At 33.5% G+C, this 72,089-nt stretch overlaps 1 protein-coding gene across 1 annotated transcript; it reads right to left on the bottom strand.

Annotated features, from left to right (window-relative positions):
• Positions 1-9,801: 9,801 nt before the first annotated feature.
• LOC114330025 (homeobox protein engrailed-1a) lies at positions 9,802-54,536 on the bottom strand. The gene is made up of 3 exons (XM_028279324.2): positions 54,181-54,536; positions 29,319-29,552; positions 9,802-12,870 (listed from the first exon to the last, which is right to left on the bottom strand). Exons 1-3 carry the CDS (start codon positions 54,509-54,511, stop codon positions 12,464-12,466), a joined length of 972 nt encoding a protein of 323 aa, XP_028135125.1. The 5' UTR covers positions 54,512-54,536; the 3' UTR covers positions 9,802-12,463.
• Between the last annotated feature and the right edge of the window lie 17,553 nt (positions 54,537-72,089).

The following is a 72,089-nucleotide window of genomic DNA, read 5'->3' on the forward strand; positions in this document are numbered from 1 at the left end:
TTATAAATGATTTATCAAATTTTGAAGTACTGTTCTGCTAGCTTGATTATCAAGTTAGTTCTATCCGTGTGCTCAGAATTTTTGTAAGGCTTATGATTCGTGAGTAAAAATTCCGTTTGTAGATACCAATTTTTTTTAAAATTTCGTAACATTAAAAAATTTATATTGAGTCCAATCTGACCCGAAAAGTGAAACTGTTGCACTTTTCGTACATAATATTTGCCGCTCGTTTTTTTTTCGTGTGCTTAGAATTTTTCTACTGCTTGCGATTCGTGAAAAAAGAGATGTTTTCGTAAAATTTCGCAATATTAAGAAATTCATATTTTGTCCAATTCGAGTCCAAAAGGTAAACTGTTGCACTTTTCTTTTATGAAATTTTCGGCTCGTTCTTCTTCTGTGCTCAGAATTTTTCTACGGCTTACGGTTCGCTATTTTGGAAACGGACTGTGCTAGAGAAAAGAAAATAGTACCGTTCTGTTCGGAATTCAGCAAGGAGTCTACCTGCCTAAATTTCATAAAAATCGGTCAATCCGTTTCGGAGGAGTATGGTAACTAACACTGTTACAGGAGAATTTTATATCTATAGATGTAAAATATTTAAATGGCTAATAAAAAATAACGGTTTGAGATAGAAAAGTGAAAATTTAGGATTGTATGTATCTTTTAGTTCTACATCATACGAAATTCAGAAAAAACAGTTTGCCCAAAAAATATAAAAAAAAATCAGGGGGGCAACCTCCCTTATGACGTACGGGTATGAGAATACAGTTATGCCTATTTCCAGTCAGGTAGAATATACGTGTAAAATTTCATAAAAATCTGTTCAGTCGTTCTCGAGTTATAAATGGTGTAACTAACATAACTCAACTTTATAGATATATGTAGGTATATTTATATATATATTAATTTTCGATATTGTCACAAAAAGAGATATTCTTGATCAAGGAACACATTTTTTACACACTTCCTATACAACTAATAAAATGTAATTACTAATGGGATATTACATATAGTGTGTCAATTTTAAAACTTACAATGGCTATATCTCACGAACAAAAGCTGAAAACGAAAAATGCTTGAAACCGTTTCTAGGATAGTAAGGGGGAACTAAAATGGCATGAAAGAGAACTCACCCCCATCAACCCCCTAGGCCCCACCCACCACAACCCAAAAAGTTTAAATTGCAAACCCCTACTTGTGATACATCATTGAAGAGGCTATAAAAAATGCTATCCAATGGTATAAACAATAATTATACAGGGTGAAGCAATAATTGTGAAACTTTGGCTTAAATGAAAAATTTAATGAGGTTTTGTTGAATTGCAAATTTGATACAAATGTCAATTAAATAAATTTGCAAAGTAGGTTCCGTTGTTTTGTAAACAATAATACAGTCTATTTTCAAATTCTGCACGAAATTTGGCAATTGTTTTTCTAGTAATAGGGCGACATGCTTGAGTAATTATTTCTCGCAATTTCCCAAGTGACGCAAGTTAAGTTTTATAAACAACTGATTTAAGGTAAAAATAGCAAATTAAGTTTTAATTCAACAAAAAAAAGTTCGAGCGGACATTTACCATTTAAAATAATAGTCCGGGAGATAGCATTACAAATACAAAAGTCATAGTAAGCCAGCTGATATTAACACCCTGTATAATTAATTTTTATACCATTGGATGGTACTTTTTATAGTAGAATAGTATATTACTTTTTTCTATGGGGTTACCTTAAATCAGTTGTTTATAAAACTCAACTTGCATCACTTGGGGAATTGCGAGAAAGAATTACTCAAGCATGTCGCCCTATTACTAGAACATTTGCCAAATTTCGTGCAGAATTTGAAAATAGGCTGTATTATTGTTTACCAAACAACGGAATTCACATTAAATATTTACTTAATTGACATTTTTAATCAATTTGTAATTCAACAAAACCTTAGTAAATTTTTCATTTAAGCCAAAGTTTCACAATTATTGCTTCACCCTGTATAATTATTATTTATACCATTGGATAGCATTTTTTATAGCCTTTTCAATGATGTATCACAAGTAGGGGTTTGCAATTTAAACTTTTTTGGGTGTGATGGGTGGGGCCTAGGGGGTTGATGGGGGTGAGTTCTCTTTCATGTCATTTTAGTTCCCCCTTACTATCCTAGAAACGGTTTCAAGCATTTTTTGATATCAGCTTTTGTTCGTGAGATATAGCCATTGTAAGTTTTTAAATTGACACACTGTATAAGTATAGATCTCTACAAATATTTCAAAATTAAAAGTAGCCAAATCAATCCAGTTCTTCTCGAGTTATACTTAAAATAAAAAAATATACAAAAAAATAAGAAACAGAAAAAATGGAGGATCTCAGATAAAATTGGAGGGTGCCAGAAAAAATTGATTTTTGAGAACTGTCATTAGTCATTGGAGTTTGAATAATTATTCTCATCTTTTATTCTCATAATTCATAAATTTTATTAAAAGTTATGTAAAACGTGTAAAAATAAATAATGAATATTAAATACCTATTTTTTTTTCAAGTGCATATGCGCTCAGCGTTTGTCATTGAAAACTCCCTCGAAGCTAGTTCAGCCGAAATCTACGAGAGGTCGTCATTGTGACCTAACATCGAATAGCCGTGCTAGAGAAATATTATGTAATTCTAAAGTTGATGTTTACTTTCGTTAATTAACATTAGATACAAATACTTCGGCATATTAATATATTTCGTAAAAAAACCGATTGGCATCATTAATTAGAATTAATAATTATAGATAATATTTGTACAGTAAACAAAAACAAAGAAAAATATTTCTGACAAGTACCTACCTAATGGCATAAACATCGCTATGATGAAAAGTCAGATTCTAATGTTTTTTCAGTGCTCTGACGTCAGAAATTTTTACTGACGTAAGCGTGATTTTGTAGTAAAAAGGGTATAGGTACATAACCAAATTTTGTTACTATGTATTTCATATGGGGTGTCACAGTTACTAGTCCTGTCGCCAGTGGAGGTACAACGGCCTCCTTAATTCAGATGGACTTACTCGAGTTTTTTTATGTATTTTTTGGGTAACAGTTGATCCGGATGTCGATAAGATTGTTATAAACAAAGAACTTGAGGAATCTTATAACAGTGATTTTTCGCAAAACAAAACATTTTTTTGTATTTTTTGGGTCATTCTAAGCAAAAAATGTTTTTACAAGTTTTTTCGTAGGATGCATAGTTTTCGACATAAACGCGGTTGAACTTTCAAAAAATCGAAAAATTGCAATTTTTGAACTTTTGATTGAAAAATAAAATAGCAATTCTGCTTACCGCATTTGAAAGTCAAATTATATCGGTTTTGATTATATTTATTGCTAAAAATTAATTTTTTTTATTGTTAAACAAAGCTACATACAGGGTAGCGAGAAAGTATAGAAACACGGTAAAATCTCGGAAACCGCTGGAACGATTTTTATAGATTTTGGTAGGTGAGGGTCTTTAATTGCGGCCGATATTAGAGTGGTAACTACATTGTTGTCAAATCTTCCGGTTTTCTGAAAATCTAATGAACTTTCTTATTTTAAATGGAACACCCTGTATATTTTTACGTTTTGAAGTCCTTAAGAAATACGGATTATTTTTTATGTCATATTCCCTATACCTAAATGCCGTAATTTCGGAGTTATTCAGTTATTGCTATATTTATTAAAAAAAAAAAATTTACACAAATTATAAAAATTAATTTTTTCGGCTCGAGCAGACATTATTTTAGGTTATTTGGATCATTGTGAACAAAAAAGGTTTTTTTGTAATTTTCTTGTAAAGTTAATCGTTTCCGAGTTATAAACAATTTAAAACTGAAAAAAATCGAAAAATTACGATTTTCTAGGTTCAAAAACACAAATAAAAAATAATATTTTTGAAACTACGAAGAGCACAAATTTAAGTACAGACCTTATTGTATTAGATACCGATAAGTGACTTGGTCTTATTTCATTTTAAAACATTGTTTATAAGTTGTTAATGAAGTCCGATCGCCTGTCCTCTCATATGCGCTTTATTAACAATTAAAAAAAAAAAACAATGTTTTAGAATAAAACGTGCCAAAAATTCTTATAGGGAGCTGATAGAAGAAAGTTTGAACTTGAATTTAGGTACTTTGTAATTTCAAAAATTCGTTTTTTCCGTGTGTTTTTGAACCTTAAAAATGTCCATTTTTCGATTTTTTTCAGTTTTAAATTATTTATAACTCGGAAACAATTAACTTTACAAAGAAATTACACAAGACCTTTTTTTTCCAATGATCTAAAAAACCTAAAATAATGTCTACCCGGACCGAAAAAATTAATTTTTAAATTTGTGTAAATTTTTTTTTAATAAATGTAGCAATAACTCAGAAATTACGGCATTTACGTATAGGGAACATAACATAAAAAATAATCAGTATTTCTTAAGGACTTCAAAACGTAAAAAATATACAGGGTGTTCCATTTAAAATAAGAAAGTTTATAAGATTTCGAGAAAAACGTAAGATTTTACAACAATATAAATACCACCATAATATCGGCCGCATTTGAATACCCTTATCCACCAAAATCTATAAAAATCGTTTTAGCGGTTTCCGAGAAATTACCGCGTTTCCATACTTTCTCGCTACCCTGTATATAAACATATATTATATTTTATAACATATTTATAACATATTATATTTTATATGTACAGTACGTAAATTGTTCTGCTGGACATAGGAATGTACATTGAGACAGTTATGGCAACTGCGCTCTCTCGGTGACAATATGGTTGCTATGGTTGTTAGCCTAGGGAGCCTAGGACATTAACCTCAAAATTGACAATTCATTTCGGCTGACACAAACAAACGTCAAGATACGACAATGTGGTAGATAGCTAAATATTTTTGGCTAAGGGAATGGGAAAACCGTCTCTCTTTAATTTTAAAATTAGTTTAAATAAAAACTATTTTAAAAATTAAAATAAAATTATTAACTCATTAATCATGATCTTTGTTTTTGATTTATTTATGGACAGCCTTGCTTCCAAACTCACTCCTTCCAGTCGTTTTAACAGCTCTATTGCACCAAAACTCGTACTCAATGTATATTCCCATTCCAATGTATATTCCCAGCTGTACGATTTACGTACTATATAAACATGATGTTTTCAATTTTCAATGCATTTCTCATTTGAAATCGAACGAGTAGGCGGGCATACAGACAATTTCTACGTATATTACGTAGTACCTACGTTAAAACGCATGCATTGGGCACGGGAAACACTATGTATTTATAGCTTTGTTTAACAATAAAAAAATTAATTTTTAGCAATGCAAATAATCAAAACCGATAGAACTTGACTTGAACTTTCAAATGTAGTGAGCAGAATTGCTATTTTATTTTTTAATCAGAAGTTATTGGGGTTCAAAAATTACACTTTTTAGATTTTTTGAAAGTTCAACCGCGTTTATCTCGAAAACTATGCATCCTAAGAAAAAACTTGTAAGAACATTTTTTGCTGAGAATCACCCAAAATACAGAAAAAATGTTTTGTTTTGCGAAAAATGGCTGTTATGTAATTCCTCAAGTTCTTTGTTTATAACAATCTTATCGACACCCGGATCAATTGTTACCCAAAAAATTGGTCTTCTACGGGTCAAAATACATAAAAAAAACTTGGGTAAGTCCATCTGAATTAAGGAGGCCGTTGTACCCCCCTGACTACAGGACTATACAGGATCACACTATTAAACAATATTTTATGTATTAATTTATACCTACTGTCTATGTATATATTTATATTTTAAGAGTTATTTATTATGTAAAATATATGAACATTGTAGATTGTAAAAAAGCACAAAATAAATCTTTACACATTTACTGTTTGTTTTTCGAAATCTTTTCGTCCTTTCTCAAAATGTCCTCATTTATATTTAATTTTAGTTATTGGAGTAGCTGAGAAATTTTGGAATATATGATTATTTTATTGTCTGATGACTTTGAGAGACATCGCAAAACATTTTGGTTACAAATTAACTAATTAGAAGTAATATTATACAAGCATACAAAATTCTAGTTCTTCAAAGTGTTGTTTCCATCTTTTAACTATTTTGTTTCTCCATGTTGATCTCTACTGCCTTATATTTCATATTTTTTGTGTTCTTATTGTCTTCAGGGTTCTGTAGAATAACTGGTTACTGTTGCCATTTTCTTCCATTTGATCTCCGAATTTTTCCCAATATATTTTTACCCTGTATATTTTTGCCTTTTTGGATTCTTCTCGATGTCCTCTTTCTTAAAATTTTAGGTTTTGTAATATTATACAGGGTAGTTTAGAAGGTAATTACGGTTTTTTATAAATTTTGTAGCAAACTTCACGCCCTGTAGAATTGTACTAATTTGATATCAAAAACTCCATTTATGTTTAAGTGATTGCTAATATAGTCTACTATTATTAAAAATTATTAATATAGCGAAATGTTTAATTTTAGTATATAGGGTTGGTCGAAACTCGGAATGAGTAGTTTTCTGAGTTTTCTTAAATGGAACACCCTGTATTTTAGTATGGTACTGAAATGATATTTTATATTACTTTTTTATTTCCTAAGCATTTCCTATACCTAACTTTAAGTTTTGAGTTTTTCGTGATTCTTTAAGCCAAACATTAATTTTAACAAAAATGACGTGAAATTTTATTAGGTTGGCCGTGAAAATCCATCCATCCAATGGCACTATAGCCCAAATCGAGCCTTGGCCTCTTTCAACAAGCTTCTCCAATAATTTCGATTTACCGCTGTTCTTTTCCATGAACGCGTTCCCAGGAAGTTCCTGGCATCCTCATCGATTTCGTCTTCCCATCTCTTTTTAGGTCTTCCAACAGGTCTTTTTCCCTGCATTCTTGCATTTAGCAATTTTCTGGGGATTCTATTCTCATGCATGCGGACCACGTGCCCTGCCCACCGTAATCTCTGCAGTTTAGTGTATTGTGCTAGAGTTGGTTCGCTATATTGCTCGTATATTTCTCTATTATACCTAATTCGCCAGTTGTTATTTTCACTTATTGGGCCCAGTATCCTACGTAATATTTTTCTTTCAAACACATCTAATGTATTGGCAGATTTCTGTGTCACCACCCATGTTTCGCAGCCATAACTTACTATCGGCCTGATTATTGTTTTATATACCGTTTTATATGGCCGTGAAAATACTCAACCAAAAATAATTTTTTGAAAATAAATACATGTGAATCTAGAATGATCCTTAATTTATTAATATTGGATGAGATACCAAAATGTCTGCGTTGTTAAGATTGTTGGTGTGTTCAATATTAATAAATACAAAACATTTTATTCCTAGTTGGCTATGACTTTGACACTAAACTTGCTTAAACATTTGACATTACATTATACTATTTTTATAGTTCCAGTTGCTTTGTTACCATTACTAATATAAATTTTTCTATTGGGGAACTGATTAGTATGGTTTTGTTCTAGGAGAGAATAACAAAAGTATACTACTAGCAATAAGAATTTATCATCTGCAATTCCCTGATAGACGATAACCAAGAAGAGAACCTTTTTAAAGTTTACTAGAATAGTTTCGACGTACTAGACACTTAGATTACAACAACGTTCATACTAACACGCAGATTCTCAGTGACACTAACGATTACATTTAATTCATTTTAATCATTTACAATAGATTTTGTCCGAGCAGATTTCTCGTAATCTAAATGTCTAGTCCGTTGGAACCGCTCTAGTAAATGTTCAAAAGTTTCTCTTTTTGGTTTGCATCTATCATGGAATTGCTGATGATAAATTCTTATTGCAAGTAGCACATTTTGTTATACTCTCCTAGAACAAAAAAACATCTTAATCATATTAGTGAAAATTTCTCATTAGAAAAATTCATATTAGTAATGGTAGCAAAGTAGCTGGAACTACAAAAATAGTAGAGTGTTTAAGCAAAGCATATTTTTAGTGTCAAAGTCATAGCCAACTAGATAGAATATTTTATGTTTTTATTAATATTGAACGCACTAACAATCTTAACTACGTGGGTATTTTGATATATCAACCAGTATTAATAAATTAAGGGTCAGTCGAGATTAATAAATATGTGTTTATTTTCGAAAAATTATTTATGATTGAATATTTTCACGGCAAACCTAATAAAATTTTACGTAATTTTTGTTGCAGTTAATGTTTGGCTTACAGAATTACGAATAACTCACAAATTAAAGCAGTTAGGTATAGGGAATGCTTAAGAAATAAAAAAGTATGATAAAATATTGTGTATTTCAATACAATACTAAAATACAGGGTGTTCCATTTAACCAAACTCAACCACAGGCAAGTTTACTCCACTAAATTATAAAATTTTGACACTGTTGACATTTTTGACACTAATGGCATTTAAAAGTCATAGGTTAATTAAGTTATATCGACGATTTTTTTTGTTTTCTGTGATATTCCTTTAATTTTTAGATTGTTAGTCTGCATTTATATAAAAAACAGTTGTTTTTAAAACTGTTTAGCGACGTATTAGTATAATACAATGGATTACCTTCGAAGGCTGACACGAACAACCAAAAAAGAAGATGATTCTGATTATTTTTCTTCTCCTTCTTCTTTCTCGAAACTCCTTATGCCCTTCAGGGGCGTCGGAGGTTTTATTCATCCTCTATCCATATATTCCATTTCTTACGGTCCTTTGCTAACTCTTTCATTTGTTGATGTGTTTTCCCTTTTTCCTGTCCAATTTCTATAATCTGATCGATCCATCTCTTCCTTGGCCTCCCTTTCCTTCTTTTACCATATCTTTTTGATTCCATCACCTGCTTTGGTAGTCTTCCCTGGTCCATTCTGTTAATGTGTCCATACCATTTTAATTTTCTTTTTTGTATCTTGGTTATTATCGATTCCTGTTTCAGTCTTTGTCTAATATCTTCATTTCTTATTCTGTCCAATTTCATTTTTCCTGCTATTTTCTTACTTCATCTCCGCTGCGTTTATTGTACTGTCTATTTTTGTATTGTTTAGCCATGTCTCACTTGCATATATTAAAGTTGGTACAGAGATTGCGTTGTATACCTTCAGTTTCATTTCTTTATCTCTTTCTTCCTTTCCAAATATTGTTTTATTTAGTGCATAGTAGATCTTATTTGCTTTTTTCGCTCTGTATGCGATTTAGAGATTTCTTGATCTATCTTTCCATCCTCTGATATTATTACTCCAAGGTATTCAAACGTCGAGACTGTTTCTATTATTTCGTTTTTGCACCTAAATATCGTTTGGTTTATTTCTTCCCTTTTCTTTTGGGTCTATAATGGTCTTCATGGTCTATCATAGTCTTCGTTTTCTTTACATTTATCTCCATTTTCAAATTTTCGATTTCCTCCACCCAGATATCGATTAATTTTTGCATTTTCCCTTTATTGTCTGCTATTATTACTAGATTATTTTTCTAGTGACATTATTGTGTGTGAATCTCTCTTTTGAGTTTAATCCTCCTATTTAAAAAATGAACCATAGCATAATATAATATTTATGGATTACTTCCGAAGGCCGACATGATCAACCAAAAAAGAAGATGTATTTGGTGATTTTTCCAGTGACTCTCTTGTGTGTGAATCTATCTTTCTAGTTTACTCCTTCTGGTTTAAAAACAAAGCATAGTTCCTTACCATTTATGCTTTTAATGCTCCACGCTCTATGCGTTTTATGTTTTTTATTCTATTTAATCTGGGTGTCCGTTAGGATTAATGCAATTGAAAAAATTGTTTATTTTAAATTAGTTGTATATACATTTGCACTGTTTTCTATAGAGTAAAAACAATAATAATTTTAAGTACATAAAAGATATGTAAATCATTTTCTTTAAAAAATTTGTCTTAAGAAATATAATCACAATAAAAATGTTTACTTACTATCTAATTACACGTTAAGATACTTAATGGTAGGGGGGAGCCCAAGCGGAGATTTTTGCAGTTACTCGAGCGCGTCAGAAAATCACGTGGGGAGAAACCTTTGTACCCTTTAAATGTACCCCTACCATATATGGACTCTTAATATAGGGAAGTTCGTTAAAGGGGTCCAAAACAAATCTATACTTAGAAAAGAAAAACCTGAAATTGTCAGATAAGGTAAGTTAAGTGCATACAGAACATCTGATGATTTATGCGGGGCGTAAGCAAATGGGCGAGTCACAAAGTTTCACCAAAAAGCGAATATTTCGCGAAATGAACGTCAGATCGAAAAACTGAAAAATACGTGTTTATAATATTTTTCAAAAATCTATCGAATCTACGATCCCTCACCCCACAGATGTGGGGTGAGGGATTACTTTAAAACCTTAAATAGGAGCCCCAATTTTTTATTCCAGATTTCGATTCCTTAGGTCTCAATGAAATGAAAAGGATGGACAAGCACCAGGACTCGATGAAATTCCTGCAGAACTGCTGAAACTATTAGATGCAGAACCAATAAAAATAATAGCTGAAATATTTAGTGACATTTACAAGGCAATGAAAATACCAGCAGAGTGGCTCAAATCTGAGTTTGTACCGTTGCCCAAAAAACAAGGAGCAAAAGTTTGTGAAGACTATATTATGGCCATACGACTAATAAGCCATCTGCTGAAGCTGTTTTTAAAAGTAATTCACAAAAGAATTTACCGAAAATTCGAAGAACAAATTGCGTCCAATAAGTTTAAATTTGTGAACGCCCTTAGTACGAGGGAGACTTTTGTTTCAGAACTGTGTCAGCTGTGATGTTTTTGCATGTCTGATTTACTACAAGAAGACTGATGGAAGTGCTGAACATGACAGGCATTACCGCAAGAGACCTGACAATAATAGCTAACCTGTATTGGAATCAATCAGCAGTGCTCCGAATAGATGGAGAATATACAGATCAGGTCAAAATCTTAAGGGGAGTGAGACAGGGATGCATAATTTCACCGCTGATATTCAATCTGTACTCAGAGCACATTTTTGAAAAGGCTCTAAAAGATATTGACGAAGGTATCTCAATAAATGGAGTCAAGCTCAGTAACCTGCGGTATGCAGATGATACAATAGTGTTTTCCAATACGATAGAAGTGCTGCAAAATTTAATGAAAAAAACAAAGGAAACAAGTAGCACATATGGACTGGATATAAACACCGGCAAAACAAAGCTAATGACCATCAGCAAGGAAAAAATTCTTGTTCTTCGTGATGTGCCTATCCGTGACGAATGTTGGCGATCATCATGGAAATCTTCACTCTATCTGCAGCAACGCGGAAAAGCTGCACAGGTGTTGTGTTGAACCAGGTTCTGAGGTTTTTTAACCAGGATGTTCTTCTTCTTCCTGGACCTCGCTTTCCAAATATTTTTCCTTGCAAGATGGCTTGTAGGAGGGCATATCTGGATTTATTTCGCATAATGTGTCCAAAGTATTCCAACTTTCGAGATGTGATGGTGGTTAGTACCACTCTGTTCTTCCTCATTTTTCTAAGGACCTCCTCGTTTGTGACCCGATCAGTCCTTGGGATTTTAAGAATTTTCCGATACAGCCACATCTCAAATGCTTCAATTTTCTTTCAAGGTCCATGATTTAATACCATAAAAAAGGTCAGAGAAGATGTAGCAGAAGACGTAGAAGAAAAACATAACTGGAGCAAATCTGTATGTGTACCAAATGCGAATTGAACGTGTCTCACAATACAACTACTTGGGAACTATAATCAATGAGTCGTGGGACAATACCCAAGAGATTAGATATCGTATGCAGCGGAAAAGCAAAAAGTGCATTCTTGACTATGAATTATGTGTTCAAGAGCCATGAACGCACCCTATAAACAAAAATAAGACTCCTTAAATGTTACGTGTACCTATTCAGTGCTTCTATACGGAGTAGAAAATGGACATTGAAGGTGGAAAGTTTATCGAAATTTCAGGCTTTTGAGCTATGATTGTACAGAAGGATCCTGAAAATACCATGGACAGACAAAGTCACCAATGAAGAAGTACTACGGAGGATGAACACAACCGCAGATTTGGTCAACATCGTAAAGGGCCGTAAGCTACAGTACTTGGGACATATAATGAGAAATCAAGGAAGATACGAGCTACTCCAATGCATGTTGCAAGGTAAAATTGAAGGGAAAAGGGTCCTAGGAAGAAGAAGAATATCCTGGCTTGCTAACCTGAGAGCATGCTACAGAAAGACCTCAACACAATTACGTTGTGCAAAACGGTATAGCAACCAACAAAATCATCATAGTCAGAATGATCGCCGACGTTCGGAACGGATAGGCTATAAGCACCCTAAGAAGAAGGTCCCAATAGGTCCTCATAACGCTCGAGTAACTGCAAATTTAGCATACTTGTCTCCCCTACTATAATATTCGAATAAAAATAAAACTCAGATTGATGCGAAATTATCCGAATTAGAAATTGTACTTAGTTTTAAATTAAAAGTAATCAGTTTCAGTTTTCTCTTCTGGTAGCATCGACGTTACTACTCGAATTCTCTATAGGTGTTACCCCAAACATACATCCCAAGGAAGAATAATATGGTGTAAATATTGACGAATATGATGGTCCCATCGCTGTAGGAGCAAAATAGTGTGCAGGAAAAAGTCCCTGTCGCTGTGCCATTTTGAGTCGCGTGGTGAGTTGTTTTTTCCACTTGGTCCTTCGATTTTGAAACCAAGTCTTAATCTGAACTTCGGTGAGACTTAAAGCTTTACTCAGTTCCATACGTTTACTAACACTCAAATATTTATCGATTTTGAATTCGCTTTCGAGTCGCTCCAGTTGCTTCGCGCTGTATGCCTGGCGCGGTTTTCGATCCAGTCCTGGTTTACGGGATCGTCGGTTACATGGTTTAGGAGCTAAAACACAAAAAAAAATATCAAGATACACACATTAGACAATACGTGCAGTGTACTTCTACTCTCTGTACGGAGTTTATGCAGCCAAAACCTTTACCTAACTATTTTTTTTAATGCAATTGCGTTCCTCCTTGAGACAATAATAATGACTTCTCCTTCAAAAATTAGGTGATAAGAATTTATACACTACTCCAAGAAATTAACGCACCACCTTAAAAATAGGTCATTTTTGATGTCTCGAATTTACTAAACTTGTCTGATTTAAGTGATTTTCTTAATATTTTATAGCTTTATTCTTTATCAATATTACTGTAATAATATTGTTGCTAGACAGATAAACTATCATTGTATACCGGGTATACCAATCAACCGGTGTTTTTATTTCTCAAAGTTCACCACACCCTGTGGAATATTCTAGAATTTATAAAATACTGAAATTAAAATCCAACTATAGTCTCAGGTTTCCTTAACATTTTGTTTTTTTTTTGCTTATTCGTTTATGTTGGATAATAAAACAGTTAGGTATTTTAACAACTAGCCATGTTTTTCATCAATACAGGGTGTGCGACAAACTTCAAGGCATAATCCTGTATGAGACAGAAATGACAGTTTGCTTTATTAACGTATGCCCACAAATGCTTCGTTTCCGAGATGTTGCAATTTTCGTGTTGCATTTCGTGTTGCAATTTTTCTTCTTATAAACTGACGATTTATTTATTGCCCTAAAACTGGTTAAGATATGTAAATGAAATTTGGTAGGTTTTAGAGGTAGTTGTTTTACGTAGGATACTGGGCCCAATAAGTGAAAATAATAACTGGCGAATTAGGTATAATAGAGAAATATACAAGCAATATAGCGAACCAACTCTAGCACAATACACTAAACTGCAGAGATTACGGTGGGCAGGGCACGTGGTCCGCATGCATGAGAATAGAATCCCCAGAAAATTGCTAAATGCAAGAATGCAGGGAAAAAGACCTGTTGGAAGACCTAAAAAGAGATGGGAAGACGAAGTCGATGAGGATGCCAGGAACTTCCTGGGAACGCGTTCATGGAAAAGAACAGCGGTAAATCGAAATGATTGGAGAAGCTTGTTGAAGGAGGCCAAGGCTCGATTTGGGCTGTAGTGCCATTGGATGGATTAGAAGTAGTTGTTGCGCAATTTTTGACATAAAATTATGAATTTTATATTTTCCATTGGCGCTCATACGGGTCATATACCCAAATACCCAAATAAAAACATTTGCGAGCATATGTTTATAAGGCAAACTGTCATTATTTTTGTTGCATAATTACCCCTCGACACACCCTGTATTGATGAAAAACAAGGCTAGTTGTTAAAGTAGATAACTAACTTTATTATTAATGAGTAAAAAAACAAAATGTTAAGAAAACCTGAGACTACATAAACTTTTGTTTTAACTTCAGTACATATTTTATAAATCCTAGAATATTCCACAGGGTGTGGTGAACTTTGAGAAAAAAAAACACAGTTTGATTGGTACACTCGGTATACCAGACAATTTACCTGTAGCAACAATATTATTATAGCGATATTGTTAGAGAATAAAGCTATAACATATTAAGAAAATCACTTAAATCGGACAACAGGTTTAGGAAATTCGAGACATCAAAATGACTCATTTTTAAGGTGGTGCGTTAATTTATTGGAGTAAGTAGTGTAGTTTGTCATGACCTTTGATGTAAAATAATTAGGGAAGCAGGAATTCAACAATTTAGAATTTTCCTTTGGCCCGTTTAACGATTCACCACCGGGTATGATTGTCAATTCTATGTATATTATAAAAAAAATAAACTAAGATTCAATATTATAATAAGTATTTCAAATAATAATACTGTATCTATTGATGAAGAAAAACGATAAAATAAAATCAGAAAACTATATTTCATGTACAACGAAGATAATAAAATATCATTAATAAATATAATTGGGAAACAATTTGTGGATTGTCAGGCCGACACGTGACCATCAGCAACCCTATTAAATTCTGCACGCAATTCAACCATTTAGAGGATCCCTGTCTTCGACCATTCTTACATTTTCCTGTACTTCGTTTGTTCTCAGCTATAATGAACAAAAATGTTCCTATGTTACATTATTAATTACAAAACAGTCCTGTTTTGTTCACCTAAGGAGGGTTTAAATGATAAAATCCAGGTAATAAATGGAACTATCAACGAGATTTAAGGAGAGTATTTGGAAAAGATATTGAGATAATTAATTCAATTTCTATTAGATAAATTTTCAAAATAAATACAATTATTTACCTACTGTTGTTTGTAAAAGTTAACTAGTTATAACTTCAATAGAGATTTTGACATCGAAAAATCAAACAAGATAGAACTTTTTGTAGGTAATTTAATTAAGCAATGTTTCAAAAAATTCTTCTCCAGAAGTGGGTGCTTCATTTTTTATTAAACAAATGAAATGCGAAATTAATTATTTTTTTTAATAAACAAGTTGGAAATTAAAGCTATCTTACAGTTCTAATAAAAAGAAAAAATATGGATATAAGTACGGTGTGGGCGGAAAGTGAGACTTACATGAATTTTGTTTAAAAATGATTTAAAAATGTGTAAGTAGTAAGTAATACAATTTTATTGCCGTTACAAAATCTCGTGAACCTAATTCATTCATTTGGTGACGTCAATATACGAACGAAACGATTGAATCCGACATTACTGAAAATATCAGGGTGCAGATGGGACCCTGTCGTGCAATTCGCAGCAAATAAAATAGTCGTATGTTTTTAGGCTTCATTTTATTTCGGTTATACATACGCATTTTCAAGGTTCACGAGGTTTTGCACCAACTCTACCTATAAAACTCTAATGCCTGGTTGCACCAACAAATCTTAAGCCATAATTTTCGATTCTTATTTAAGCGATCTACGTGGAAATCCATTGTGACAAGCTAAAAATTGGCCCAAGACTCAATGGTGCAACGCGGATTTTTCGTAAACTTGAGATCTGTTGGTGCAACCAGGCATAAAATTTGCACAACTTACTTTTCAAACGTCTTACTAAACGATGTTTTATTCAAAAAAAATCTCAAACATTTAGATCAAATGATAAGACGTCTCAAAAAATGTAATTTCTAAAAACTTCATAGTTTTACAGAATTACTACCACTTTAGAGGATATTTGGATTTTACTCAAGTTAAACGGATATAATTACAATTTTATAGGTGCTTTTTGAAACCTATGATGCATTCTTTAAAATGTACTCAATTATTTTACTTTAAGTATATCTTCGTAACTTCGAACCTATTGAAATCTTCTTTATTATCAATTTTACGAAAAAAGTTATTCTTAAAATTCTCTGCGTCGTATACGTATAGAATCTAAGATGCATCAGATATCAAAAATGGTATTAATTTAATACGAGATACTTATGTAGAAAAATATGAATTTGTTTCAAGAGTAAAGTACCTTTATATTTCACAATTTCGAAAATTGTTATTAAGAAAAGTTATTTATGTAGAATTAAAAACTATGTTTCAATATTCAACTAAATCCTTCTAATTGAAATATTTTGAACTATAAAGGTACTTCACACTTAAGCGAAATCCATATTTTTTGACATACCTCGTATAAAATTGAGAAAATTGAATATCTGATAATTGCGTCTGATATTTTAGAAGAGGTAGACCATTTTATGAAGAATAATTTTTTTTCGTAAAATTGATAATAAAATAATTAACATAATTGAAATCAAATGATGTTGGGTATCGGTAATTTGAGAAAAATTTGCAGTTTTTTTTCAAGTCGAAAGATATAATTGCATATTAAAACATAGTTTCCAAACAACTTTTCATTATAACAATTTTTGATACTCTTAAATATAAAGATACTTTACTTTTGAACGAAATTCATATTTTTGACATACCTCGTATAAAATTGATAAAATTTAATATCTGATGGTTGAGTTTTAGATGTTAGACCATGCAGAGCATTTAACGAAGAATTATTTTTTGCGTAAAATTTATAATAAAAAAGTTTCCCATATGGTTCCTAGTTACGCAGACATACTGCATAACAGTTCAAGATTTTTTTTATAAATACTAATGTCAGATTCGGAGTCAGCATAATAAAAACAAAATAGAAACAATAAAATAAAAATAGATCAAAGTAAAATGTTTTTTATTTATTTATTTAATGGCATAGACATTAGTCATTTAGCCAGATGCAATAAAGAATATACAAACCTATCCCCAATACAAAATTAAACAGAAACAATATAGTAAAACAATAAATAATACAATACAATAGTAATACAATAAAAACAATATAGGCCAGGGTAATAAGACAACAATATACCCTGTTCGTGACACTTCAGCAGCCAGGGTACTGAAGCGTTTTTTCGACAGGTAATACCTATAGGAACAAATTATAACTACTTCCTGCGTAGGATCTGGCAGCCATTTTTATTTATAAACAATTAACTGTCAAAAAATCGAATTTCCCCTTTTTTTCAAATCAACGGAAAACAGTGAAACTTATGATTATTTTAGTACAAATATCTTCGATATTATGGAAAAAGCTTTAAAATGACGTATTACAAAATTTGATATACTCATTTATTGTTAATATAATTGCGAAAAAAGGTCGGAATTGCAAAAAAAAATATTTTCTCAATAACTGTTGTAAAAATTAGTGTACAGCTTTGAAATTTTTGTTAAATGAGGGTTCTTTGGTGCTTAATATGTGATAAAAATTTCAAAGCGATTCATTCAATTGTTTAAATTTTATTCAAATTGTTTATCTCAGAGAGCATTTTTTTGCAATAACATAAGTCAGAAAAAAAGACCTTAGAACCATTCCACAGGTGTCAAATGAAAGAGCATGAGCTACATATTCAACATGGTTTAGAAAAGTGAATAGAAAATGCATTTATTAGTAAAAAATAATTATGCAAAAGTATCGTCAATTTTTCTTTATAAACTTTTTGAATAACTTTTTCCAAAAAAATTAACATTTTTACCCTGTTTTAAGTGCACAACTACCAAGTAATGTTATCTATATCATAATTGATAAAATTTTTTAATAAATATGTATAATTTCTTATATAACAAAATAAAGAGTTTATAAGGAAAGATTTACTATACTTTTGCATAATTATTTATTACTATTTTATTATTTAATTATTTATTACAACCAAGTTGAAAATATAGCTCATGCTCTTTCACTTGCCATCTGTGGAATGGTTCGAACGTCATTTCCTTCTGACTTATGTTATACCAAAAAAAATGCTCTCTAGGATAAACAATTTGAATAAAATTTAAATAATTGAATGAATCGCTTTGAAATTTTTATCACATATTAAGCACCAAAGACCCCCTATTTTACAAAAATTTTAAAGCTGTACACTAGCTTTTTACAACAGTTATTGCGAAAATACTTTTTTTTGCAAATCCGACCTTTTTTTGCAATTATATTAACAGTAAATGAGTATATCAAACTTTGTAATACGTCATTTTAAAGCTTTTTCCATAATCTCGAAGATATTTGTACAAAAACAACCATAAGTCTCCCTGGTTTCCATTGATTTGAAAAAGAAAAGTGAAAAATGCCATTTTTCGACACTTAATTGTTTATAAATAAAAATGGCCGCCAGATCCTACGCAGGAAATAGTTACAATTTGCTGTTATATAGGTATTACCTGTCGAAAAAACGCTTCAGTACCCTGGCTGTCCGAGTGTCATGGAAAAAACCTTATTACCCTGGACTAATAATAGATCTCTGATAAAGTGATATAACATTTATGATAAAAAGGATGCAAATCTGAACTTAAATTATACAAAATTCCATGCGCGCGTACAAATATTAAAAGTAAAATGATGAATTCAACGATATTTTTAAAATTATTTATAAAAAACAATTGTTATTGTTTAAACAATTATTTATAAACAATTAGCGGCTAAATCTGTCAGTAGAACTTTTTACTTAAACATATTTATAAACTAACAAAAAAAAAGTATCTTATATTCCAAATATATTCCAAAAATATACATAAGCTTGATTGATTTTTTCCGGAACAATGCAAGTTTTCGATCTACATTGACTCCCCTAAAGATCGGATTTTGCAGTTTACTTAAATCGATGAGAAGTCTTTTGACTTCATGTATTGGTTTTAATACCATTTTCTGGGTATGTCTCTTCTGTTTATCGAGCATTAAAGTGAGATTTAAGGTTAAATATGTTTATATACACGTATAACGTTCTAATTGGGCTCAAATAGTTCTCTATGGTATGCTTCTGTTTGGTGTTTTAATGATTAGCAGCTTTAAACTGGTCAGTTCAGAAAACACCTGTTTTGTGACGATGCTATGTTGAAAAATGTGACTATAAATATGTGCCAGTGCCGATGCAGATATAACGTATATTGGGATAATAAAAAAAATATTTTAAATACAAGATTCAAATTGACAAAAAGAATAATAGAGATAAAAATAAAGGAACGAATAACTCTGCAAGAGGAACAGCAATAATTTCGGACAGGAACATCATGCATGGATGCAATTTTTGTAACAAGACACATAAAAGGAAAGTCGCTGGAATACAACAAACCAGCATATAGGTATGTGCCTGATAGATTTGAAGAAAGCGTCTGATAGAGAGTGAGAATTCGGACGCGATACAGAATCGGAAAAGAGAAAGGAATCGTGAGCACAATTAAACAAAAAACTTGAATATCTAGGCCATATATTGAGACGCGATAAGTACCGTCTACTGTAATTGAGTGTCCAGGGAAAAATAGACACTAAGCGAGGGCCAGGCAGGAGAAGGCACTGGTGGCTCCAAAATCTGCGGAATTGGTTCGGGCTCACATCAGTCGAACTATTCAGAGGTGCCGCAAGCAAGATCAGAATCAGAATTGCCATGTTAACAGCCAACGTTAGCAACGGACAGGGCCCTTGATGAAGAAGAAGGGTTAGTGAGTTTCTTGATATTTGGCGTAATCATTGAAGCGTAAAATAGGTTTTTACCTCAGAAATTTTTTACTATATACCGATTTACATGAGATTTTGGAGTTAGGCTTATCTTACCCTTAACTTCAAATGATATTGACCCGAATTCCGTTTTTTATTTTTAATAGGTGAAAACAACCCCTTAATGGAAAAATTGACATTGAGCCATTTTATCGCCAGAAAACGTGTTTAATATTAAAGAGTGACATTGTGACGTGTTTTCTAACACAATAACCTCATGTTACACTCATTTTCATCCCCTTGAAAACCGTACAACTACAACCCTCGCAAACAACCCCTAAATCGAAAAAATTTACAAAAAATTAATTTAGTATGACATAAAAAGATTTAAATATACAGTAAATGATATTAAATAGAAGACATAAATAGAAGACACTCGTGGCTCCAAAATCTAAGGAAGTGGTTCGGGCTCACATCAGTCGAACTATTCAGAGGTGCCGCAAGCAAGATCAGAATTGCCATGTTAATAGCCAACGTTAGCAACGGACAGGGCCCTTGAAGAAGAAGAAGAAGAAGGGTTAGTGAGGTTCTTGATATCAATTGTGCTTAAATCAGATCTTTTCTCGAGCCGTTTTAGTTTTATGACCATTCTACATAGATACTAACAGATTGTGGTCCGTAGGAACATCGGAACTAGGGTACTACGTTTTTGATGATTTTATCATGTTTTTATATCTTGTTGGTACTGCTATATAATATATTGTTATATAATTTTTATGGGGAAAATTTAGAAAATTAATTTATGTCAAAGGCCACGAGATCATAGATTTTCATCGCCCTGTATATAGCCAAATATTGTAAATAGTATAATTTAGTCATAAGCAGTGGTTCGCGGAAAGTGAAAATCGTTCAGCGTTAGTGTTTCTATGAATGGACTTATACAAACGGTCGGATTAGAAAGTAGATATATTCGCTTTGCAGTAAACAATAGGACATTTATAAATGCTTCTTGGTAGGAAAGACGGCAAAACACCATTATTGTTGAGTTTTAGAATATATTGGGTTTTTTATAGCATGTAGAAACACAAAAGTAATTTTGGTGTCTCCTGGAATTTGACAAAATAGAAAAGTTGACAAAATTAATTTGTTCTTAAGAAATGAAAGGCGGGATGTAATGTGTAGAGCGGATGTTTTGTGATTGGTGAGAGAGACAGAAGTAGATAGACAACGTTACTTCTGGCGCATCCCCTAAATCGCAACCCTTAAATATTAATAAATGCCAAACGGCTTAACGTAGGATGACGTGTGACGTATCGTTGGAAAGGGGATGAAAAAGGGGGTTGAACGCAGTATGTGGCGTGCGCATCGGAATATGCCAAAAGGGCATTACGTCATATCTTCATTTCTATTGGTCCGATTTTGACGTAAGAGGGCTCGTCGGAACGGGGAGGGGGTAAAGAACACATAAAAAACAAAGATGACGGCAGTGCCAAAACGGCATTACAGCATATCTTTGTTGCTATTGGTCCGATTTTGACGTATGGGGTGTCAAATAAAAGCGGTGGTGACACAGAAGCCAACTGTCAATTCTTCTTCTTCCTTTTCGTTTGTCAATTCTTCTTCTTTTCCGTATAGTGCCTAACAGAACGTGACATTCGACATCTTCATTGTCATTGGTCCGATTTTGACGTATGGGGTGTCAAATGAAAGCGGCGGCGACACAGAAGCCAACTGTCAATTCTTCTTCTGTCAACGGTCAATATTAACTGTCAATTCTTCTTCTTTTCCGTATAGTGCCTAACAGAACGTGACATTTGACGTATGACGTGACATTTGACGTAGGACGTGACATTCGACGTAGGACGTGACATTCGACGCAGAACGTGACATTCGACGCAGAACGTGACATTTGACGTGTCGTGAATGACGTGACCTGAATGACGTCAAATGTCACGTCATTCACGTTCTGCGTCGAATTTCACGTCATTCAGGTTACGTCATTCGCGACACGTCAAATGTCACGTTCTGCGTCGAATGTCACGTCCTACGTCGAATGTCACGTCATACGTCAAATGTCACGTTCTGTTAGGCACTATACGGAAAAGAAGAAGAATTGACAGTTAATATTGACCGTTGACAGAAGAAGAATTGACAGTTGGCTTCTGTGTCGCCGCCGCTTTCATTTGACACCCCATACGTCAAAATCGGACCAATGACAATGAAGATGTCGAATGTCACGTTCTGTTAGGCACTATACGGAAAAGAAGAAGAATTGACAAACGAAAAGGAAGAAGAAGAATTGACAGTTGGCTTCTGTGTCACCACCGCTTTTATTTGACACCCCATACGTCAAAATCGGACCAATAGCAACAAATATATGCTGTAATGCCGTTTTGGCACTGCCGCCATCTTTGTTTTTTATGTGTTCTTTACCCCCTCCCCGTTCCGACGAGCCCTCTTACGTCAAAATCGGACCAATAGAAATGAAGATATGACGTAATGCCCTTTTGGAATATTCCGATGCGCACGCCACATACTGCGTTCAACCCCCTTTTTCATCCCCTTTCCAACGATACGTCACACGTCATCCTACGTTAAGCCGTTTGGCATTTATTAATATTTAAGGGTTGCAATTTAGGGGATGCGCCAGAAGTAACGTTGTCTATCTACTGACAGATGGAAGGAGAATAGATTGTTTGAGTCTGACTTGGAGGAGGAAAAAAGTTTCACTGTAGAATGAACATCTGGAGAGAGCAGTCCAGTTTTTGAAAAGTAAGAAGTCGGTGTAAAGTGGTGAAGTTGGCAGCCGTGTAAGCAGAATCGTAATGAAACGAAATCGTTGATCGAGTTGAGAAGTTAAATCTCCTTGTGTCCGAAGAGATTCCTGTTTCTGTCTGGAACGAGTAGCCGGTTGGTATCAATTTGCACAAGATATCGAGCAGAGAGAAAACTGAGGAGAGATTTCGAGCAAGTGCTGTTATTTGTTTGTGAAGCAGTTTGGACGAGAAGGATCCTAGGAGCACGTGTGGGAAAATCAAGGACTACATAATCCATGAGAAGAAGTAAAGAAGAGAAAAAAGGCTAGTCAGATTATTTGTGAAACGGAGAGAGTTGTTTTATATCACAAACCATATTTGTTTATTTTTTATTGAACAGTTCTACGGCATCATTCAGTCATTCATAAATTCAAAGAAGAAATAAGTAATCAATTCAAAAGACTAAAAGCAAATTTTTTGTATATAATAGTAAGAACAGTCTAACAAATTATTTAAATGAAAATTTTGTTAAAAAAAAAGAGATAGCAGAATTAAAGATGAATTTATTAGATAAGAAGTAGTTGCAACAAAATTGATTTTTAGCATACATTTAAATGTTAGATTTATGGTATATTGGATAAATAAATAATATTTATAGAATTTATATGACATTGAGTATATTTATTTTCCCTGTTTTGTCCTGGATGAAGTAAGCAACTAGAGATGCTAGAAGCCACAAACCAAAGGTAATACATTAAAATAAATTAGCCCTGAGAATAAATTTTATTAGAAAGTTTTATTTAATTTTGGTTTTGTTTTCCATAAGTAGTAATTAATATATGTAATTAATTAATTAATCAAAATAAGAATATGCTGATCAATTTCATAATCGAGAGAAAATACAGAGCATAACAATATTTAATAATAATTCCTTTGGCTAATATATTTGTATCTTAACCTTTCAATACGTCGAATATTTTGTAGGGTCATTGATTAATGACTATACATACACACATGACTACTGGGTAGTTTTTAATCAATGGTAGGGTACGAATGTACGAAATCATAGGTACTGACTATACCAAAAATAATGGAAAAGTTATCAAGATTTTTAATAAATTTTATAAAATTATCTACAGCAGCTACTGATGGTGATGCGAACAGACTAAGCGTTTGTTTATTTAAGCAGTTAATAGTTAGTCTAAAGCGGACCCAAGATTTTTATAGTTCACACCCAGCAATGTTCTAAGAAAATTTATGTGTATTTTGTAGGATTGATATTTGTTTTCTAGGTAAAATAGGTGGTCTTCGGTATACATTATAGGTATACCTATATTTTGAGTTTACGACGGGTAACTGTAAATACAATAATTCTTTAAACTGGTCTTTAAAGTCTTTAAATTGATCAAATACAAAACTCTTTAATTATTATTTCTACGTCCTTTCAACTATGTTTGTAGTAAATTCATTTATGTAATTATTTTTCTTTTGTTATTTTATCAAAACTAGCAAAGCAGAGAAGCTCTTTTTGCTTTAAATATGTTAACACAACGATGTAGAGACATGAATGCAGATATCCACATCCACAAGGAATAGCTATTTGTATAACAAGGGAGGAAAGTTCTACTTTTCCTCCCGAGAATGAAGTTTACTGCCCGACGCGTAGCGGAGGGCAGTAATCATTCAAGGGAGGAAAAGGCACTTTACTCCCATGTTATACATATGGTTTTTCCACCTTCCTCAAATAACAAGTAATTTTTTCATTTTTACTTAATTTGTTTATGTAACTAACCAACAAAATTTATTAGAACTAAAACTAACAAGTAGGTACAATATAACTGTCAACTGTCAAATATAAGTCAAATTATTAATGTAAACATTGTTAAATCAGAATAACAATTTACTGTTTTTTTACCATTCTGCAAAATACAGAGTGTTTTTAAATAAACGATAAAATGTATAGATACTTACGTAATAGAAAATAGGTATTGTACAGGGCGTCAATGAAATTTGAAATGAAGTCACATTTCATGAATGAAATACCATGACGTCACTTTTACTTTTCCTCCCTAGGGAGGAAAAGTACAACTTTGCTCCCTACAATCAGGTCCGGAAAAGTATACTTTCGGTAGAGGTAGGTGGAAAAAAGTTTTCCTGTAGTTGGCTGTATACCATGTAATACAAAAAACAGTAAAATCCTTTATAAGAGGTATATATTTAAAATCCCTAAAAAGGGCTACATCACAATCACATAACTAGTTTTCGAGTGGTTTACCACTCATCATCAGTGCTTACCTAAAATGAATATAACCTGGTAAAATAATGCAAAGATTTTGAAATTTTGACACAGCTCAGATGTTACCTGGGGCATATTAGTAAAATACTTTAAACATCCATGCTTAAGTTACCATTTTCAACCGATGTTTCCTTGACGGATTACTTGTACAGGGCTTTGACCCCACATATTTTTGTAAAATTATATCTTGGTGGTTAGCATGTAAATTTCACGTGAGTATAACCTACAACTTTTCTTAACCGTAGTCAAAATTTAAAAATCTTTGCATTATTTTACCAGGTTATATTCATTTTAGGTAAGCACTGATGATGAGTGGTAAACCACTCGAAAACTAGTTATGTGATTGTGATGTAGCCCTTTTTAGGGATTTTAAATATATACCTTTTATAAAGGATTTTACTATTTTTTTATGAATGTAGATGTGCATGCATATTTTATTAATTATCGAAAAGTGTTTGACTGCATTAACCATCAAAAGATGATTACTGGAATTCTAAGAACAACTGGAATTGACGAGCAAGACCTGTGAATTATCTCAGAACTGTATTGGCACCAATAGTATCTATCGTACTGTTTAACTTAATGTGGAATTCTGCTTGTGATCGGAACCACATTCTGCAGCTGGTTTTGTCTTCACGTTGATTACTGAGCTCTATATCAGTGGCAGCCGGTCAGGGTCGGCATGGCATGGTCGGCAGTGCCGACCCACACATTTATATAGATATATTTTTTAAATATTTGTATCTGTGAAGTAAAAAAAAATCTGTCAGATAATACAGACTAAATTTTATTCATGGTTTTTAAAAGGATTTGATCAATCCGAGCGTTGAGTGATCCCTGCGCATAACAGACTTCTCAAAAAATGAATGATCCGAGCCATTCATTTGACTTTTCGGCTAGCCGTACCCAACGCATCCGCAGCTGATGATTTACACGTAAAACTCAACGAAATAACAAGTCGATGAGCAAGCGAACATACATTCTCTCCGTAGGCAGGTACGGCATATTTAAATCTGCCGGTCGGTATTACATCGCCAGATCGCATCGGCAGAAATTGTCAAAAATAATCATTCCGTTTTACGTCGTTTAATTGATATTGTAATTTTTTTAAGTTGTCAGGAATTATCATGTAGTGGACATGAAGGATCGAAGCATTTGTTAAAAATCAAAGTAATTATAGAGAAAATAATAAAATTGTTTTAGAAATATTTACTTTCTGATTCGAAGTGTATTCGTAATACAGAATGAACTAATACATATAATCAAATAGTTACATTTTGAATAACGTTATTGAATCTGAGATTTAGAAAACCATTTGCTTTTCGCTGGAAGTAGATGAAACTTCTGATTATCATGTCATTCACAATTATCAATTATTGTTGTTCGATACGCGTTACGTCGTTACGTGGTAATATTTATGAGAGGTTTTTAGGTTTTAGGAACGTGAGTAAAAGCAATAAGGCAGAATATATTTTTGATGTTTTAAAGAATTTTTTAAAATTTTTTGATATCAAAAATAAATTGGTAGGGCAAACTGGGGCAATCTTATGACGGCGTTGCTGTGATGTGTGGTGAATTGCATGGTTTCCAGGCAAAAGTTAAAACTACATATTGCATCACAAGCTTTATTTACTCACTATTATGCGCATATAATGAATTTAGTTTTGCATGATACGTGTAAAAAAATAAAGAATATCGTCTTTTCTTGCCAGTTTAGCTCACCTAAACGGATTACTGCTTTAGAACAAATTTGTTTCGAAAAAAAAAAGCGAACAGTTTGTCAGACGCGATGAAATTTTAAATCTCGGTTAGTTTTATCTAAGCAGATTATCTCTGGTAGTTTTAGTATCTGTAGCAGATTTTCGTGAACAGCTTTTGGAAATTTTTGATTTTATTATTGATTTTATTATTGATTTTTATTTTGATTTTGAAATTGGCGATACCTCGATCCGTAAAGCAATCGATTTGAGAACTTTCTTTTATATTTAAATTCTTTTAAATATTTTTAAGACAGAGTTTGCCCAAGATATTCATTATTGTTCAAAATCAGTCAACTGACATTATTTATTCAGAAAATAGAATACGACAGCTGGTGCAAAATCTCAGAGATTTTTGTAATGATAGTAGTTTTCAATATATACGCAGTGACATTTTGGACTCGCTTGATATTTCTGAACCATTCCAAAAGAGACAACAACATGATACATATCTCGAAAAACGAATAGGTATATCTTGAAATTTTGGATACCTACTAATATATGCAAATAGATACTCGTTTTTCAAATTTTGAAGATTTGCAAATTTTTGACCTCTTTTCCAAAGAATTTCCAAGATATTTATTATAACAAGTTAGGTACTTAAAAATTATGCCGATCCAAATATTTTCAGACAGTGGGATAAGTTACAAAATATGTATGAATAATTCTATGTAGTAAGTACTGCAATTCATTATAACAAACTGTTCATCAATTATCTTATCACCACTACCACCAATTTCTGCCTCAAATAAACGGGATTTATCTTGTCTCAAAAGAATCAACACGTATGGTCGAAACACCATGAAACAAGAGAGAATGTCAAGTACATCAAATAAAAAAAAAAACAAAAAACAACAAAATCTCCCATGATGATTTAAGCCTTTTAGTTTGATGGTATACCTATATGAGACAAAAAACCTTGCCGACCCTGTCTCCAAGGCCACGAGCCGCCACTGCTCTATATAACCATAAAATGTTGGTTTCCAATAAAATAGAACTGTTTTTGTCCCTTCTGAACAACTATTTACTATTTTATAGTTTTATTTATAGTGCCTACCTATTTCTTTTGTATTGAATTTGATGTGCAATTTTTAAGTTTTCGTCTTTCTTCCACAAAGTTTTTCCTAACTTTTTTTTGCTTTGAGGTTTGTATTTTTGATGACTTCAGTGATCCAATTCTTTGTGTATTCCACGTTTGGTCAGAGTCTCCGTTAGTCACTGGTAGGTCAGCGTTTTTCTAATGTTTCTCTAATATTTCTGCGTACCACATTCTGCAGCTGGTTTTGTCTTCACGTTGATTACTGAGTTCGCAGTATGGGTTTCCAAAAACTGTCTAGATTCTATTGATTTTTTGACCTAATATAACATTTGTCTGGCCAGCTAGGAACTATATACATACATACAGCGGCAAAATTAACGGAACACCTTAAAAATGGGACATGTTAGATATCTCGAATTTCCTAAACCTGTTGTCTGATTTAACCCGGCACCTGCCACGTGGCTTTGCAAGGCGCCAACTGCCACGTGGGGTACTCACAGCACCCCTTAAAAATTTTCTGTGATCTACTTGTTTAAAAAACAAAATAATGTGTTGAGTAACACAAGAATATAAATAAACATGTTTTATTAACTTATTAGAAACTAATATGTTATAAAAGTTAAAAAATAAAATGAAAAAGGTGTTATAAGCAAATTAGCAAGTACCAAGCCATAATAAATGAAGTCAAGTAAAATATCTAAAAAAATTAAGATTTACTGAGTATAGAGTCTATATTAATAATTTGAATCAGTTATTTCAATAAAAAATGTAAATTTGACCTGTTTATCAAAAATACAAAAAAAAAATTAAAACCTAAAGTGCCAGATGATGACACCCCAATTCGACTTTACAGCTATAAGTTCAGAATGACACTAAATAACCACTTCAAACACTAACACATATATGCTATATTATAATATTATAGAAAGCTACTATGACGCACAGCTCGGTTACTAAACTTGAAATACCAAATATTTGATAAAAATATGTTATGGGGTGCTGGTAGCACCCCACGTGGCAGGTGCCGGGTTAAGTGATTTTTTTAGTACGTTATAGCCTTATTATTCACGAAAATCGATGTAATAATATTGTTTCTAAACAGGTAAAAGTCATTTTATTCTTGTGATTCTTTATTCTCAAATTCATACTGTGATTTTTCCTTAAAGTTTGTAACACCTTGTGAAATATTCTAGTATTATAAAGTATTGAAATTAAAACTCAATTGTAGCTTGTAGCCTTAGGCTTTATTAATATGTTCTTTTTTGATTCATTTGTTTCTGTTGGATAATAAAAAAGTAAGGTACGTTAACAACTAGCCATGTTTTTCATCAATAAATCCTCATTTTCTGCCTAGTTTAATAGACAAGCCTAAAGTAGGTTATGAGAAATTAATAATTTAATAGATGTCAAATTGTTAACAGTCAAAGAATGTCTGGTTTGTTATGAAAATTAGTAGATTTATTATTTAAAGTTTCAATTAGTCCGTATTTTTTTGTTGTTTGGTGGAAATGCAACGCGTTACAAGGAATTTGACACACGATGTTTTTTAGCAATATAAGGAAATAAAAATAATTTTTTGGCCAAATTTCAATACTTAATTAAAATAACTTCCAAAGTATAAAATTCAAAATAAATTGTGTGTTACCTTGTAAGCCAAAAATATGACTAGTAGATTTAGCTTCCTGAGATCCTAACCAACCAGTGTAATGTAAAGACGATTGTGAAACAGCTTGTTGAAGGTGATAGTGAACAAACGGCGAATCTGAAGAAACACTGGGCGATACTTTAGGAGGACCATACTCGTGTACTTCTGGATCCGGTGGTAACGGTTCTGCACTTTCATACTTTTGAATATCAAGTATTGATTGATATAAAATACCTAAAAATGAATTAAAATTATTTTTTTAAAAAACAAGGAAGACGAAAAGCCTCAGATACAAAGTTACAGTGTAATAAAACAGTTAAAATAATTGAGGCCTATAGAATCAAAATCTGCTAGTTCCATGTTTTGAAATTTTGTAAGGAGGAGGACACAAAAAGCATTAAAAATATAAATTTTCCAAAAAGTATCCGGCATTTCTCAGTCAAAGGGGCATCAATAAATATCATAAAATGGCACACTAATTTGTAATTTTTCTGCACGCCCCTTACATCTTCAGAAATTTGTACTTTTAGTTTGGATTTAGCAGAACGAAAAATTTAGGATTTAGTAGGTTTTGATTCCGATGGCCTCAATTGAAATAAAATATTAAACAATATTTTAAATCTAAGACTTTTCGTCAAAAGAAACTGCTTACTGGTTGCATCCTGAATTTCCGGCTTTAACAATTTATAAGCACAATTTTTTAAATTTACACCGCTGGGCAACGAAATCAAGATTTTCTGTGGTTAGGTTTTAAAAATTCAACCATCTAAATAAAGTATTAAAATATTATTTCTCTTAGTCTATTTGTTTGCAACTGGTAGCTCAGTACAAATGCCAATCTTTAAATAGGATTAAGAGCTCCTTCACATGAGAGGCGCTTAACGCGCGTTTTGATAACGCGCGATTACAACTACATACATTTTATTTGAGGCCGTTCACATGCCAACGTGCGTTTTAATGACCTAAAACGCGCTTTAGCATGTGGACGGTCTCAAGTAAAATGTATGTAGTTGAAATCGGACGTTATCAAAACGCGCGTTAAGCGCTTGTGAGAACGGGGCCTAAGGGTTACAGTCGAGTCCATAATGCCCACTGTTCGTATGAAAACCCTAAGAAATTAAAATCTCTTAACACTAACAATAATAAAAAAAATAGAAAGCACGAATTTTGTGGAAGTTGTATCTTAGGCAGATAATTACCTACGTGTATTTTCTTTCCGCTTTTTGATTTTTTCACGAAACAACGTGTCTTTTTTAATACCTAGTATGTAAGTAGTACTATTTTTCGATTTATAAGGCATACCTATCTATAAGTATTATTATTATTATTATTTTACCAGCATATCGAAGAAGCAATGAAAAAAGAAAAAACTAGAGAAAACACTATAGTCCTTGGTGATTTTAATGCAAAAATTGGAAAGGGGCAAAGCGGAAAGTGTGTAGGAAAATATGGTCTAGGAAATCGCAATGATAGAGGGGATCGTCTATTACAATTTTGCCAAGAGCAGAACTTAATTATACCCGTGTTGAGCTGCCCCCCCCCCACTTGGAAAAATTAAAAAATTAAAAAACAAATAGCCCTCATTTATTTCATATTCCGCAAACTAAAAATTTTGAGCTCGTTCCACTGAGCAGAAATTTTATACTTTAGTAGGGGGGCTGAGTCAGCCCCCCCCCCCACTACTGAAAAATAGGAATATTGAATCGGTTTTTGCGGCAGAATTACGAGCTAATTATGAGCTCTTGAAATTATATAGTTCCGATTTTTGAGCTCATCCCATTCACCCCCAAACAACCCTTAGATTGATTTAACTTAAGAGAAAAATGCTGAGAAAACTTAAAATATATCGTATTGCGGATATAATTCCTATAGCTTATATACTCTAAGAATAAACTATTAAATCACGTGCATTTCGATTATTGAGCTACAACCCCTTCGCAAGAAAACCACCCTATCTTCCCGGCTTAAGAGAAAGTTGTACTTAAAATGCATTAAATTAATTATTTGGCAACCACATATCATTTAATAATTTATAAGCTCCCAAATTACGCGCATTTAGATCAGTAAATTGCAATTTATTTTGTATGGTGCAGTCACTGAAGGTAAAAATCAACGATTAACTTCAATTTCGGTGAACCTTCATCGATTTTCACGAAAATTGGTCAGTGGTTAGAGGATACCTCAAGAAACGAAAGTGACATGGTACCACCTTGCGCCTTTACCTTGAGGGTAGATACCGCCCCTTCTCGGGAGTGAAAATTATTTTATAAAAAATAACTGCACAAATCTATAAAAGAACAAATTAAAAGCAAAATTTATTATATAAAGTTATTAAAATAAGTCAATACTTTTTAAGTTATTAAAGATCAAAGATTTTAATTATTCGTGAAAAAAATGCATGTTTTAAAGCGGTTTTTCGTAAATCACTGAAAAGCTGTAAGTTTTTACAAAAAAGTTAATATGGGCCATTCCACGAACATACGCCTGTTTTGGATTACTTCGACAACGAATATTTTACTGTGCAACATAAGAAGTACGAAAGTAAATGGCGCTAATAATTATTCCAATAAACAACAATGTAATTTGCAATTTACTTTCGTTCTTCGTATTTTGCACAGTAAAATATTCGTTGTCGAAGTAATCCAAAACAGGCGTATGTTCGTGGAATAGGGTATAGTAGTTTAATTCGTATAGCTTATATTCTAAGAATAAACTCTTAAATCACGCGCCTTTCGATTATATAGAGCTACAACCCCTTCGCAAGAAAACCATCCCTTGACAATAACAACTTGCGGTTTTAGCCAGGGGTATATGTCACCCCTTCTCGGGGGTGAAAATTACTTTATTAAAAATAACCCCACAAATCGAGTACGGGACAAATTCTAAGCAAAATTTGTTATATAATGTTATTAAAATAAATCAATACTTTTTGCATTATTAAAGATCAAATATTTTAATTTTTCTGAAAGAAAATACATGCTTTAAAGTGATTTTTCATAAATAACTCAAAAACTGTAAGTTTTTACAAAAAAGTCTTCATCATAAAATTGAAGCTAATAAAAAATATAATAAATTGCTTACTTGAAAAACCCTTTAATGTTAATTTAAAAGTAAGTTATTGGTAATTAAATGTAAATTTTTTTCTGCGACTGTTCAAATCTAAGGATTCAAGCTTAAATAACGGGAAAGAGATCATTTTATAACACTTAGGTACTAAATACTTGTCAAAGTACTTAGAAATACCTATCAAAAATGAGCTCAAGAAAAAGTTGATAGCATCTTATAAAGTATACATAGTCCTGTCGAGAGTGGGGGCACAACGGCCTCCATAATTAAGATGGACTTACCCAAGTCTTTTTTATGTACTTTGACCCGTAGAACACGAATTTTTTGGGTAACAGTCGATCCGGATGTCGCTAAGATTGTTATAAACAAAGAACTTGAGGAATCACATAACAGCGATTTCTCGCAAAACAAAACATTGTTTTGTATTTTTTGGGTCATTCTAAGCAAAAAATGTTTTTACAAGTTTTTCCGTAGGATGCATAGTTTTCGACATAAACGCGGTTGAATTTTCAAAAAATCGAAAAATTGCAATTTTTGAACCCGAATAACTTTTGATTGAAATATAAAATAGCAATTCTGGTTACCGAATTTGAAAGTTCAAGTCAAATTCTATCGGTTTTGATTACTTTCATTGTTAAAAATTAATTTTTGAAGTTATACTTCTTTACGCGCGATATGAGGTTGAATTTTTATATGTTAAAACCTACGATCCCGGCGCATGCGCATTATAACTTTGTTCTGATTGGATGTTCAAATGACATGTCAAAAATTATTCAATATGTCGGTTGTGGCAAAGCTGTGGTTTGATTATTTATGGTTGTTGCGTTTTGAAATTTGTGTGAAAAGAAACAACAAACAAAAGTTAGTTAATAGTTATACTGCCTTTTTAAATAGTTTTCATATATATTTTTGGACTTTTGGACTATTTTGAACAAGGACTCATTCGAATTTGGTAAATAGTTTTTATTATAATCATATTGTAATTATACATTTGGATTAGGTTGGAATAAATTTATTTTCTCAAGAATGGGGATTTTAGAGAGAAATCCGAAATTAGGTCCGATTTTTATTTTTAAATTATGATTTTTTGGCGTAGATTTATTTATCTAGTAGGTATGTAATGCTTTGATTTACATGCTTAATTTGATTACCAACAAAAGTTCTACCAATCTTCATCTATATTTTCTTACTGTTTTGTTATATTTTAATATTTTCTTCCACAAAAATCAAACTACATAATTTGATTTAAATTCAGAATAACTGTCAAACAGTAAAACGTTCAGTTGACCTATTTTTCCACATGACAAATAATGAGTAATTGGATGAGTGAGTCTAGGCTTCGATTACGAATCAAAGCGTCCCCAAATTCGCGGGTTCGAATCCCGATGCAAGTTTTTATTTTTTTATGCATTTTATGATTGTAAGTATATTTATTATATAAATTTTTTTTCAGAAAATGCGTATTTAAAATTTTTGCCAACAATTATTATCGTTCAGAAATCATTTTTTCTTTGTGGCATTTTTCAATGTGTTTGTGTGGGTTTTATTCTTTTATTTTTTTAAATTTTTGGTATTGTCTTAATAAAAATTTTTGGAAAGTAGTAAGTATTAAAATTAGTTTAATATTTAAATAAAATATAAATAAACTGTTTAAAGTACATTATATCAATTTCGTTAAAATCACATAATATGTAATAGAAGTATAACTTCTTACGTGCGTACAAAGTACACACACATTCTTTTTTTATTGTTAAACAAAGCTATAAACACATAGTGATTGAATTATGTTTTCAATGCATTTCCCATTTGAAATCGAACGAGTAGGAGCGCAGTAGACAATTTATACGTAGATTACGTACATTAAAACGCATGCATTGGGCACGGGAAACACTATGTGTTTATGGCTTTGTTTAACAAATAAAAACTCAATTTTTAGCAATGCAAATAATCAAAACCGATAGAATTTGACTTACCTTTGATAGAACCGTTATTTAAGCTTGAATACTTAGATTTGAATAGTCGCAGAAAAAACTATACATTTAATTACCTATAACTTACTTTAAATTTACATTAAAGGGTTTTTCAAGTCAGCAATTTATTATATTTTTTATTAGCTTCAATTTTAGTGATGAAAACTTTTTTGTAAAAACTTACAGTTTTTAAGTTATTTATGAAAAATCGCTTTAAAGCATGCATTTTCTTTCACAAAAATTAAAATATTTGATCTTTAATAACTCAAAAAGGGTTGATTTATTTTAATAACATTATATAACAAATTTTGCTTAGAATTTGTCCCTCTCTTGATTTGTGGGGTTATTTTTAATTAAGTAATTTTCACCCCCGAGAAGGGGTGACATATACCCCGGCTAAGTTGTTATTGTTAATTTTGTTTCTTGAGATATCCTCTATTGTCGCGGAGTGAGGCTGGATGTGTCCATTTCGTCGTTTTGAACCTCTTCCGACTTAGTAGGATCCTCGTCGTTGGACCTAGTAACATTACGAGTGTCCATGATTCGTTATCGAACAAATTAGACGAATATTTCAGGTTCTCGTGTGTACAGACGGCGTCTGACACAAGAAATGGTAATACAAGTGAGCGTTTGATCCCGTAGGGAAATGTCGCAGACCTGGAATTGCTGTGAGCTCGGGTGTCTGATCCACAGAGTGGAAATATCACCTGAGTTGCAGAGAAAGTCCACAGAAAGTAATAAACAGCTCGGATGCGTGACTTGCTGCGGCAAGAATACCACTGGAGCGTGTTTATGTAATGGTAAGCAATGATAATCAAAAAAAAAAAAAAAAAAAAAAAAAGAAAAGGTATTGTGTGATTCCTTAACTTACGGAAGGAATACCTGGCACAGAAATATATATATCGTAAATATAAAACGAAAGGTTAAATTTTATACTGTTTGATCTTTTATATTAAAAATGAACAATGCCTGAAAAGGAAGCTGGGCAGGGCATATAGGAGGAGTTTTGGTTAGTTCTGATAAGAACAAGTCAAAACAGTTTCTTACATTCGGAAACACGGACCCTAAAAGAGAACAGCATGGAAATATGAAAAGATAAATGCGAGAATAAGCGGAGGTGGTTCCTTAACTTACGGAAGGAAAGACACCTGACCGTATTCTCGAAATCAAACAGTAGATCAAACAGTAGAAGGTGAAAATGTGAAAATAGGCCAAGAGGTTCCTTAACTTACGGAAGGAAGAGCACCTGGGCCGTATTTTCGAAATAAAATTAAACCACAAAGAATGCACAGGTAAAAATGGGAAAAATAGCTCCAAGTGTTTGACCTACGGGAGGAATATCACTAGACACTATTTTTCAGCAAGAAAAAAAAATATAAAGTATTGCAACTATAAAATGGCAAATAAATGGGGTATGTTTCTAGCGCGTGGTCTGGCAAGCAGAGATTCCGCTGGAAACAGTACACAAAAATATACAAGTAAATATTATATATCAAGAAACATCAAATATTCAAATAAATGGCAGAGTTTCGTTTCTCTGCAATATACACAAATAGCAATAGGTAAAAGAAATAAAAGTCAGATTCTAGGTGGGTAAACAAGTACCGAACCTAGGAGTCTTCGATTACGAGGTACAGCTCGAACTGATTTTTGATGGAAAATCCACCTCCTTTTATATCCATATTTTCCTTTGTTCTAAGGATTATGACGTAGGAGAGTGGATTTTCCAAGTGGTTGGACCAATCGCGTTTCGAACAATTTGTGGGACATGTTCTCTCTACGCTGATTGGTCCGCGACTGAAGCTCGTCCGATCTCATCCCCCCCCCTTCGAAGACCCTAGGTGTGGTAAAAAGGTTATATTAACTGTGATAAATATATTTTTTTACAAAGTTTATATTTTGAATTTGTTTTAGTCTTCTTGTTTCAATTCTTCGTCTCTAGGTGGAAGGGCAGGTCTAATGTCATCTCCATGGATGGTACGATTTACATCCTGGTCACGGTGAACCTCGTAGGTGTTGTTGCCGAGGACCTTCAGGATTGTGTGTGGTCCTGTCCATGTAGGTCCAAAATTTCCCTTGTGGTGGTTTCTGATTCTAACTTGCTCTCCTTGGATGTAGCGTCTGGGGGGTGGTTCGTTTGGGTTGTCAGGATATAGGTTCCTGGCGTACACCGTGGCTCTTCGGACTGCTTGTTCTACTCGTGCTTGCCGTCTGGCTGCGGTGTTGGCCTCTCTGATTTCCTTTTCGCTCTCTTCCGAGCGTCTGGGAAGGTATCCTAGCAATAATTCTGCTGGTGTTTCTTTGGTGGCCTCGTTCCTCCTGGTTCTCAGGCTGAAGATGATGTCGGGTAGGTAGGTGTCCCATCGGGGGTCGTCTGGAGATTTGACCCTGGCACGTAGTCCCTTTTTCAGTTCCTGGGCTCTTCTTTCCACCGGGTTGGCTCGTTGGTGATAAATGGGGCTGAATTCGGCTTGAATGTTGTTTCTCCTCAGGAATCTCTCCCAGGCATCCGTCCGGAATTGGGGCCCGTTGTCTGTGATGATGGTGGTTGGTTTCCCCCAGCGGCTGCATATTTCGTCTTGGAGGAACGAGATGATTTGTCTGCTTTTGGTTGTTTGGACACAGCGGTACTCCACCCAACTGCTTAGGCAATCCGTGGCCAGGAAGATGTATCTGTTGCGTGTCCCTCGGGCAGCTGGATATGGTCCTAATACGTCAAAGGAGACCCTCTCCCATGGCTGGCGGGGCTCTCTTGCTACGATTGGTGCTGTGGGTTGTGTTGGTGCTCGTTTTATGGAGGCACATGTCGTGCAGGATCGAACGTAGTTCCGGACATCTTTGGATAGTGTTGGCCAGTAATAGAACCTCTTGATCGCCCGGATGGTCTCGTCTCGTCCTGGGTGGTTGGCCTCGTCTGAGTCGTGGTATGCTTTCAGGACTTGTGTTCGGAGTGACTGTGGCACGACCAGTACTCTTGTGTTTTCGTCTTGTTTGTAGTAGGCTGCGTTTTCTACTATGGTGAATTCCCGTAGAAGGCTTTCTTCTACCTCGCTTCTTGGACCTCTGTCGGAGATTTCTTGGTACCGTCTTCGGAATCGTCTCATCCCGTGGTGGACCAGGTGGCTTCTCCTTATCTTGTCCTGTAGTGGCAGGTTTGTGAGATCGTCTAGTATTGGATTGTTTTCGCCCTCTTCCACATCTTCCAGCATGCAGAGTAGTGGGAATGTGTCTTCTTCGATGGCTTGTTTTGTGGGCCAGCTTAATCGGTTAACTTCCTCGTCTTGGTTTTCGTCTTCTTCTCTGTTTTCTACTGGGTTTCTCGAAAGATGGTCTGGGAGCTCATTTTCTTTGCCTGGGATGTGTTGTATTGTGAAGTTGAATTCTTGTAGTAATAAGGCCCATCTGGACAGCTTTGCTTTGTCTTCCTTGAACCTGTTGAGCCATATGAGTGCTTGGCTGTCGGTGTATAGCGTGAAGTGTTGGTCTTGTAGAAAATGTTTGTATTTTTTCAGTGCCCATACCAGTGCGAGGCATTCCTTTTCGTTAATATGATAACGTTTTTCTGCTGGCCGAAGTTTTGTGGAGGCGTAGGCGATGACGTCTTTGTTCTCTGGATTTCCTTGGAACAGCACTGCTCCCATACCTATGTCGGAGGCGTCCGTCTGGAGGCTGAATGGTCTGGAGGCGTCTGGTCGTTTCAGATGTAGTTGGCCCTCGATTGCTTCTTTGATCTCCTTAAACGCTGTTTCGGCTTTCTCGTTCCATCTTAGCAATCTCCTATTGCCTGCGGTGAGATCGGTGAGGGGTGTTACTGTCTCTGCGAATCGAGGGATAAAATCTCTTAGCCAGTTTGCTGTTCCCAGGAAGCTCCTCAGCTGTCTTAGCGTCTTGGGGGTGTTGAAGCCTTTAATCTTCTCCACGTGTTTTTCCAGGGGTTGAGTGTGTGTTGATGTGATCTTATGCCCTAGGTATTCCAATTCGTCTGCTGCGAATCTGCACTTCTTCAGTGATGCCCATAGTCCGTGTGTTCGTAGTCTTTCTAACACCAAGTGGAGATGTTTTTGGTGTTGTGTCCAGTCTTCGGAAAAAATGATAATATCGTCCATGTAAACTTTTATGAATTCATCGATGTATCCGGCGAAGACTGTTGTCACTAGTTTTTGAAAGACGGCTGGTCCATTCTTAAGTCCGAAGGGCATCACTGAGAACTCGTAAGATGATCCGTCTGGCAGGCTAAAAGCGGTTTTAGGGCTGGAGTCCTCGTGAAGTGGTATCTGCCAGAACCCGCTTTTTAAATCCAGTGTGGAGAAGATCTTGGCTGTGCCGATTTCTTTGATGCTATCGTGTATTGGCGGCATACTGGAGGCCTCGTCGATTGTGATTTCGTTGAGTTTTCTGTAATCCACGCAGAAACGGGGTGTGCCATCCTTCTTGGTTACAATAACCACCGGGCTATTGTATGGTGATTTGCTTGGTCTGATGACTCCTGCTGTGAGCATCTCTTTCACCTCTTGGAACATTATCCTCTTCTTCTGCGTGGAATACTTGTAGGGTTTGATGTTGATTGGTCGTGTGTCTGTTAGTTCGATTGTCATTTCGGTAGCTTTTGTGGTCGGCTGGCGTAGACGGTCGTCGAAAACATCGTTGTACTGTTGAATCATTTGTTTGATTGTTTCGGAGGCGAAGGTAGGAGCCTGGTGTGCCTCTAATGTTTGAGTTTTGGGGTGTGGTTTGCCTTGGTTCCTCCAGTAGATAGTGGTTCGTCTGGTGGTGCCTACGTGTAAACATTTACGGGGTATGTCTACATTGGCCTCTTCTTGTTCTAACCATGGCATTCCAAGTACAACGTCGTGGTTTAAGTTCTCCAACACTGTGCATCGTACGGTTGTGGAGAAGTTGTCCAGTGAAATTTCGACATCTGCAGTCCCTGGGCTGTGGGACGTGCTGTCCGTGCATGCCAGCTGAATCGTTCCGGGTCGAATCTGCAGGTCTCCCCTCTGGATCAGACTCTGGTGTATGAAGTTCCCAGATGCTCCGGTGTCGATCAAAACCTTCACTTTGCTGTCATTGATCCTTCCATCGAGGTTTGGGAGCCCTGCCGTCATCGACCGTTGGTGGATGGGATTCAGTTGGGGCACCAGTTCGTCAACAGGGGTTAGTTGGTGCCCCTGTTGGAGTTTTCCGGCTGTTCTTGTTGGGGTTGTCGGTTCTGCCTCTGCCTTTGTGGATTTCTGTTTCGCCAGTCTTGAATGGTTTCCGATTGGCGAGGTGTTTGGTCTTCTTGTCTCCTGGGTCGCAGGTATTGAGCGTCGCTTTCCATTTCTTTGGCTATCACCCTAAGGCTGTCCTCGGTTGTCGGCATCCCGAGTCTCAGGCAAATTCTGATTTGTGGGTGGAGTTGGTTTGCTATCACTCTGCATCTTTGAGCCTCCGGGATGTCTGGTAATAGTCTCTTGAAAAGGGCGGCTTTTCTGGCAATGAAGTCTTCGGCAGATTCGCTTCTTTGTATTTGGCCGTACAATTTCACCGTGAGGGCGGATAGAAGTGCTGGGTCGTCAAATTTTTCCAAAAATCGAGTCCTGAAGGTCTGATAGCCTATCTCGGCTGAATTGTGACTCTCTGCCCAAGATTTTGCTTCGCCGTGAAGTGAATTGGCCGTTAGATAGTCCACCCAGTCGTCCTTGTTAACTTCGAATTTTGTTAGGAAGTCTTCCGCTTTTTGTAGAAATTGTTTTGGAATTTCTGTTTCGCGTCCCTCAAATCTAGGTGGTTTGGATGTCCATATCCTAGGAGGTTTGGCTGGTTCTTTGGTGGTCTGGGCAGCGGAGAAGTATGTCAAGGCTTGCAGAAATGTGGTCATCCATTCAGAGGGTCCGGTGTGGCTTGTGGATGGGTTCTTGGAGTCCGTAGTTGGTTGTTGAGTGGGTATAGGTTGGGCTAGCTCCGGTTGGGTCGTTGGTTCGTTATTTTGTAGTTGGGCGCCATGTCGCGGAGTGAGGCTGGATGTGTCCATTTCGTCGTTTTGAACCTCTTCCGACTTAGTAGGATCCTCGTCGTTGGACCTAGTAACATTACGAGTGTCCATGATTCGTTATCGAACAAATTAGACGAATATTTCAGGTTCTCGTGTGTACAGACGGCGTCTGACACAAGAAATGGTAATACAAGTGAGCGTTTGATCCCGTAGGGAAATGTCGCAGACCTGGAATTGCTGTGAGCTCGGGTGTCTGATCCACAGAGTGGAAATATCACCTGAGTTGCAGAGAAAGTCCACAGAAAGTAATAAACAGCTCGGATGCGTGACTTGCTGCGGCAAGAATACCACTGGAGCGTGTTTATGTAATGGTAAGCAATGATAATCAAAAAAAAAAAAAAAAAAAAAAAAAGAAAAGGTATTGTGTGATTCCTTAACTTACGGAAGGAATACCTGGCACAGAAATATATATATCGTAAATATAAAACGAAAGGTTAAATTTTATACTGTTTGATCTTTTATATTAAAAATGAACAATGCCTGAAAAGGAAGCTGGGCAGGGCATATAGGAGGAGTTTTGGTTAGTTCTGATAAGAACAAGTCAAAACAGTTTCTTACATTCGGAAACACGGACCCTAAAAGAGAACAGCATGGAAATATGAAAAGATAAATGCGAGAATAAGCGGAGGTGGTTCCTTAACTTACGGAAGGAAAGACACCTGACCGTATTCTCGAAATCAAACAGTAGATCAAACAGTAGAAGGTGAAAATGTGAAAATAGGCCAAGAGGTTCCTTAACTTACGGAAGGAAGAGCACCTGGGCCGTATTTTCGAAATAAAATTAAACCACAAAGAATGCACAGGTAAAAATGGGAAAAATAGCTCCAAGTGTTTGACCTACGGGAGGAATATCACTAGACACTATTTTTCAGCAAGAAAAAAAAATATAAAGTATTGCAACTATAAAATGGCAAATAAATGGGGTATGTTTCTAGCGCGTGGTCTGGCAAGCAGAGATTCCGCTGGAAACAGTACACAAAAATATACAAGTAAATATTATATATCAAGAAACATCAAATATTCAAATAAATGGCAGAGTTTCGTTTCTCTGCAATATACACAAATAGCAGTAGGTAAAAGAAATAAAAGTCAGATTCTAGGTGGGTAAACAAGTACCGAACCTAGGAGTCTTCGATTACGAGGTACAGCTCGAACTGATTTTTGATGGAAAATCCACCTCCTTTTATATCCATATTTTCCTTTGTTCTAAGGATTATGACGTAGGAGAGTGGATTTTCCAAGTGGTTGGACCAATCGCGTTTCGAACAATTTGTGGGACATGTTCTCTCTACGCTGATTGGTCCGCGACTGAAGCTCGTCCGATCTCACTATCCGCTTACCAATTTTCGTGAAAATGAATGAAGATTTACCGAAATCGAAGGTCATAGTTGATTTTTACCTTCAGTGACTGCACTATAGAAAGAAAATGGCAATTCATTAATTGAGATGAGTATATTTTGCAAGCTCATAAATTATTAAACGATATGTAGTCGCCAAATAATTAATTTAAATTATTTTAAGTACAACTCTCTCTTAAGCCGGGAATATCGGATGGTTTTCTTGCGAATGGGTTGTAGCTCAATAATCGAAAGGCCCGTGATTTAAGAGTTTATTCTTAGAATATAAGCTATACGAATTAAACTACTATTAACTTTTTTGTAAAAACTTACAGTTTTTCAGTGATTTACGAAAAACAGCTTCAAAACATGCATTTTTTCACGAATAATTAAAATCTTTGATCATTAATAACTTAAAAAGTATTGACTTATTTTAATAACTTTATAAAATAAATTTTGCTTATAATTTCTTATTTTATAGATTTGTGCAGTTATTTTTTATAAAATAATTTTCACCCCCGAGAAGGGGCGGTATCCACCCTCAGGGTAAAGCCGAAAGGTGGTACCATGTCACCTTTGTTTCTTGAGGTATCCTCTAACCACTGACCAATTTTCGTGAAAATTGATGAAGGTTCACCGAAATTGAAGGTAATCGTTGATTTTTACCTTGAGTGACTACACTATACAAAATAAATTGCAATTTACTGATCTAAGTGCGCGTAATTTGGGAGCTTATAAATTATTAAATGATATGTAGTCGCCAAATAATTAATTTAATGCATTTTAAGTACAACTTTCTCTTAAGACGGGAAGATAGGGTGGTTTTCTTGCGAAGGGGTTGTAGCTTAATAATCGAAATGCACGTGATTTAATAGTTTATTCTTAGGGAATCTAAGGAATTAACCTTCTATAGGAATTATATCCGCAATACGATATATTTTAAGTTTTCTCAGCATTTTTCTCTTAAGTTAAATCAATTAAAGGGTTGTTTTGGGGGTGAAGGGGATGAGCTCAAAAATCGAAACTATCTAATTTCAAGAGCTCATAAATAGCTCGTAATTCTGCTGCAGAAACCGATTCAATATTCCTATTTTTGAATCTGAACCCACTAAAGACTAAAGTATTAAATTCCTGCTCAGTGGAACGAGCTCAAAATTTTTAGTTTGCGGAATATGAAAGCTCATAAATAGCTCATAATTCAGGGCTATTTGTTTTTTAATTTTTGCAAGTGGGGGGGGGGGCAGCTCAACACGGGTCTTAATTATTACAAATACAGTTTTCAAGCTACCCAACAGACGACTATATTATATATACATGGCGATTGCCCACAGATTCATCGGAGAAAGTAGTTAGGAACCAGATAGAGACTACATTATAATAAACGAAAGATACCGGCTGTTAAAGCCGTGAAAACATATCCCGGAGCAGTCGTGGCCACAGATTACAACCCTCTTGATGCCAAAATTACACTCACTTTTATAAATATTAAAAGACATCAGAAAATTGCTAAAATAGTGTTGTGATCTTGATTATTGATATGAGATAATATTTTTATATGTCATTTAATTTAATCAATGCATTAATAATAATCTAATTAATTTACCAGATCACATATCAATATGTTTTCAATCTCAGGGCTTTTTATAAAATTAATTACTTACATACGTGGCTTCTAAGTATTTCTTAATGGTTCCTAATCGGGATAGGAAAGAAAAGAGTAAAATAATAACACATATGGGTTACAATTGTAATCAAAATATTGTTTATTTTATTTAAATGGCAATCACTGCTTAATATTTGCTATATCTTATTTTTCTTAAACATAACATTTACACATGGGAATCTTATTTTCTTTTGATTTCCAATTGAAAGTTTTTATTAACATTTAACTATTATGATTTATTAGCAACAATTCTATTTAAGTTTGATGAAGCTTTTCTGATATTATTGATTATGTTTCTTCAATTTTAAATGTGGTATTTACTACGAAAAAACCCATACATTCATGTCCAAACAAATGAGACTGACCTTTTTCTGGTGCACTGAGAATGTCTTCACACAAGACCCGTTTCCTGCTATCCTTGGCTGCAATCCAAACCTCGTCCTGGCTTCCAGTAATGTTCTCCTCTGAAACTAGCTCGTATAGCTCTCGTTTCCTGCTTCTGTCGTGATGCTGTGTTCTACCTTTTTCGAAACTGCAATCAGCTACCGGGAACTCTTGGCTCAAGGAGGTTCTTTTACTCTCAACCTGGCCTACCTCTCGTTCTACGATAGATACTCCACACTCACGGAACTACACAGGCTTTCTCACTCTCCGTACACTACCGTCTACTACTCGACTTCACTTCTCGACAGCTCAAAACATTCTGATCTCTATTTGTCATTCATTCCCCTACTTTCTAAATATCCCTTCCAGATTCACAAAACAAAATTCCACCACCAACTCTCATTCGCAGTATTCCTCAAAACCAATTTTTAAACTTTCTAAATATGCTTAATGGATTTCAAAGAAAATAGTTAATTCCCATTCTAAAATTACTTTCTACTATATACAAATTTTAATGACCTATTCTCTATTTCCACTTAGTCTTATTTAGCATCGGCTAATGATCGATCCTTCCGCGAACAAACATAATTACCTATTATCGATTTCACTTGAGTCTTATTTAATCACTTCTTAAAATTAAATATAACAATTTGTTGTATACAGGTTGTTCTAAATTTATATGCCCGTGGTTGAGAAAATTGAAAATATTTTATATTAAATTGAATTTTGTTTATAATTATCAAATTTTAATTTTCATATCAAATAGAAATATAACAATAGATACAAGCAAGCTTACAGAACCCAACGTAAAAGAATGCCTTTAACACGAACTGAATATGAACTGTAGAAAACTGAGTATACTTAAATGATGATATTGACGAGCACTGGGATCGACTAAAACATTGCCCACTAGAAGCTTTTAAAGAAATATTATCCCTTATCCGGTCAACACATTTTACTTACGTAACCGGGCAACTCGGGTCTGTTGGGCCCACCACTGTTCTTGAATGTACTATTCATATTTACCCATATATTTCTAATATTCTTTTTTGATTTTTTATTATAGTTAAATTTAAATTGTCTAGATTAAAAAAAGGTTCTACTATAGTATGCGGTCTACCTCGAGGGTGCGTTCTACCTGAAGAATTTGCACAAAATAATGACATGCAAGAAAAGTTTTGTAGAAAAAATATTTATTCACAATTAATAAACATTTGGAGCCAAATAAATAAATAAAATTTTTATAAATCTACCAGGCCATTTTATTTGAAAAGAGTGGTTGATGTTACGCATACCCTGGAAAAGTATTAGGGTGTTGTTGCCTTTCATTATTGTGTGAAAACCCTTCTGAGAAAAGATTGTGGTAAATAGCAGTTCATGTATAAAGTACCGTTAAAAAAATCTTTACAAAATGAATAAAACGTATAAGTCAGAAGAATATTATTATGTTACTTTAACAAATTAATACTTTTTCAATCAATTTACTATTTTAGTTGGGACTAAGCCACAAGATTAGCTTATCACCAGCTAGAATAGCAAATTGATATGACAAATTAAATTATTATTAAACTAGCTGACCCGGCAGACTTCGTACTGCCTCAATAGATAAGAACAAACTTTTGTAAACAATAAACTTAAAATAAACAAAAGGAATTCGTAATTAATAAACAAAAAATGCTCGATGTGAATGAGTTTTTATTATTATTTTTAATGAATTACACATAATGTTTGAAGTAATAAAGTTTAGTTAGAAAAAGTTTGCAGTGCAATAGTTGCAATCTTAAATTTGTTTTTCTTATAATGAATATAACAGCTTTATTTTATTTACATTCAAAACAACCCTGTATTTATAATTGGGTTCGGGGTTGTCCAACTATATAGGTGTTGAAAAATAAAATAAAATTAAAATTAAATATCATTAAATAAAATGAAACAAAATTTCATAAAATTGAATAAAAGTTAATAAAAATAAATAAAACTGAATAAACTTGAATAAAAATAATAAATAAATTTAAAAAAATAATAAAATAAAAAAAAATTAATAGAATCTAATAAAAATAATTAAATCTTTTCGTGTGCTCAGAACTTTTCTTCTGCTTGCCGTTCGTCAGAAAAGTTCGGTAGAGATATTTTTTGAAAGTTTCGAAAAATTAAGAAATTCATATTTTGCCCAAATTAAGTCCAAAAGTTAAACAGTTGCACTTTTCTTCGATGAAATTTGTTGCTCGTTCTTCTTCTGTCCTCAGAATATTTCTAAGGCTTAAGATATTGTATTTTGGACACCGATTGAGCTAGAAAAAAAATTTAGTAAGGTTCTGTTCTGAATTAGCAAGGAGTACACCGAATTAATTTCGTATTTTTCACGTCCTTATTGCGAGAGTTATGACGTCACACGCAACCCTCTTATGACGTAGAGGTATAAAATATAGACATAAACCTACTCCCGGTCCGGTCGAGTACACTTGCAAACTTTCATAAAAATCGGTCAAGTCGTTTCGGAGGAGTATGGCAACAAACACTGTAAAAAGAGCATTTTATACATATAGCTGTAAAAATTTTGGTGGCTACTAAAATGACAATATAAAACCGTATAAACCTTCCCTGAACTTCCACAAATAATTCAACATCAAAATTAGCCAAATCGGTCCACACATTCTCGAGTTTTAGCGAGACTAACGCACAGCAATAGATTTTTATATATAAGATATTAGGTTAAAACAAACCATGAAAATAAATAGTATATTGTACAACAAGAGAGAAAAAAGACATATTTCTCACGAGCGCAGAAGTTTGTTGGCACGAGGCGAGTGCCGCAAATCAAGCGAGATAGAAATATGTCATTTTCTCTCGTGTTGTACACTGTACTTTTTCTATGGATGCATTTTTGTTAAGAGTTCTAACTTCAAAATTAAATAATTTAGGTGCTTTTAGGTATATTATATGCCTAAATTGAAGTAAAATACATATATACACATAGGTATTTAATATTCTTAATAGTTATATACTTTATTTATTTAAAATTATAATTTACAGTTGAACAGTCTTAAAAGGTACTCCTTGATAAGTTTTGACAAGTTTGAATACATTTTGTTTGACAAAAATAACTGTGTTTGTATTGTGCATGTTACCATGGAAATGGCGATCATATGTATGTTAACCGGCGGTGAACCCGTGAGAAAAAATATATCTCACTGCAATGGCCGACTTTTCTCACTGCCTGAGAAATTGTTCGTTTTAAATATATGTAAGTAGTGAGAGAAGTTGCACATTGTATAGCATCCATAGAAAAAAAAATATAGATCAGTTGTTTTCGGGACATTTTATTCGCACTATCTAGTTTCACTGTAATTCAATATAATTTTAGGAGCTTAGTTGTCGACACTAACATCTATATCAAACGTCTGATAGCAGATGCATTATTTATTTCAAAATATGTATAGGTACCCACCTAACAATATTATTGCATTCCAACAATGATTATCAGTTTTTAAAATTCATGTAGAATAGATATAACACCTATTATAAACATCTCTTTGATGTTCACATCACATTGTTTGTTATACGTTTAGACTTTATTATTGAATTTCCGAAATCATAAAAGTTTATTAGATAATCCACAAAAACATTACCTACTGTTAGATTAACATCTGTAACAAAGATTTAGACTTTAGGTATAAATACAAATAGGGCCCAACGTGCCCGTGTTGCCCCTTTACGTAACAAAATTCTTTCGACGCAATAATTTCAAAAATGATAAAAAATATTTTGAATAGCTCATGAGTATGTTGAAGGAAACATACTTCTAAACAAATTCAGTAATGCATAAAATTTAATAAAATTTTTTTCAGTTTATGATAAAAGAATTGGCGTCTCGGGCCCGTTGGACCCACCTTGCCCGGATAAGGGTTAAGTCTTCCACAAGGAGAAAAGAGGAATGGATGAACGACGAGATTGAATATGATGGAACAACGGAGACTTTATAAGAACAAAGATAACAATAAATATAAGGAGATTAACCACCAGATAAGGAAGTTGATAAAGCTGACAAAACAAAAACACTGAAGCATAAATGCAAAGAGATCGAGGACCTCCAAAAAAGATACAATCTATTTAACCTACATAAGAAAATGATAGAAATGTCTGGAGCAAGAAAACAAAATCTCACTGGTGCACTTCTGAATAGACAACCGATGAGAAAATACAAAGTTGGGCAGAATACATCGACGAACTGTTCGATCATACATAGATAGAACTTTCGTAATATAATAAAGAATGGAGGTACAGAGCCCAATTTGAAAAATATATTAATATGTGGCAATTACTCTGTAATTAAATACAATATTAAAAAAACGAGCCTATACCGCCGTTAAGAAGAACAAAAAATACACTTTCTTCAAATCAACTTTTTTATCCGATGCCTAGATTTTGTGTCATTTTGGAACTACTAATGAAATAAAAAATTTTAGTAGTTCCAAAATGACACAAAATCTAGGCATCGGATAAAAAAGTTTATTTGAAGAAAGTGCATTTTTTTTTGTTCTTCTTAATGGCGCTACAGGCTCGTTTTTTTAATATTGTATTTAATTACAGAGTAATTTTCACATATTAATATATTTTTCAAATTGGGCTCTGTACCTCCATTCTTTATTATATTACGAATACGTGTGCCAAATACCTCGACAAAATATTCAAAATTACAGCCGCAATCTTGGAACGCGTTTTTGCTACCTGTTGATCGCTACTGTTTCCTCTTAAGGCCATCGGTACACAATTCGCAAATAATTTACGGTTATCCCTACTTTTTCTGATTTTACACGGCAAATTACGTGTAGTAAAATTCACACTGGTATGGATATGTAAACATTACTAGAATGTCATTCTACTTGAAAATTTCATCATTAATTTAAAGAGTTGGCTTTTGAATGTTCTTGGATAACTGTTATTTTTATAATTGCAAATTATTAATTCAGTTAATAAATGTGATAATTTTTTCACTAACTATGTATTCAGTGATTGTAATAAATTTATATGTACAACAAAAACTAATACTCAATCGAGAAAAGAGGAAAAGTGTTTAAGTGATTTTTTAATATTATATTATTACTATGGAGCGCTTACAATTTTGAACATCTTCAACAACAAAATACTTGGATCACGGAATATATTATCCTGATGTATTCTCTGCTTGGATCTTCCACAAATAATACACAATAAATAACTTTTTATTAAGTTCACGTCTTAAATCAATTATTTATCAAATACACTATAATATATCAATATTATTTAATCAACAACTCAAAATATTCCTCATGCCATGTCAGATATTTAAAATTGTCACTGATTGTCACTGTCTGACTGAAAGTAGGTATGCTGACAATATTCTATTCGACTGAGTGCGTTGTATGACAAAGATAGATTTGGAAATATTACCACGGACATTGTGTTCATTTTTTTCGAATCCTGAAAAACCAATAAATATTTTTGAAAAATGTAAACGCAGAATGAAAGACTATATTATTACCGAGGGCCGAAAGTTCATTAGAATAAATAAAAAGTTTATTTTGAATGAGATATTTTAAATTAAATATCACACTAAATTTTCTCTTAGTTTTTCACCCCTGTAACTTATTAAAATAAATATTATAGAATATTTCAGGGACTTTCTGCCCTCGCCAATAACGCAATCTTTCATTCTGCGTTTAAATTTTTCAAAAATACTTATTAGTTTTCTCAGGATTCGAAAAAAATGAATCCCCATTTGAATAGCATTGAAGCCGAAAATACGTACCCATCCTCTTAAAAAGAATCATCAAAATCACCCTCTTGAACGAGAAAAGGCAAATTTAGGTATTTAGGTATGTATTTAAAATGGCTTGAACGAGTCACAAATCACGAGTGTATGCACAAATTTGAATAGTCATAGCCATAGCATAAACAATTTTTGGGTCCCGGACAATTATTGCCCAAAAACAATTTCCCGAAAGACAATTCCCCGAAAGCAATTCCCCGAATGGACAATTCCCCGAATGGACAATTGCCCGAATAGACAATTTACAGATAAACAATTGCCCGCAAAGATAATTGACCGAAAAATATATTTTTCTACAACCGTGTTAAAAATGCAATTTTTAGCACTCCATACGAGCGTTAAAAATGCTACTTTAAGGCACTAGTGCTTTAAAAAAATTTTTTTAAGGCACTGCAGTTCGTATTGACCGTACCTACCTATATGCAATTTTGATGTAATGTCAAAAAAATATAAAATTGGAATGTCAGTCAAGTTCAAGTAAAAGTTTTTGTAGATATTGTCCTGTAATTACGTTTGTAGAAAAAATATTGTATGATATGCGTGTTAAAAAGTACATTTTTAAGGCACTCATGTGAATTGCAGAACTCGCTTTCGCTCATTCTGCAAATTTTCACATGCGTGCCTTAAACGTGTACTTTTAACACTTACAAATATCATAAATAACTATTAAATAGTTATTGCTTTATTTGTATTTCCTAATTTTTTTAAATTTTTATTTTTTAATTCTTTTTACAGTTTATTTGGTTTTTTTAATTTTTTTAAATTTGTTTATGCATATTATGATCTTTATATTTATGTATTTCCTATATTATTATTGCCCGGGATTATGGCATAATTTATCGTATTAGTATATAGGAAATACATACACTCAAAAAAATTTAGTTCGTAATATTGATTAACAGTGATTACTGAATAGTATTTCGTTGTCACAACAATTTAATTTGTTGTTTCAACGAACTTTTAGACATTGACGAATGTATTTGGTTATTGTCACAATGATTGAATAATAATTGTGAGAATAACTAGAGTACATTAATCAATAACACTCAATTTATTTAGCCAATAACTTAGTTTCGTATATTTAATAAATACTGTTAATTGTGGCAGGAACTCACGTTCTTGATTTCGTAGATGACAAGCAATTACCTTACAGATGACAACGTACAGATTTCATTAAAACAATGTACAAATTATGTTAATATAGAGTAATATATGATTATTGAATAGATGTAAATTGATTGTTGTGACAACGAATGCATTAATCAATCTACTACTGCATTTAATTCCCACAACCAATGCATTCATTGTGACAATAATCGTAGTAGTTGAGACAATAAATGTTTTGCTTGACCATTAGAAAGTTAACGGCTTTTCCTTATCGTGATACCCCTAGCTTCTGTGTGTTACTGAAGTGCCGAATAATAATTGCATTTCGTTTTCAAGTGTAGTCCGTAGTAGAAGGAAGTTTTTGTGTGTCTATTATCGTGAAATTTCGGTCGAATTCTTTTTAAATGTATTCATTTTTTTCGAATCCTGAGAAAACTAATCATTATTTTTGAAAATTTAAATGCAAAATAAAATATTACAGTATTATCGAGGGTCTGAAGTCCCTGAAAACCTCTATAATGATTATTTTAATAAGTCACAGGGGTGAAAAAGAGAAAATTTAGTATGATTTTTAATTTCAAATAGGCATACCATTCAACAGAAACTTTTTGTTTATTCTAAGGACTTTCTGCCCTCGGTAATAATGTAATATTTTATTCTGCGTTTAATTTTTCAAAAATACTTATTAGTTTTCTCAGAATTCCAAAAAAAATGAATGCGCTTAAAAAGAATGCGATCGAAATTTTGCACCTGCGCTCTCAAAAAGGATTAAAGTGTTATACATTTTTGGAATCACTATTTCAAACGCTTTTAAATAAGCTGTCACATGACGTACTTTACGTCATACCATTTACATTTACGACATACCATTCAACAGAAACTTTTTGTTTATTCTAAGGACTTTCTGCCCTCGGTAATAATGTAATATTTTATTCTGCGTTTAATTTTTCAAAAATACTTATTAGTTTTCTCAGAATTCCAAAAAAAATGAATGCGCTTAAAAAGAATTCGATCGAAATTTTGCACCTGCGCTCTCAAAAAGGATTAAAGTGTTATACATTTTTGGAATCACTATTTCAAACGCTTTTAAATAAGCTGTCACATGACGTACTTTTCCATTAAAAAAAATCAAAGTTACGCCGCGCCTGTCACCTGAAGAGAGATCGTGTAAAGTTCGAAACATTTATGTTATAATATACTTTGATTATTTTAAAAATCGACCTGTCCGAGCGTTTTGCTTATGTGCTAAAAATAAATAAATTCATAAGGGGGTGGGGGAGTGTAACAGTGTAACACTTATTCCAGTACACTGTATAAGTGAAATCATATGAAAAATCACACAGTGTAAAGTCCTTTAGGTTAAGGTCAAAAAAGGGGGATTCAAAAAATTATTATTAATCAATTAATATCATACATTGGGCTATTGCATTCAGTAGATAATTATTAATATAAAATACGTTCATAGTAGGAATGAACGGAATTAATTGTAACAATAAACGGAAATAATTCTAGATATAAACGAAATACGTTAGGAGAAATAACACTGTTATTGACACTACGAATAGTCTTCGTTGGTCAATTAACGAAGTTGTTGTTTCAATAAATAGTGTTCGTTGACTCAGTGAACAGAGTTCGTAATATCAATAAAAAGTGTTCGTTGACTCAGTGAACAGAGTTCGAAATACCAATAAAGTGATATTATGGTATACATAATGAATGTTCATCCATTCAATAAACGTAATACATTGGCTCAACGAACGAAAATAATGAATTGATGAACATCGTTTTGTTGTCCCAATAAAACCAAGAATTGGACAAATTTTAAGTATTGCGTTTGTTGTCTGAATTAACATTTTTATTGATATTACGTACCTTTTTCGTTGAGTGTAATATAAAGATCAACTATACATTATATTAATAAATTAATTAACAAGATAGCTAGGTCGAACACAATCTAAGCAGTAATAACTATTTAAATTGCACGTAAGTTACCGTATTAGTATATAGGAAATACATGTAAAGCAATAACTATTTAAATATATTTTTCGGTCAATTCTCTTTTCGGGCAATTATTTTTCTGCCAATTGTCTATTCGGGCAATTGGCCATTCGGTCCATTCGTGTTTCGGAGAATTGTACATTCGGGGAATTGTCCATTTGGGGAATTGCTTTCGGGGATTTGTCTTTCGGGAAACCGTTTTCGGGCAATTGTCCTAGATCCTAGATCCACAATTTTTATCTAACAGGTAAACAAAAAATCCAAAATATTCAGAAAAGCAAAATTTAGGTAGGTATGTACATTTTATTACTCTTTGAGATTTTTGGTATTACATAGATAGGTACTAAAAATTTTTAAATCATTTTGAAAAAAAAAATGGAATTTTTTTCAAAATAAAATTTTTTTTTGTGTGTATTACATTAATTATCTATTCATAATCAAGGCCGTAAGTACGATGTTGGGGCCCGGGAGAAACGTGATCTGGGGCCCCTACCTGAGGGTCTGGAGAAGAGAGGGTCCAGAAAAATGTTTGATATTTAACAATTTAACCCCTTGAAAGCACATTTTAATGCATTCCATGACTGAAGTTTCTTGTACCTACATATTGCTATTTTAGTTGACCAACACAAAAAATTTTGAAATCACCTTATTTTAAGCTAAATCATTTTGCAAGTAGGTAGGTACCATCAATATAACATCTTTTCTGTTTTCATAAAAAAATATACTATAATGTTGATTACATTGTTTGGCTACAATGTAGGTTTGTAATAGTGATTACAAACGCGTTAGGTATATTGCCTATAGGCAGCAAATTGGTTAAGACAAAGTAGCTGGGACCGGGGGCCCCTATTCCGGTTACGTTTTAGTTTTTATTTCGCCAAAATAACTAACTTCCTCAGTAACAATTTATATCTTCACGAAAGGTCTCGAAGGCCCTAGCTTAGCCCGGGCCCCCTCTTCCAATGGCATTTTAGGTTTTATTACGCCGCAATAACTAATTTCCTAAATAATAATTTAAATTTTTATGTTAATGTCTCAGGGACCTCAGCTTAGCTCAGGCCTCAGGGGCCCCTATTCTGTTCCTATGGCATTTTAGTCAAAAGACTAATTTTTCCAGTGAAAAATCAAAACTTTATGTTGAGGTCTAGCGTGCCCCTGTAAGGTCATTTTAAAATTGTGTCTAAGCTTTAAAATACATATTTTTATTTTCCTCGTTAAAATCTATGCACGGCCAACCAATCAGAGACCCCTGCGGGGCCCCCTTTTGGGGCCCGGTTGCCCTAATAGTAGTTACGGCCCTGTTCATAATATATAATATCTAATGCTACGGTAAAGGAATAAAACTAAAGCTAAAATTTTGCATAAGTATAAATATGTTCTTTTTATATTCTAACAAAATAGTGCTTTATTTTTTTGGGGCCTCATTTTACTAATGTGCATGTTAGGTATGTAAATCTACGTTTAATTTGAAAATGAAAATAAAATTTGACAAACCTGTATTCCTAGATGCTGGAATAGCTGTCGGTTTTAAACATTTAACCTTAGTCACTATACACTTGTGTATGTCTCTGTTCCCATCTTTTCCCACACACATGTCTTTACCTTTGCCGATACCTAATATATTATCAATCGAAAATTTGTTATTATCACTTGTATGTCTTTCATTACAATTAGTCGAAACGATATCAACACTATCGTCATTAATTTCTGTATCGTCAGTATCATCAGAAACTTCATTTTGTAACCTTTCCATATTAATATAAGCCCTAGAAAGCTCAGTGGTTGTAGAAGTTGAGCTTATAGTAGTATTGTGGTCCATGGCCATTAGATATTGCTTGACACCTCTTAGAAACGCCCATTTCCCCCACCACTTCTTATTTACGACGCTTCTCGTTACCAGATTGGCACTTTGCGTGTTTGTGCGCCTCTAAAATTCATCTTCACACCTATTCACTTCCTTTTACGCGTTTACCACCCTTATTATAGGCGCGAGTTTCTATTAGCATCATTTATCATTTGGTTTAAGATAGGATGGGTTTGATTTTCTCCTGGTTGTTAATTTTAGGGCAATTTTAACATTATTATGTAATGAGTATTTAATGATTATCACTTACCTAAAGATTTTTATCATAAATCAGTTTTAGAATATCAAATTTAACGTTGAATAATTTAAGCATTATTACCAATTTCTTTTCTATCCACTTTTACATAAATGGCAGCTGTTCTTTAAACAATTTTTTTTAAAAATATTCAATTCAAATCTAAATAGATAATATTACATAGTCTATTGTAAGTAGTCCTAGTCCAATAAAATTACAGTCATCATCATCATCATCAATCAGCCCTTTGCATCCACTGCTGGATATAGACCTCCCCTATTTCCGTCCACTGTCTTCTGTCCTGGGCGCTTAAAATCCAATTAGTGGTCATTCTTTTTGTATCGTCAGTCCATCGCGTGGGTGGTCTTCCACTACTTCTTTTATCGGCTCTTGGTCTCTACTCGAGCAACATCTTTGTCCATCTCTCATCTGTCAGACGGGCCACATGACCGGCCCAGTTCCATTTAAGTTTAGCCACCTGACATAGGTACAACATCTATGACTCCTGTTCTCAATCGTAGTTCTTCGTTTGTTACATGATTTCGCAATGACACACCAGGGAGCGTTTAAGTATTATGTAACGCGATTTTTGACCCCCCCCCCAACTTGCGTTACGTTATACTTGAACGGTCTCCCAATCATCGACTTTTCCATTTTATGTTGAGCAATTCTTAGCTTCTTAGCAGATGCGGTTGTTAAGTATTAGAGTTTCAGCACCATAGGTCATAACCGGCAAATACATTGGTTAAAGACTTTCCGTTTCAAGCAGATTGGAGGATCACTTTTGAACACTTCTCTGAGTTTACCGTATGCGGCCCAGGAGAGGACATCTCTCGTGATTCGTATTTCATGACCAAGATATTTGTATTCATACTTTTCCGCAAACTCCATTACGCAGTCGTTAATGAGAATGTTTTACTGGGGACCAGGTTTGTCATTAGCTTTGTCTTAGGTATCTATTTAATTTTTAACCCAAGCTGAGAGCACACTTTTTAAAGGTTTTGCAACATTATTCTAATATCCTTTAAATTGTCTGCCAGTAGAACTACATCGTCTGCGAAACGCAAGTTTGTTAGATTTTGTCCATCTATATATTTAAACCTTTCTCCCTTCAATCAAGCATTTTAAAGGCGTATTCCAGAACCGTGGTAAACAGCTTAGGTGACTTAGTATCGCCCTGCCGTAATCCTCTGCCAATTCGTATGGGATTGGTATTCTCGTGCAGCTTCAATACCATTGTGGCGTTCTTATACTTACCAGAATTTAAAAATAAACGGAAAAAACGTTTAAAAAAAATTTATGATGAGCTCTGCTGCGACGAAAAAATACCTTACCTATAGCAAAAAAAGTTTTGAAGTTCATGTTTCAATGTAAATTTAGATATAATTACTTCAACAACTTACTAATAGGTTTTTCGGATTAAGACACATGTATAATAGGTTTTCATGTCTATTCCCAAAAAATCTATGCATGAAGACTTATTAAAGAAAGACCAAATATTGTCCTTACACATATTTTAGTAATTATACTGTTATTTGGTGTCGTTATGTTTATAATACGGAGGCCCACAAAAATTGTCGCGGGGGGCCTCCCAATCTTCAGCTACGCCACTGTATAAGACGCGACATTAGAACATACTTACATAGAATCAAAACCAAATTAACCTTTAACTACCCGCGCATCAATTTATGACATAACTACACGCGTGGCGTATTTTATACGCCACAAGAAAATACATTTAAAAACAGCGGATTTGTTTATTTATTTTTGAAAAAATGCACTTAGTTATTTGTTATAAACCTTATTCGGCATCAGTGAATACTTTGAGTTCCTTCTCAGTAAGCCAATTGGGATTTATAACTGGAATCATGGAATAACTGGATTCCATGATAAATAAAATTAATAATAAAATTTTTTTTGAAATGTGATTTTTTACAGGATGAAAAGTATTGTTTATAAAGAAAAATATATTTTGTGCCATAATGACTAAAAAACAATTGAAATGTGTACTTATATTACTACTTATACAGGGTGTTTCATTAATAATTGTCCATATAGTAACTGGAGAAACCTTAGCACAAAATACGAAGATTTAACCTAAAACACTTTAATAAAATGTGGTTACTTACTGAGTTACAGGGTGTTTTATCTAAAAATTTAAAAATTATTTTTGCTCAGCATTTTAAAACTATTCGACGTATCTTGGCAGACTTTTTATACTTGGCAGGAAGTATAGGTACTGTACAAACTACTAAATTATGTTAAACAGACCTTTCTGGCTATTACCAGAGGCGTACGACGGGGGAAAGTGAATGGTTTACCCTTTCCAAATTCTACGCCACTGGCGAAATTGTTATTTTAGTTCAATTTTTGGATTCTCCAATACTTTTTATCAAACTAATATACTCTTCATTCGTAACGATAAAGTCATTATTTTTCGAGATCTTTCAAGTTAAAAATGAAACGACACGATCATTTTGATTAATGTATTGTGTCGCTTCATTTTTAATTTCAAATATCCCGAAAACTAATAATTTTATCGTTACGAATGAAGGGTATATTATTTACATAAAAAGTATTGGAAAATAAAAAAAATACACTAAAATAGCAATTTCGCCAGTGGCGTAGAATTTGGGAAGGGTCAACCAGCCACTATCCCCTGTCGTACGCCTCTGGTAGTAGCTAGAAACGTTTATTTATCTTAATTTAGTAGGGTGTACAGTACCTACACTTTCTGCCAAGTATGATAAGGATACGCCAAATAGTTTTAAAGTACTGGGTACAAATAATTTTTAAATTTTAATCACATGAATCATATTATAAATTAATCAAAATAACTGTGCCATTTCGTATTTAACTTCAAATATCTCGAAAACTAATGACTTTATCGTTACCAATTAAGAGTATTATATTATTTATGTAGAAAGTATTGGAGAATCTAAAAATGGCACTAAAATAGTAATTTCTCCAGTGGCGTAGAATTTGAGAAACGTCAACCATTCACCATCCCCTGTCGTACGCCACTGGTAGTAGCTAGAAACTCTTGTTTATCATAATTTAGTAGGGTGTATAGTAGTCGCACTTTCTGCCAAGTATGAAAAGGATACGTCGAATAGTTTTAAAATGCTGAGCAAAAATAGTTTTTAAATTTTTAGATAAAACACCCTGTAACTCGGTAAGGAACCATATTTTATTTAAGTGTTTTAGGTTAAATCTTCGTATTTTGTGCTAAGGTTTCTCCAGTTACTACATGGACAATTATTAATGAAACACACTGTATTAATATAATCGTGGCGTAGGTATATTATCCACCACCGGAAACAACAAATAATAAACTGTAAATTACGACCTTCCCAGAACGCCGATTATAACGAAACTAAAACCAAATTGTAAAGCACATTGCACATTCCAATGATAGGTTAGAGAGATAAACAAGGTCAAAAATTAAATTTTTAAATATATTTGCAGTAGAATTCTTATATCTGGCGTACAAAATACAAAATACGCCAGCGCGTGTAGTTAAAGGTTAGAAAGAAAATAGAAAATAACAAAAGTATGAAGGTTCTACGTAAAAAACTCGAAAGGGGGAAAACAAATAACGAGGGTTAAAGATAAACAGGGAAGTATTACAACAAATAAAGAACATATCCAAAAAGTAGTTGAATACTTCTACCATCTCTACTGTATAAAAGCCAAAAAGAATTGAATTTAGACTCGGATGCTGAACCAGATATACTAAAAACTAAAAAGGGTACTTATCGTAAATCAAGAATCTGAACTACTACCGGATACCCTGGACGAAATAAATCTAGCCTTGAAGAAAACAAAAAACAATAAGTCCCCTGGTGAAGACTGTGTGGTTGCCGATGCAATTAAGATTGGTGGTAACCACGCGCGGATACAGGGGGGGTCAACGGGTCCATGGACCCGCTATTGTATTGGACACCCACCCATGACCCCACGGACTATTTCCGTGTTTCATCCGTAACACGGAAAGAGACCACCAGAGCTCAATCCTTTTGATACCGTGGGTATCTGGGATGAGTGAATTTTATCCTTAGAGTAAGTGTGAGTCGTATGGATAAATCTGGATAATAGAATATTTGCGGTGAGTCTGGCCCCCTCCTATTGTGAATTTCTAGATCCGCGCCTGGTGGCAACTAAGAAAATAAGAGATCTATTTACTTAATCTCTGTTTTTGAACAGTTCTATACTTACTAGACAGGGTATAAGACCTTAGTGATACTAATCCACAAAAAAAAAGCGGATACAGCTGATTTGGAAAACTAACCGACCAATTAGTTTGCTTACTGAACCATCTCTATAAACTTTTCACAAGAATAGTCACCACTAGACTGGAAAGCAAATTATACTTTTACCAACCAATAGAACAGGGCAGTTTTCGTAGTGGATTCGGAACAAATGACCATCTTCAAAGTGTTAAGACGGTAATTGAAAAACAGATTGAGTACAATAGGCCACTTGTCCTTGCCTTTGTGGACTTCCATAAGGCCTTTGATACCGTTGAGTTGGATGCAGTCTTAAGTGCTTTACATGTATTTATGCCGTATCAATTATCGATATACTAAGCTAATAACATCTAAGTATTAGGCGTTCAGTGTGTCCAGCGCCTTTTTCCCCGAATATCAAATATTAAAGCAAAAAATGGAAATGGGCATATTACCAACATGGGCATATTGTATTCAGGTACCTTATAATACCCCACTATTTTGCTATTCCTGTTGCTTCTGCTAAAGTTTCGGAAAACGAAATTCGCATTTCTCGAAGATTACCGCGAGTTTTTTCAAAAAGTTGATTGCAAAAGTTTTGATGTTAATTAAGATTAATAAAGTTAAGTATTTTAGATTGAATAGTAATGTTAACGGCAAATTCAAAATTATTCATATGCTCTAATAATGCATTAGCTTCTAATTTTTCATCGTTTTTTATTAGATAGCAATGAAATTTTTGTTAAAAATTTCATTACTTGTCGGAAAGCTCGATACAAAGCCGTAACAGCATCATGTCTGGATGACCACAGGTTTCACATAACCTTGTAAGTGTTGGCAAACGCGATGAATCCAAAGTCATAATAGTACATAGTACATCCCATCTTTTAATACTTGTGCTAAAAAAGATATAATCTCTTAATCATATCGTAAAAAAAACCAACTCCTGTTAGGGATGGTCACAAGCTCGAGCTTAGCTCGGCTCGGCTCGTTTGACAAGCCGAGCTTTGAGCTCAAGCCGGTTTGTTTCTTGTCAATATTTTAGCTAATGCTTAATACTTTATCTAATTCATTTAGTTCTGTATTTAAAATATATATTTTTAATATACCTACATATGTGTCCGTAAAATATGAAATAAATTCCAGCCGGCTCGAAATATTCGAGTCGAGCCGACACGAGCCACCAGCTTATCCGTCAGCTCGAATTTGAAGACGAGCTTCTATCTCGAGCTCGGCTCGACATTCCGAGCCGAGCTCAAGCTTGTCAAAAGCTCGGCTTGGCTCGAGTGCATTCCTAACTCTTGTACACCAGCAACAGCACCATTCAACACTCGGTTCAGATTATGGGATGCACAATGAACATAGGAAGCTGTTTTTTCAATGTCAGTTATGCGCCTTTCTACGCCTGAATATATACCACTCATAACGCTTGCCCCAGCATACCGTTTGCTCTGAAGTTGTGTACGGAAAGGTGCGTTGATTGTATTATTTTAAAATTTTATTTACAAGACCGCCTCTGCACTTTGGTCCAAAATGCGAATAAATCCCAAAAAACTTTCAACATCTTCTGCTTTGGAAGGTAAATTATTTTCATCGCAAGTTAGCTTTACATATCGGAAAACAAAACTAAGCTGATCGTGTTTTGAAATATCTTGAGTGGTATCAAGAATTATTGAATAAAAATAACTTTTTTAATTAAATTGATCAATTTGTTTTCAGCTTCTTGAGCCAGCAAATTTATAACTTCGTTTTGTATTTGGGAGCTCAAGTAATTTGTTTTTAAGTTATTGTTTTTATTGATTAATTTAGCTTAAACAGGATAATATTGAGCAAGGAAAAAAACCACCGACAAAAAAATTACCTTTTTGGGAATCAATGTCATCTAAACTTGGTACCAACATGTCCACGAAACGCTAAATTGCACCCGGAAGGATAAGAATTACGTCAATTATCCGCCATTATTCTTCAACCACGAGGTTCTTCTTCGTCGTGGACTGCGTGTGCCTGCTATTTTTCCTTGCATAATATTTTGAAGCAATCTTTATTTGGGACCTCTCATTACATGTCCGAAATACTTCAGCTTTCTCTGCTTGATGCTTTTTATAATCTCAGTAGTCTTGCTGAGACGTTTTAATATTGTGGAGTTTCGAATCTTCTCCACCCAAGAAACTTTTAAAATTCTCTGATAGCACCACATTTCGAAAACCTCAAGGCGATTTAGATCGATTTTATTCACAGTCGAGGACTCGACACCATAAAGTAAGACCGAGAACACGTAGCAGTGAAGTAGGCGGATCCTCAATGCCAATTTTAGGTCTTTGTTACATAACACCTTGAACATCCGTCTAAAAGCGGCTCTGGCTGTTCTATCCTAGGTCTAATTTTGCAGTGACTTTCTGCGTTACAATTTAATTGCTGTCCAAGGTAACGATTTTATCAACTTGCTTAAGTTTGATATTATTTACATATACAGCCATATACGGTTTTATATTCTGTTGTTTATTTATCACGAGTATTCTGGTGTTCCGTATGTTCAGATCCAGACCTGCCTCCCTACAACTCTCAACGACACTATCAAGTAGTGTTTGCAGATCTTCTTGACTAGAAGCTAAGAGTACCTACTGTATCGTCGGCATATCGCAAATTATTGATGACTTCACCGTCCACAATTATTCTTTCCTGTTTTTCAGAAAGTGCATTTTTGAAAATTCTTTCAGATTAAACGTTGAAAAGCAGGGGTGACGAGAGGCATCCCTGCCGTACTCCGCTTTTAATATTAAGAGCCTGTGATTTCACACCATCTACTGAATGTAAGATCAAATACTTACAATGTCGGGATAGTATCATGAGGTTTTTTCCAGGTTTTTCCTCTTGATTTACTAGGAAATCACTAACACGAGAATTTTACTATCACCATTGCATATGGTTGTCTTTGTAAAGACAGATCACATGCTATGATTTTTTTGTGACGGATATTCTTGAGTTAAAGTTGATTTCATGTAATCGAATGAACTTTCATTCAATAAAGTCGTCCCAGAAACGCAGCTCATAAATATTGGCAATATAATTTTAAAGTCTTCTACTTTAAAATGTATAATACACTCACCGGCACAAAATTCCGCCACCCAAAATATTTGATTAAGTTTGACAAATTATAACTTTATTATTTGTAGGTACTCCGATTTTCAAGATTCTTGCATTAGTTTGTAGGTATGTACATGTTTTCATGTCGTTTACCAAATTTTTTGTAGGCCTAGGAGACGGCGAATAGCTATTTTTACTTCATTCCATAAATGCTCAATAGGATTTTGATCTGGGCTGCATGCGGGCCATTCTAATCGTATCAATCCAACTTTATTTAAGATATTTACATTTATGAGTAAATCAGTGTTTTTATTTACAAATAATTGTACAGCTCTTACAAGAAAAGAGATATTCGGATAATACAAAAAGCAAAATCTTAGGAATATCTCCAGGATAATACAGAAGGAGAACAAAATTAGCCCTCCAATTTTTCCACAGAATTTTTTTAAATCAGGAGAAAATACAACGCTTCCATTCACCCCCGTATAATGCCATCTAAACAAAAAAATGTTTACCGAAATAATAACAAACGATACCAGAAACCTATAAACCTATAATACCTATAAAATGATGCAAGGATCTTGAAAATCGGAGTACAAAAAATAATAAAGTTATAAATTATTGTCAAACTTAATCAAAAATTTTGGCTGGCGGAAGTTTGTGACGGTGAGTGTATATTATGTCTGAATTGCCGATATGAATGAGTCAGATTGAATTAAATTATTAGAAGAATTTGTTTTACTAAGCAACAACATTTTCGTTTAATTTATTAATATTTTGTATTTTGATAACGACGTCCGAGGTGGAAGTCAAAACGTCAACAAAATAATATTTTCAAGTTAAATTGTGGCTTATTTCCCAATTAGAATAGTTCATTACATAAATGCCACAAAGAAATAGCTTCAGAACAATATTCCTGTTGAAAAATAGCGTGCAGTAATTTTTTTATTTTTCACGTGCTTTTTCGGCTTTGTTTCCTGAGGTATATGTCTAATAATGATTTAATTATTGGTAAATCAGCAATTATAAATCAATCTCTAAACTTCACACTTTTATTGCGTAAAACGTAGGTAAAAACAACCAAATAAATTCTTTTCATCTAACATATTTAGCACATGCTGTAAGTATTTACTTTTCACATCGTTTCTTATTGATTTTGCTATTAATTGCATTAGTTAGAGTCCCTATGTTAATTTATAAGCCTTTGGTTTTAAAAGATGGAATATATAAGACAATAGATAGATAACGTCATTTTTGAAAAATAAACTTAAAGTTTGCATTACTTCTACGTTAACATTTCCCATCTATGAAATATAATATTTAGGATTATTTATTATTATATTATTATATACAGTAAGCGCCACGCTACTAGATACATGGGTTATGGGTAGGTACCTAATTGCTATGCTTATGTATGGGCTAATCCGGTCCGTTCTCAGATATGACTTTCATCTCTGTCATTGTTACTGTCAAGAAACTATTCAAAATAATTGTTTTTCCATACAAAAAAATAACTTTATTCTAACACCAAGAATATTACAATTACTAGAGAAAGGCAGTTCTCGTCAGTGCCGCACAATACCCCTACATGCGACACTATACCTATATGTATATACACGAAATTTTCGATTTTCTAAATCTGACTGAATTGAAAATCGGACCAAATCCCATATTAAAGTTTAGGAAAAGACTCACCAATCCATATGTCCAATCTCCATTTTGGTCCAAGGGTGTGGATTATACGGCCCATTCCATTTAGGGTCTGTTTTTAGTTCTCGTCCCCAAAACTCCCAAAAATTTCAATAATTTAAGTCCTACCTTTGCGGCTTCTGATAGTACTGATCATTACCTTTCCACTAATTTTGCAAATCGGTTATACCATTCAAAAGTTACCGAGCTCAGAAGTATGACTCAATTTTTATTTAAAAAGGGGGAAATGTTTGTGTGTATGTATGTGTGTGGAAAAGTTGCACCGATCTGAATTTTTTTTTCTGTGTTTCAAGATTGGGTCAGAGCCGATTCAGAACCGGTATAGTTTGTGACTTTTGACCACCCATAGGCCAGCTATAGTAGATACAAAATTGCATATTTTTGGGCGTATATATCTTAGGTTCAAGGAGAGACAGGAGAACCGGAAATACACCAAATCAATAGCGTTGAGTTAAGCTTTCAAATAGTGCCTAAGCAGTTAGGATCAGACACGGCTCAGTACAGCCGAAAAACTGAACAATTACACTTTGAAAATTTTGGTTTTTTGGCAATTACTCAAAATTTCAACCTACGAATTACGCCAATAACTGAGCGTTTGTAGGAGGACTCTAGACGCGACTAACGGTGTATACCACATATCTGGGAAAATTTGAATTTTTAAGTTATAGGCTTCATAAATATGATCAAATCTATTTCTTATGGGAAAAAGGGTTTTTCAAGCTCAATAATTACTGTAATACCTTTAGTTATCATACTTGACCTTAGATGTATTAGATACTAATTGACAATACATTTCAAACTCATGTTTAATGATCAAAATCGGTTAAGCCGTTCAGAAGTAATCGAGCTCCAAAAGTATAATCCATTTAACCAATATCGCCGAAATGGTTTATGTAGTTGTAGTGGTTACGGCGCTAAGATTGATTGTGCAATCCGAGTTCATTTGCCGGCCATAATTATTAGGATGGCTGGGATATGAACTCGGAATGTCTTATCACAAGCCTGGTGTCGTAACTACTAGATCATTTGGGAGAGAATGCGACAAAGGCGACCATTTATAACGCTTTAGTAAACGCTCCATGGTACGTCCCCAACGCAATAATAGAGAGAGACCTGAAAGGACATCGCACACATCTTATGGAAAATATAATGTCACTCAAATTCAATAAAATTTATACGAATAGATTCGTTTTAAATTAACGGTCAAATCTTATCATTGCGCCAACTCCATATTTTCAATAATAAGAGCAGAAATTGATATAAATAAATCTGAAATCAAATGGATACGTACATAAGTTAGAGAGAGAAAAAATATTTTATAATACCCAAATTGTCGGTACTCCATAAATCAGCGGATTAGTTTCACTAATCCGCTTAGGCCCAGCGGGGTTTAAGGCTCTTTTGAATAGCACCCAGAGCAATAGTAATTGTAACTGACAGTTTTACTGACTCCAAAAATGTGATTTCGATAAACTTTAATTGCAATTTGCGCCGTAATTAATCATAATTAAGAGTTGGCGCAATGATAAGATTTGACCGTTAATTTAAAACGAATCTATTCGTATAAATTTTATTGAATTTGAGTGACATTATATTTTCCATAAGATGTGTGCGATGTCCTTTCCCAGCATTAAAGAAGAAATCAACAAATGCAGTGAAAATTATGAAGAAAGACTTAGTGCGCATCCAAATGATTTCGCCAGTGAATTATTAAACACGGAGGGTGAAGTTCGCAGACTGAAGCGTTATAAACCAACTGACTTACTACCAAATATGTACATCTTATACTCCGGTCAACTTACGCATCCGAGGCTACAAAAATTACCATCAAGCTGAAAATTGGCAGGATTGTTAAAAATATCATTATAAATGAAATCTAAAAAGTCCTCATAAATCCGACCCCTGCTAAAAATTTTACGCGGGGTCAAAGGTCACCAAATATGGTTTTTAGCGATTTTCAGCGAAACGGTAAGTTTTATGGTAAAATTAGTGCTAACAAAAAATGTAGATTAGATAATTATCTATAAAAAAATGCCTTATTACTTTTTTTCCTGGGAGCCACCGTTTTTGAGATATAACGATTCAAAAAGTGGTAATCGTCATAATATGCGCACACGTTTCCACACCACCTTTGAGGTAGTGTACTTAGCGCGTTTTTTAACGTGGTTTCCCCCTAGGCCTATTCCGTGGAACTGTTATGATTCTGTTTCATTTAAAGCTATTTAATAATTGATATTGGCATGGGTTAAAAATGATTAAACTTTATATAAAGCGGTATAAATTAAAAAAAAGGGAAATTTATCAAACTGGTTCATAATTTTCTAATACTTCTGCTTCCCTTGTTCTTCTTCTTCTTGTTCATCCTGGGTGCAAGTAAATTGTCCCAATAATGACACATCACATGGCTCCTCGATAGAATCAAATGAATCCTCAATTGTTGGTGATTCAACATTGGAGCATGACCGGTTTTGACAATTAGTGCATGCTACCGAACAAAACAGTCCAACTTTTTTGCAACCACATTTAGCGCTACATCCCTTTTTACAGTTGCAAAATATTGTGTTCAGGAGTTTTTCCGGCGCAGGGGGGAGTAAAGTTTGAATTGGTTCTAATGAACTGTCGACTAATTTCCATCCCCAGTATTTTGGATCTAGCTGATAACCAAGCCACACTTGAACTTGGTAATATACCCGAAAAATATGTTGATGAGCAGCCGCTGAGGTTGGAGGAAGACAAGATAACTGCACTTGTTTTTTGTTTCGAGTACTTTTAAAAAAACATGCATATCGAAACATATCTAAGCACGTAGTTTTCTTAGGCGCTCCATACATAGAGAGAAGAAAGCTAATTCCGTTTAAAATAACTTCTTGTGGAGTTGAATTAGTTTTTTTTAAAAACTTCAGCACATTCAAGTAAATCTTGCTGCCTCGTACATTATTGTATCATTATAAGATGTACACAAACCGAAAGCTGAAAAAATTTGTATAAGACGTTTAGACCCAAATCGTCGATGAAAAAAAACGACCATAGGTTTATGGTTATTTTTTTTCATCGACGATTTGGGTTTAACGACTATAGGTTTTAAAAAACGACCTATGATATCTAGACCATAGGTTTAACACGTATTCTCACTCCGGAGTAGTACTCAAGACTAATTAATACCTCGAGGGTGTCATCTACCTGAAGGATTTCGCCACCCAGGAAAATTACGGTGTAATTTGCATAAGTATTTATTAGTACTTAGCAATAAACATTTTGCCTACAAAGTTGTCTTTCATTATTATGTTCAAACCCTTCCGAGAAGAGAATAGGTAGGGTGATTAGATTAGCTGACGAACGTGTTTATTCCGACAAAACCCATCTTTGCAAATTGAACTAAGGCGCATAAATAAAAAGAATTATTATAAGTTAATACTTTGTCATTTGTTGTATTTTGTTGTGTATTTTTGTTGGGATTAAGCCGTAAAATTCAAATAATTCTTATTATTTTCGCGTTACATTCACTTTGTAAAGATTTTTTTGTTGGCACTGTAATATAATACAGCTTATGGATTGCATCCCTCGGTAGACCGCAAGCTGTATAGTAGAAACATTATCATATTTTTATAATCTTATATTATTATGTGTAATATAAGTTAAGTTGACCGTAGAATATTATGTTTACTTGTATTACAGCTTCAGTGATGTATATACCTGGTGTACTAATACATCATATATTATGACGATTAGAATACTTTCAACTCTTTGAATCGTTGTATCTCAAAAACAGTGCCTCTTAGGAAAAAAACTATTAAGATATTTTTTATAGATAATTATCTAATCTACATTTTTTGTTAGAGCTAATTTTACGATAAAACTTACCGTTTCGCTGAAAATCGCTAAAAACCATATTTGGTGACCTTTGACCCCGCGTAAATTTTTTAGCAGGGGTCGGATTTATGAGGACTTTTTAGATTTCATTTATGATGGTATTTTGAACAATCTTGCCAATTTTCAGCTTGATGGCAATTATTGTAGCCTCACTCCTATTTTTGAGTCTAACTAGACCGGTCTATTAGTTAAATTAGAACTATTTTAAGTGTTACTTTATTTTACTAGTATGTATAGTCGAGGAAATGAAACTGAAAAAATGGCAAAACCTCGCAATTTTTTCGTCTAGCATCGATTTGTACAAAAATTTGGGATTAGGCTCATTTTACCCTATACATAGTTCATTTTCTATATTGAGCCGTTGTACGCTTTTGATTTTTTAAGGGTTAAAACTACCCCTAATTGTAAAAAATTATAAAATAACATTTTAAACTTTAATATTGTCAACATTTGGTTCTTATTAGTTACATAATGATTGTTTTATGCTTTAAAATATACTCTCATAGTATTTCGACCCTTAAACCCACCCTTGTTGGAGCTATATATAAAAAATTTACTTATCCTAAAATAATAATTTCGGCTTGCATCGATTTACATAAAAATTTGGCATTAGGATTATCTCATCATGTACTTCATATTCTATATCATGCTTAAGGACGTTGATTATTTTTAGGGATGTAAATTACCCCTTATTGTCAAAAATTATATAAAAACATTGTAAACTTTAATATGGGTACAATTTTGTTTTGATTGGTTAAATAATGATTGTTTTATGCTTTAAGATATAATATCATAATACTTGAACCCTTAAAAACCTCCCTTAATAACATTACAAATTTTATAAGTAGATAATTTAAAAGATCTTTACCTACAGAAAAAAAAAAAATAGAAATAAAGAATTAAAAAAAAATTATTTACACAAAATTACGAATTTACAAATATGTACAAATACAAATACAAATAGTTTTTTACATAGTCATCTTCCAGTATACGAACCGGTTCTGTGGTATTATACATACCTACATTGAAAATGATCCATAAGCGGACTATTCGAATTTTTCGAAAAAAAAATCGTTTTATAAACATAGCACCTTCATTCTTGGCGATAAAAAGTTTTTTCAAAAACGATTTTGTAGGGTTTTTAAAGAGCTATAGGACGGTGTAAACTAAATTCCATAAGATCCCTTAGTTTTTAATTGGGGTGGGTTCAAAGGGCTCGAATAAGGGGGTGTTTGGCAGTCTTTGCTGGTAAATAGAGGTTTTAAACAGCTATATCTCGCTAACTGTTCACTGTAATGAAAATCTATGCACAAGGAAATTTTAGATATTATAAAAGCTACAATTTAGTAGTCAATCATTTTTTTCGTATCTACTATCTACAGTATTTTCGGAGATATTTTGAGAAATTGCAAAAAATAAATTTTTCTTTAAACTCCAATTTTTCTAAAATTTGGCCATTTAAATAGGTTAAACTTCTTGGGTGTATTAATAATATAAATATAAAAGGAATTAAAGAAAGGTGAAGACAGGCCAATTTTTACTTAAGAGGGTAGTTAGGGGGTTATTTTCACTGTTTTTTTTATTTCGTAGAGAAAAGCAGTTTCCTACATTTTTTTGATCATAAGTCGCTGAACGTTCATACAGAAACTTTTTATTATTATTTTTTAAAGGACCAATACTTAAAAAAAGATTATGTATGTTTTCCTCGAAAAATGCAAAGTTTTCCCGTTATTTGGCTTTGAATATTTCAAATTATGCATTTGACGAAAAAAGCTAACTTTTAACATGCTGTATCTCGGTTTGTATTGGTCTTAAAGATATTATAGAAAGATAATTTGGTTTGGTTACTAAAGGATATAATTTTAAGATATACAGTTTTTTTGATAAAATGCATATTTTTCGGTGATATTCTCAAAAAAACCTCTAAAAAAGTCGATTTTTTCGTCGAAAAACTGTTACTTTCAAGCGCGATAACTCAAAAAATATTAGTTTTATGAAGAAAATGTAAAACACATTTTTTTCTTAGAATAACTTTCTACATCGATTTGCATGGTTAAAATGTAATAAAAATTTCCGGCAACCACCCCCAAGGTTTTAGCGTACAGCGGTATGATATAGAAAATGATCCTTGGACTATCTCTACCCTCTGTGAAAACTTCAAGTAAATCTATGCTGGATGAAAAAATTGCGAGCCAAAACGCTTCATTTCCTCGAATAGTAGTACCTACTATCTATACCAACATTAATTTATTGATAATTTAGAGAAGAAAGTTTTCATTGGAATTCTTACTATACCTACATGTCATAGCCTAAGAAAGTCATAACTTTAACTGATTGTCCCTAACGGAACAGATTGTTAAATAAATTGTAGCAATAAAAAAAATTATAACGCTTAACGTGTAATCGAGAAGCATTACATTCAACTTCATACATTTAATTTATAAAAAACTTTGAAAAACTCCTGATACAAGAATAAAAAACCGCTAAACGCCGTAAAAATGAGTGGCGCATACAATATTCCAGCTACAAAAGGACTGATATGAATATGAGTATTACGTGACGCGAAAATGTATTTTCATTATGATGGAAAATAAAATTTTGAAAGATGTTTTCCATAATATTTGCTAAATTTGAAGTAAAGCGCGCCACAAAAGAGCCTCAGAATGCAAACTGTATCAAAGTTACTCTTTTGTGGCGCGTTTTACTTCAAATTTAGCAAATATTATGGAAAAAATCTTTCAAAATAAAACTAGAATTTTATTTTCGATCAAAATGAAAATATATTTTCGCGCCACGTACCTAATACTCATATAAAATCTTTTGTAGCTGGAATATTGTATGGGCCACTCATTTTTACGACGTTTAGCGGTTTTTTATTGTTGTACTCTTTTACAAATTTAGCAAAATGACAAAACTGTAAACGTCAAAATACAGCTGATCTATTGTTTGTCAACTTTCTAAGTTAATATTCACTTTCTATACATTTTCTGACATACTAAACGTCACTAGACATAAAGATAAACATTGTAACAAGTGAAGGCAGTATCGTTTCGACAATCATAGAGTGAAGGTCGCTCCAATATTATTGTCTTCGGTGTTTTCAAAATAATTGCTATTGTGATATTTTGTGAATTTATTTAATTAGTGCTAATAAACTGATATATTAGAGTCATAAAGTTTTTCAACAAAAACTAGGTAAATATGGAAGCAGAGTCAATAGGTTCTGGCGAACCGCCTGACCAAAACAACTCTAAAAAAACTAATATGGATAACAACAGGTCTGTAAATAATTTAATCGATTTTGATAATAGGTATAAATCTGATGACAAGGCACCATTCTTTGTTTATATTGAACATAAAAATTCTAGTATTGGAAGATTATTTCCAATCAGGGTCGGTTCTTTTTTGTTAAATGATCCTTTAATAAAACATGATGTAGTAGACATAAAAGCGGTAGGTATTAGTAGGGTAAAAGTCATATTAAAAACTTATTCTGCAGCAAATAAATTAATTAATCATGAATTGATAATTAAAAACGATCTAATAGCATATATCCCTAAATTTTACACGCACAGAAAGGGCGTAGTCAGAATGGTTGACACGTTCTTTTCGGAGGATTACCTGAAAGACGCAATCATTTCTGAAAAGCAGATGGTGAATGTACAAAGAATGCAAAGAAAAATAACCAACAGCGACGGTACTACTCAATTAGTACCAAGACAAATAATTATTGTAGAATTTTTGGGCAATAAAGTTCCCCAAAACATAATAATTAACTTATGTAACTTCGTAGTTGATCCTTACGTGCATCCAGTGGTGCAATGCTACAAATGTCTTATGTACGGACACAGCTCTAGATTATGTAAATCCAAGGAGAGTAAATGTAAAAAATGTACAGACACTTCTCATACAGAAGAAAATTGTAGTGGAAATAATCTATGCATATATTGTAAAACTAACGAGCACACCTCGTTGTCAAGAAAGTGTCCAATATACGAGAAACAGAGAAAAATCAAGACAATAATGGCAACAGAAAATATAAATTTCAAAGAAGCAGAGCAACTACATAACAACCCGAACTACGCAAAAATAACTACTAATAATAGATTTGCTATTTTAAATAACATTACTAATTTTCCAAGCTTACCTAACCCAACTAACAATACCTCTAATTTCACATTAAATAATCCGGCAAAAAGATTTAGTAACACAACAAATACAGCTAATAAACGTAAAGCAACTTCTCCTCCAATTCTACCCCATTCCTCTGCCTCAACTAGCAAAAGACCCACCCCTAAATCTAATCCGATAATCCCTAATCCTTACAGGGACGAATTTATTGACTATAAAGAGAAACTTATATTACTTGTGACATCTCATATAAACCAACTCATAGATACTACTAATCAAT

The sequence above is a fragment of the Diabrotica virgifera genome, chromosome 5 (assembly GCF_917563875.1).
Source record: "Diabrotica virgifera virgifera chromosome 5, PGI_DIABVI_V3a".
NCBI lineage: Eukaryota > Metazoa > Arthropoda > Insecta > Coleoptera > Chrysomelidae > Diabrotica > Diabrotica virgifera.

Excerpts from the sequence above, each read along its gene's own strand:
- LOC114330025 (XM_028279324.2), bottom strand. The coding sequence starts at position 54,511 with ATGGCCATGGACCACAATACTACTATAAGCTCAACTTCTACAACCACT. Across the intron at positions 29,553-54,180 it reads TCCAGCATCTAGGAATACAG|GTATTTTATATCAATCAATA; the intron begins GTTTGTCAAATT and ends ATTCATTTTTAG. Across the intron at positions 12,871-29,318 it reads TCATATTTTTGGCTTACAAG|CTCCTAAACCATGTAACCGA; the intron begins GTAACACACAAT and ends TTTGTGTTTTAG.